General features: G+C 42.5%; 6 protein-coding genes and 1 long non-coding RNA gene across 12 annotated transcripts in view; 5 read left to right on the top strand and 2 right to left on the bottom strand.

Annotated features, from left to right (window-relative positions):
• LOC105900202 (SEC14-like protein 1) overlaps nucleotides 1-6730 on the bottom strand; it is a 40752-nt gene extending 34022 nt beyond the window's left edge. For 3 of the 6 annotated variants that reach the window (XM_031563511.2, XM_031563514.2, XM_031563513.2), the window contains exon 1: nucleotides 1-109. This exon is cut by the window's left edge. The gene's annotated coding sequence lies outside the window, so the exon portion shown is untranslated. Of the gene's footprint in view, nucleotides 110-5669; nucleotides 5717-6084; nucleotides 6155-6474 lie in introns of those variants that run through there. The other 3 variants (XM_031563515.2, XM_031563512.2, XM_042703961.1) reach the window with 2 other exon arrangements.
• A 17016-nt stretch (nucleotides 6731-23746) lies between these two features.
• Nucleotides 23747-24505, top strand: LOC122128879. Its single transcript, XR_006151675.1, has 3 exons — nucleotides 23747-23935; nucleotides 24254-24341; nucleotides 24438-24505. It is a non-coding gene; the product is annotated as an uncharacterized LOC122128879 (long non-coding RNA).
• A 7698-nt stretch (nucleotides 24506-32203) lies between these two features.
• Nucleotides 32204-36418, top strand: LOC105900203 (tumor necrosis factor receptor superfamily member 14-like). The gene is made up of 5 exons (XM_042703839.1): nucleotides 32204-32363; nucleotides 32546-32695; nucleotides 32995-33082; nucleotides 33183-33274; nucleotides 36372-36418. Exons 1-5 carry the CDS (start codon nucleotides 32219-32221, stop codon nucleotides 36416-36418), a joined length of 522 nt encoding a protein of 173 aa, XP_042559773.1. The 5' UTR covers nucleotides 32204-32218.
• A 6486-nt stretch (nucleotides 36419-42904) lies between these two features.
• Nucleotides 42905-51788, top strand: LOC105900204 (4-aminobutyrate aminotransferase, mitochondrial-like). Its single transcript, XM_031563861.2, has 15 exons — nucleotides 42905-42968; nucleotides 44774-44877; nucleotides 45167-45196; nucleotides 45500-45617; nucleotides 45755-45804; nucleotides 45915-45995; nucleotides 46115-46207; nucleotides 46345-46407; nucleotides 46499-46562; nucleotides 46973-47121; nucleotides 47686-47823; nucleotides 48161-48328; nucleotides 48584-48730; nucleotides 51213-51324; nucleotides 51441-51788. The coding sequence occupies exons 1-15, from the start codon at nucleotides 42905-42907 to the stop codon at nucleotides 51560-51562; spliced, it is 1503 nt and encodes a 500-aa protein (XP_031419721.1). The 3' UTR covers nucleotides 51563-51788.
• Nucleotides 51789-51808: 20 nt separating this feature from the next.
• tmem186 (transmembrane protein 186) lies at nucleotides 51809-52942 on the bottom strand. The gene is made up of 2 exons (XM_031563862.1): nucleotides 52825-52942; nucleotides 51809-52708 (listed from the first exon to the last, which is right to left on the bottom strand). Exons 1-2 carry the CDS (start codon nucleotides 52825-52827, stop codon nucleotides 52019-52021), a joined length of 693 nt encoding a protein of 230 aa, XP_031419722.1. The 5' UTR covers nucleotides 52828-52942; the 3' UTR covers nucleotides 51809-52018.
• A 4629-nt stretch (nucleotides 52943-57571) lies between these two features.
• On the top strand, nucleotides 57572-64830 carry LOC105894479 (NACHT, LRR and PYD domains-containing protein 1 homolog). Its single transcript, XM_031563477.2, has 2 exons — nucleotides 57572-57624; nucleotides 63108-64830. The coding sequence occupies exons 1-2, from the start codon at nucleotides 57572-57574 to the stop codon at nucleotides 64828-64830; spliced, it is 1776 nt and encodes a 591-aa protein (XP_031419337.2).
• A 6657-nt stretch (nucleotides 64831-71487) lies between these two features.
• The window catches only part of gde1 (glycerophosphodiester phosphodiesterase 1), an 11115-nt gene continuing 10992 nt past the window's right edge, over nucleotides 71488-71610 (top strand). The window contains exon 1 of the mRNA XM_012823694.3: nucleotides 71488-71610. This exon is cut by the window's right edge and continues 685 nt beyond it. The gene's annotated coding sequence lies outside the window, so the exon portion shown is untranslated.

Below are 71610 nucleotides of genomic sequence, written 5' to 3'. Positions count from 1 at the left end.
TGTGGATGAGGCGACTGCATGGATGACTGGAATACTTCACTGCCCTCCTGCGTTTGCTCACAGAACAATTCTTCAATTTCCCTAGTGCAGCTAGGCTTGGGCAATGTATTTCACAGCTTTTACATACTTAAATGACGTTTACATTTTAATATGTTTACAGGAAAACAGTTAGGGTCTAATATAATACAAGAACTTAATATGAGTTAGTTCAAATTCTAATAAAAATCGAATTATTTGATGTATTTTAATACAAATTAAACCAAGCTTTTGTGTTCATACAGTAACTGCACACTGTGGTCACTCAGTACATTTACATTTAGTCATTTAGCAGACACTTTTGTACAAGGGAGAGAACAGTCAAGCTAAGAGCAATAAAAACCTGGTGTAACAATAAATACTACTTTACATAAGAAATAGAAAAACGACATAGAAAAGAAAAAGAAGTGCAGGAATGTAACTGGTTGAAATGCAACATCTGCAGTACAGCTAGTGGATTATGTAACAGCTCAACAGTCCAGATGTGTGAGCAAAAGGTAATTATCACACATGTAACACCCTCTCTTTTCAATGAATATACACAGAACAGAGGGTCATTTTCAATTACAGGCAATAGTAATTGAATCATTGAACAAACCTGTTCAGTTCCAACATCCCTGCTCAATATTTGAAGGTATGTGTCTTTCCTAAGTCAAGGGTTGTGATGTGATGCTTCTTAGTGCAACACTTTTTAGAGGTCTAAAACTTACACCAGCGGCTAGATACTGTGTTCTATTGTTCTGTAGAACACAAAACATGGTGCCATGTCTGTGTTCGTCACTTGATTTAACCAAAAGGAAAATAACATACATGTTCATATCTGGTTGCCAGAAATATTGGATTCTGTTGAGTATCAGTGAGGCCTGTTTGACACTAGGTTGAATATGTGATGACAATGGACAAGATATATTATCCAAAATAATACACAAACTCACAAAAGGAACAATTTGATAATGACCAGACCACATTAAAAAAAAAAACACACATCTTCAGGTGGACCAGGATGTCTCTGTTTTTAAAAAGTAGGTTGACCTACTTGCAATTCCTTTTTTTGCTAATCTACTTTCACCTAATTTAAAGTTTGATTTTGAATCAAAGTATACATTTTTGTGTCAGGGTCATTGCTGCAGGATCCAGGGTACCAGGGTCATTGCTGCATATTTTAATACACGTTTAGACTGTCATTTCACAGAATATCACATATCACCAGGAGTAAAAAAGACTGTTATCATGTATGACATAGTAATTGGTTGGGGGAAAAACATTATTTTTTTTTATTTTTTTAAAGTTGATCAAGATCTGTTAACCAGTAACTGAGATAGTTTAAGGCCCAACAATTATTTGTTGAGTACATCGTTTACAAAACGTGCATTTCTAAATATTGCTATTGTCCTAACATCTGCTTCTCCTTTCTGAAGTCTTTCTTAACACTCAGGGCATCACACCTCACATCAGTTCCATTTCACAGCAGTCTGCACCAAATGTCCTGACAGCACTCAGTGGATTTAAGGCTGTGGATTTCTAACCACAGGGTAGCATGCTTATTACAGTACCCAAGCTGCTTACAGCCACAGCTGATAGCATTAAGCTGATTACATTCCTCAAGAAAGCCGGTGGTCTTGCATCAAAATTCCCAATGGTCAGCTTAACAGCACAAGTATGTATGCCTCGGGTGTTTGATTGTAGAATGTTCTGACATCCATATGTAGCCCTTGAAATGCTCACTGTGCCATTACAGAACCCTTACCTGAGTTCTGTAGTATTTGTACCACTGTAAAGATGCAGCCCGCAATTCTGGCAACAGGTTGTTTTCCTGAAGCAACATGTTGATTGGTTGGAATACTGTGTGGCTTGATCCAAGCCACGATTGTTTCCCATTTACCGAGCCAGAATTGTCTAAAATGATGCTGACCACACACACAGAACGGACAGCTGAGTGATTATTTGACAAAAAGTGTATTGGATTAAATAGACTAGTGACTGCACATTTAACTGGACTGCATACTACATTCACCCTATTTACTAGTGTAAGTAAGTGGGCTGAATGGGGACAGTAACAGTATAAAGTAAATATAAACATAAATAATAAATAAACATAAATACATTGGCATCAGGCAGTGTAGATATGTGATATTAATATGTAAAGTTAACCTCACACCTTAACAATGTTTACCTTGCACTAAAAGGTGAGGCTGTGTATGATTTAAACGAAAGGCTGCAGAACAGAGGTATCCATCTCGTCTGAAAACACCCTGGGGTTCGTACACAGCCCTGCCTCTGTAAATGGAAAACAAACATAGTGGCTCGGACCAAGCCATAAACAATCCCAGCCAATCAAGATGGCGCCTCTGGAGTATGGAAGGGAGCGGTGTAATTTGATTCGCTGTTGAGCTCAAATATCAACAACCTTTCGTGGAACTGAAACCTAATCAGACTGCATCTTTAACATGGGGTTGGGCAGGACTTGCATTTATCAATGGAAATTCTCAGACCATTTTCTCCATCAGTCTTTGAAATGAGGCTCCAGTAGCCCTTTGTGGCATACACTCAAACAGGGTAAAACCCCATTCAGAATATGAATACAGTTTTCTCTTTGTCTCTTTGAATGCAGGGTTCCCACCCTGGGTTTCAAGTGGCCTTAATGAAGTTTCCATGACCTTTCATAACCTACAGGTACACAAAATTGCATACTTTACACTCCACAGGTTAACCCTAATTATTAAAGGAAAATTAAACAAGCCCTTTTCTAATAAGCTAGGCCACCTCAAGTGGAAACCATCACGCTGCAGAAATTCACACAAAGAAACATTATCCACGTAAGAGTGCAAGAACATAATTCATTTCAATATACTTACTTGTGTGTCAAAATCTAATTTCATGACTTTCAGTGAATTTACTGAATTCCATGTCTTTACCAGGCCTAGAAAATAGGATTTTCCAGGATTTCCATGACCATGGGAAGCCTGAGAATGTGATGTCAAGAATGGATGGAACTTCTCGCAATGCTCAGGTGAAGTGATTCAGACAGTTCACATTTTGTCATTGAGTCCAACTACAGACCTTCTCAAGCAGTGAAGATGAAACACCGAACACTTGATGATACAACTGAAGAAGAAACAACTGGTACCAGAAAGGCTGCATACTATGGTGTTATTGTGTCTCATTCCTGAGGGTGTGGTGGGCATTTGAGCACAGAAAAGTATAAAAGCAGATAAAACCAGCTCACAGGTCCAAAATAGAAGGCTCTGTTCCCAGTTAATTTCACAGGTCAACTGTTCATACAATTAGGCGCTAGTGGTGGGGGGAAAAATCGATTCTGTTCAGTATCGCAATATTTTGCCCACGCAATTATATCGATACAGTAGCGCAAAGTATTGCAATATTTAATTATATAATTATGCGTTTTACTTTCGGGTTTTCTCCATTGTTTTTCTCAGAGTTTACTCTGATAATATTACATTTGCATATTACATCCACAAGGTGGCGCTTGTTGCGGTGCTTTGTTGTCGTGCATTCAACAGCAAATTCAAATGAAAATGGCTTCACCATCACAACCGGTTGTACACGGTTTGTATCAATGTAATGTTAGCGAATGAGGGGTGAGAAGCATACCTTTTAGCTTCGTTTGAAGCGTGCCTTTTAGCTCCGGCATTGGTCTCCCATTATTGATAGCTTTACGTTTCGTTTGAAAGTCCAGTTTTGAGAAATATTTAAGCTTGGGTTAGCTATAGCTTAGTTTAAGCTATAGAATCTTCCATTTTCGCGGTCAAGGTCAAATATAAGTGTAGAAGAAAAGCAACGGCAGAACAAGCATAAACCCGACCGTTGGGCTCACGATGGGATTCATTGAGGCAGAGGTAGTGTTTGCCTCCCCTCTGTGCTTTTTCACAGTGGTTTTATGTCAGATCAGCAAGACTAAATAGGTTCTACGCATGTGCTCAACCCAGTTTGTGAGGGATTGCGCAATCTGAGATGAGGGACAACTCGTCGCTGCCTCACCGTCTCAATGTCTCCTGTCTGTTTGAACAGGACACGCGCAAATTCAATGATTTGATTATATCAAATGCTCAAAATGATTGGAATCATGCAGATATTACATTTATAATAATATATATATAATTTGTGCAACATTTCACAGCTACTGTATATAGCCATTCCACCTTGTACATACTTTTTTAAACTCCTTAGTCCATTGCACTGTTGCACTGTTTGTTTGTTTGTATTGTATTGTATATTTTGTGTAAGCACACTGAGAGTCACTTTACCAAGTCAAATTCCTTGTTTGTGCAAACTTACTTGGCCAATAAAACCTGATTCTGATTCTGATATAGCACAGATCAGTAGAGAAATATTAATTTATTTTATCATATTTTTATTTATTTTTTTACTTTCACTCTGCCACCACATCCGTGGTGCACTTCGTTGTGGATAAGTAAAGCCTATTTTGCTACATTTTTGTAGTCCTGGTAATCTTTTGTTTGGCATGTTGGCAAGGTTATTAAGAGGACAATGGTTTTGGGCTTTAATGAATGTTTGTTTATTAATTACTTATTTTTCAACAAATAACTCATTTATAATTACAAAGAGGGAAATTCTGAACTTTTTATCGCAACTTTCATTTGCTCCCGCAATTTCATCAACAAACACCTAAAAAACACAGCAACTTTCATCACAACATTTTGGAAAAGCTCCCGCGAAATCAGGATTTTTTGTTTTTGCACTTGTTTTTAATGTCTAGAAGATAATGTTGTACACAGATTTAAATGTGACATTTGAAGTGAGTTGAGCAGTCTTATTTTCCTCATTTTTTGTAATGCCTTCTGAATAATATGGGGGACATGAATCGCAATATATCGCAGAATCGAAACGCAATACTTGCTGTATCGCAATATGTTAAGAATCGCAATAATATTGAAATCGTGGCCCAAATATTGCAATACTATCGAATCGTCACATTTTTGCCAATTCCCACCCCTATTAGGCGCTGCCTTTGAGATTGGACAGTAGATTGAGAGATGAGAGCGAGAGACAGGAGTGGGATCAGGAAACTACAGCAGGTTAGTATGAAGCCTGGGTCCCCAAGAGCTGTAGAGCAGTCATGGCCCCAGTCACAGGTTTCCTAACTTGTATGTCAGTGCTCACAGGATTTCACTTTTATTGCATCGAGTTACTACTATGAGGCCTTTATTTTCAATATAGTATTTCTTAAGTATGTTTGTTCATAAGTGGAAACTACTTGTCAACTCAGAAACAATTAGGCCGCTTTAGTGAGGTGATTCATGATATCATTTAACACTGAAAGAGCATATTGCAGCATTTCAAGGTAACCATTTGGTATTAAGTGTATTTATATAAAAATATATTAAAAATACCCATTCCTACCTCCCTCCATTTTGAACACTACAGTAATCTATGTCAAGCTGGGTAGAGCATCACATTATCCAAGCAATTTGAAGTCGTTTTAGTGCAATACTTGTTTGAATCATGAATTTCTGAGCTAAAGAAAAAAACAAACACCCATGGATTTTGGAATGAACAAACCATTTTTAATCAGAAGTAAACAAAAACAGCTTGGCATATTTCATGAATCACAAAATTGTTTATAGAAGTGCCATTTTACCCAAGAAGCTTACCGACAGTCACTCAGAAGTTCTCCACGATGGCAGGACACTCCAGACTCCTGGACACATGGAGATATCGAAACACATAAAAAAAGTAGTTTAATGTCATTAAAATATTTAAGCAGCAGTGAATCGTAAGAAACAGAACTTCCATACAAACATTTCACATCTACCTACAATAGTAGGCTACAGGTACGATCAAACTTGACAAAATAAAGTGATAGAAAATCTTGTCTGCAGTATCATACAAGAGCATCAAACAGCTTTATACATGCTCACACCTGCTACTGCCAGAGTCAGCGTCTTTGCTGCCCCTGTTATCTAGGTCTGACTGGACAAGCTGCAGTTTACAACCAAACAAGTTTGGCAACACTGAAGCTTTTGTCCCAGACCAAATAAGACAAGACTAATAAGTTAGGACACTTACCAGCCATTCCAATTAGTCTTCAAACCATCTACAGCCGTTTTCCCATCAGCTGTGTGTTTCATGATCAGACCTTTAACAGATAAGCAGCAGGGAATCGTAAGTGACAGAACTTCCATACAAACATTTCAAATCTCTCTACAATAGTAAAACTACAGGTACGATCAAAAGTGACAAAATAAAGTGATATAAAATATTGTCTGCAGTATCATACAAGAGCATCAAACAGCTTTATACATGCTCACACCTGCTACTGCCAGAATCAGCGTCTTCGCTGCCCCTGTTATCTAGGTCTGACTGGACAAACTGCAGTTTACAACCAAACAAGTTTGGCAACACTGAAGCTTTTGTCCCAGACCAAATAAGACAAGACTAATAAGTTAAGACACTTACCAGCTATTCCAATTAGTCTTCAAACCATCTACAGCCGTTTTCCATCAGCTGTGTGCTTCATTATCAGCCCTTTAACAGATAATGAGAAATGGCTCACTACCACAGCAAAGACTTGTTCGTTTTCAAACCAGTTTTGCCCGAAGTGCCCAATTAGTGCCGAGAGGGGTCCTCTATTGCAAGAGTTACAAATATCTATAGATACTAATCATGCGTTCAAGCAGCTGGGAATTGGGGTCTAGTTAGCCAGAAGGTTAACGTTACCCACACAAAAGTAAATAGTCAAGTATCGTGCGCAAATTACAACCTAAACAATGAAGCGACTTCATGCGCAAAGTACTTTTTTAAATCTTTCACTGCAAACCTTAGCATGTAGAGTGAAGTCAAACCCACTTCTCGGAGCCCTCAAATCTCCCACTTGGCTAGTGGAATATTCCGAGTTGGACTTTCAGGTCGGAACTTCCCACTAGCTCATGATGAACAAATCATTAGAATGTGAGCTCACTTTAGCGCCATCTTCTGATCACCACAGCCCAGGACTGTTTGCCATGCTGACTTTCAAAATAACAATTTCAAACTGATGTCAACGTTTCAATGTACCGGAACCCCAACATTTAAATGTATTGTGTTGCGAGCCTAAATACATTTGTGACAAAACACAACGTTGAATTACCAAACAGCTGCGTTAACAACGTTTAAGTTATATGGAACATCTCCCCCACTTACCAAGCTAGCCAGCTAACCATCTGTTGAAGACCGTGATAGCTACCAAACCAAAGTTAGTTGACGTACCTGCTCGAATGTAATGTTATTAAAGTCAATTACATCTTGGTTCAAAGTAAAGAACTAAGGAAGGGCGCCCGTCTTCCTTTGTTTGCAACAAAGTTAGCTTAATGAAGATCACGCTAGCTCGCGGTCCAATAACTGATATACACGAATAAGTTGTAATTCAGAACTCTGTGCTTCAGAAAGCTACTTAAAATGACACACTCTAAAATCATACCCCTCCAATAACTGCACGGTTACAAAGATTTGCAGTCCATTCCGTGCGAAGTTCTCTTCTCTGCTTTCCCTCAAAGGTCGGTAAATGAACCACTTCCGTAGTGCTACACAATTTAAACAAAGCCCAGCGAATCGGATGGACGATGAAAGGTCACATGGAACGACCAAACCTCTGGGTAATGTAGTTGTATGTCGGAATGGCAAAAACGGACACGTGAAGTTGCCGGTTTTCACCAGACGTCTGTTAGAATAATTTCTAATATCCAACTATCCCAGTGCGCGAAGTTCCAAACACCAAATTTGCGATGTATATAATGTTTTAATAAAAAAATTATCTTTTTCAACAGATTGTATGGTGAACACTTCCAGTAGGTGGAGACACACACCCTCAAAGGATATTTACAGTCATGGGCAAAAGTTTGGCAGTGACACAAATTTCGTGTTTCGCCACCTAGTTGCTGCTTCATTTTTCGTGGTGGCGATTCACATTGTTTCTAGATTATTGTGCAGAGTGATGAGAGGCATTTACATTAATTGCAAAGAGCTTCATTGGCATAAAACATTAACTTTATCACAAAAACACAATTTTGACTGCATTTTGGCCCTGCCACAAAATGACCAGCTAACATCATTTCAGTAATCATATCATCAGCACAGGGTAAAGAGTGAATAAGTCAGGTGAAATCACTCTATCATTCTGATTGGATTACAAGAGCAGACTGATTGCTACAAAAGGAGGGACGAAGTGATTGAAATCATTGTCTTCTTGTGTTAGCAATGGTTATCTCCAAAGAAACCCATGCAGCCATCATCACGTTGCATCAAAATGGCCTCACATGCAAGGACATTTCTGCTAAGAACATTGCACCTGAGAGAATCATTTACCAGTAAGGCTTTGTGTCAAAAAGGGCAGCAAAGAAGCCACTTCTCTTCAAGAAAAACATCAAGGACAGACTGAAATTCTGCAGGAAGTACAAGGATTGGACAGCAGAAGACTGGTGCAAAGTTATTTTCTCTGATGAAGCCCCCTTCACCCTTCTCATCGAAGGGCGTGGGCTCACTCACAATTTTGCCCAAAAATATGACATGAATAAAGAATGATCAAAACATCCTCCAAACAGCAACTTCTCCCAACGATTCTGGAACTATTTGGTGGTGATCCTTGCATTTTCCAAGACAATGGAGCACCATGTCACAAGTGATGGAACCACATATTGATGTTTTCCCGTTCTGATTTGGTTGTTGCATGGTGGTTCTTGTGTGAGCATAGAAATGCTCATATGGGGGACTGATGGAACTGCAAAATAGCTATTCTACTGTTATTTTGTATAATTTGTATCTGTAACTCATACCCTTGGATGTGTACTCTGTCTGTCTCACTGAGACCTGAACAATAAGCATGTGAACCCCCCCCCCCCCCCCCAGATAGCCTCTTTCCTGCTATCACCCCTTGTCCTCTGTTATCACCCCTCCCCCCATAGGTGAACCCCTATAGGGTGTGGTCACCCCCTCCCCTCCTGTATTCTACCTGACTGAATGGTATAAATACCAACATATTCTACAATGAGGTAGGCCATTCTCTGAGCACCAGCTGAGATGAGGTCTCCACGCTGAAATAAACTACAAAATCCTGACTGCGTCATCCGGTCCCTTCTTCAACTTTGATGTGATCTTTTAGATTCTATCACAAGGCAAAAGTGATAAGACCACACCCTATAGGTAATGGCAGGAAACTGTGGGGGAGTGGGTCCTCAGAGGGGGGAGGGGGGGAGAACAGAGGACAAAGGGTGAAGGAGGGGGGGGGTTGAGACAAAGAAAGAGTACATATCCAGGGGTATGGGTTACAGAGTCAGATGATACAAAATTATGCAAGTACAACAGGAGAATAGCAATTTTTGGTTCCATCAGTCCCCATTGCTCACACAAGAATGACTATGTAAACAAACAGAACAGGAAAACATCAATATTCAGGTCCATCACCAGGGGGGTATTCGTCGTAGCTTGCTAAGTGGTTTAGCAAGCTACTTTTCAGGCTAAGATAAAAAACGCCCCTCTTTTTGGTTTGTGGAAGCAACTTTCGATAAATCACCATAGTAACATATCAATTAGCACTAACCTGCTCCAGCGCAGGCTAACTTAAGTGTAGCTGGATAAGCTTGCCACACCTCGGAAAAAGGAGGGATCCCATTGACCAAGGAGCCATATTAGATAGTTAGATTAGCGTAGGGAGAGAGTTCTTTGCGATCGCCAAGATCCATTATTCCATCATGATGAGTTCTTGTATGATCACTACCGATTCAGCCGACAAGGAATAATTCATTTACAAGACCTTCTCGAGTCATTTATTGCAAACACCACAGTCGAACATTGACTGTCTTGCGCTTTTTTGCGAGTGGTACATTTTTGTAGTGTCAGCGATGCGGAGGATAAAGCACTCATAATTATATGACAGTGTTATTAGTACACCATAGCATATCATTATTGTAGAAAATGATTAAGGTGGACTCATGATAAGAATAGAGAGAAATACACACAATTTATTTTCACTGCTTCAATTTATTGCATTTGTTATTAATACATTTACATTTAGTCATTGAACAGACGCTTTTTATTCAAAGGAAATGTAAAACTACACCGAGGTAGGAGGTGAGGGGAATTGAACTAGCAACCTTGCAGTTTTTAACCGGTAGCGGTATCCTCTGTACCAGTCCACACTTGCCATCATGTTTTCATACATATATATTATCCTATAAACATCTCAACACACCACCTCTTGCCTTGCTCTCACAGCGGTGGCGGTGTTGAATTTTGCCATAATTATGGTCTTGTATTCTTCATAAGCGTTCATGTTCATCTCCTACTCGCCAGCGGAGAAAAAAAGAGCCCTCTTTTTTTTTTGAGCTTGCCGCTTTTTAGACGTGAGCATATACGGGATCTGATTGGCTAGCGCCTGTGCTGTCAGTTATGCATGAAAGGCAATTTGATTGGCTGACACATGCATTGCCTCACGAAAAGTTGAACATTCTTCAACTCTTGCCGCAAGCAAAGCATGAAACGCAACGCAAGGGAACCCAACGGAGCCACAATTCAGTTCGGCAAAGGATGACGTCACCCCATTCAAAGTGATTCAAGTCATTCAACCCTGACGGATCAACGCATTCCAACGCAAAGGTGTGACAGAGCATTCACACCTTTGCGTCAAAATGCGTTGATCCGTTAACAGAGCATTCACACCTATGCGTTAGAATGCGTTGATCCAACGGATGTCGGAGGAGGAGTCTGGCGCGTGGGGTTCTGTTGATACCAGAGACGTTATAGTGAGATTGACAGGTCAACAAACCAATCACGCCACTAGCTGTCAAGTGCCCATATATGTATATGTACAGTATATGTGTATGGTTTTATATGTGTATATTTATGTTTCTGCAAGTGCCGTCACTTAGAGACGATGATTCATCAGGGGGCTCTGTGTGGATGTGTTTTGGACTGTGGATGAGATTATTGACGAGTCTCTTTAACGTGACTGAAGAGACTCGCTTATCATTGACTGATGGCAATTGACTCTAATTAACTAATTGATGCCAGAGTGAACACGGGATGGGGATAGGTTGTTTCCTTTTATAAAAAGAGCAATTGACAGATGGACGGGAGGTTGGGCAGGCGAGTGAGAAGCCACGTTATGGAAGCGGCCAGGGATAACAGTGGAGTAACCGACGTCGGAGAGCGATCAACACAACGCAAGCTAAGTGTTTGATTAAGGAACGTCTGAACTGTTATTCCCCGCATTTGTTGCTTTTATAGCCGCTCGTGTAGTGGCGGATCGTGCCCTGATTTCCGTGTTGTTTTTAGTGATGTGCAGCGCCGACTGGGAGACCGGCATCTGTCAAGGGCTACAACCAGGAAGTGGAGCGTGAGGACGAGTGACGGATGATTTGACTTGCTACGCTCTCAACTCATCTCGGAAAGGGAAGTAATAGTTCCAGTGTGCTAAATCCCTGCCGTGTCACTGTGTATCTGATCAGCTTGGTATAGCACTTAGTTGCTGTGTTGTGGTTCTTCATTCATTGTAGCTTGGAGGCGGATCCTCAAGCCACTGTGCTGCTGTGACGACCAGGGTGCGTTCGCAGTGCTCCAGACTGCGCGATTCCATCTCGCACAAACGTGACGTCACCGGTCTGGATCCCATGGACTGCAGACACTAATTGGCTATTGGCCAGTGGGTTGGTGGCTTCTTTGTGTGAGCTATATTTGTATTGTTTTATTTACTGGTCGGTAGAGGTCGCCGACCAGTACGGACTTCTTTTATATTGTGCAGGACTGTTTATATGGGTCGGGCTGGGGGACATCAAGAACAGTTTACTGCCACCTGCTGACCTTAGGTTAATTGCCTTTCCTGCCCCCCTCTGGTGTGGAATGAATTCACTATAACATTGTTGCCTTGATGAATTGACGTGGATTTTATATACTTACTCCGATCGTGTGATGTGCCATTTGATGCTGTGTTGTGTCACTTAACTTGCTGTGGGTTGCATGATATTTATATGCATTTATATTTATATGTAGGGGCAGAATTGGGTTCTCTAGCTTTTGCCTGTTAGTTGGGGGATTAACTGCCGGTGTTGCCCTATTACATCTGTCTACCGTTTTACAGTCCTGTATTTACTTTGTGCTTATTGCCGCAAGCAAAGCATGAAATGCAACGCAAGGGAACCCAACAGAGCCACAATTCAGTTCGGCAAAGGATGACGTCACCCCATTCAAAGTGAATGGGGATCCGTCGCCCTTAACGGATCAACGCATTCCGACGCAAAGGTGTGAATGCTCTGTGAATGCTCTGTGAGTCCAGTGTGAGGGGATGATGTCTCATGTGTTATCCCCTTTTCTCGTAAAAGTGACTGAAATGCATTGCCTGTGTATTCTGTGCCATTGTCTGATCTTATGCATTTGACTCTACCGTATGGGGCACTGTCTGCCAAGAACTTTTCTGTCGCTAATGTTGTGTCACTCTTGTTCTTAAGGAAGTAAACAGCTATTGCTCCTGAAAAATCATCTGTAAATGAGATTTCATATTTATATCCTAAGCTAATCAGTGTGGTGTATAAGGGAGAGCAACAAGTTTTTAGTTTGTTCTTTTAACAGATTTTCTTTGTGTTATAGTAAGGGATTACTTGACTTGGACAATGAAACAATATAATGAATGTTAAAGGAGACACATTTTGAAAATTCCACTTTTGTAGTGCTTCTACACGTTAATGTGGGTATCTGGCATTGTCTACCAACTCAAAAACGCTGTGAAAAAAACATTTGCGATCTTTGTTGTGGTTCCTCTAGGTCAGAAACTTGAGTCATGCTTGAGTGTGCGAATGAGATTCCTGTTTCGGCCCTATGGTACGGCGCGCCTTGCGTGTGCGCCTTTTCTCCGCCACGCGTTGCGTCTTTCTAGCGTTTTTTAGGTGCGCTTAAAAGTTGAACTATTCTCAACTTTCCAGCGCAAGGCGCACCGCTCATCAATGTCACACTCGGCCCAGGCAGGTTGCGCACGCAGCTCCAAAACAGCCTAGTGATCCTGCGAATGTTTTGCACGCCGCACTTTGCCAAGGCGTTTGAAACGCGTTTGGTGTGTTTCAGCCCTAAGTGTGTTGCTCAGAGCTATTTGCTCTTACTGAGACAATGAATACATATCCAGTGGCATGGGTTACAGAGTAAGATGAGTCAGAATACATCGTTCGTGTCTGACACGACAGGAAAAACAGCAATAATCGCTTCCATAAGCTGTTAGTATTAGAAGTATAGGTCTAAATTAGCTGTGGTTTCACCATCAGATCAAATTCAGTCAAGTTACTACTTTCCAAGGCCAGTTGCGTTTCCAAACATTCGCAGGGGCACCAGGCTGTTTTGCCCGGCGCCTAGGAAGCGGAGCTGCGTGCGCAACCTGCCTGGGCCGAGTGTGACATTGATGAGCGGTGCGCCTCCGCGCCTTGCGCTGGAAAGTTGAGAAGGGTCTTCACTGTCTTCTCTGGAACACAGACATATCAATCATTTGACTATTTAAAACACACACACAAGATATTGCTGGCTGTACTGAAATTCTGAATGATTTGGTATTATGGTACGGAGTGATAGATGCTCCATCATATCCATGGAATGAATGGATTCTGGTATCAGTAGCTGGAAAACAAACAGGTTTAGAATTGATCCAGCTTGTTGTTAAAGAACACTGAGGATATTGCTGTTAAAATCTCAGCTTTAAATCTGTTTCTCCACCATATCCCACTTGTGTCTGCGACACAAACAAGTTCTAGATTAGTTAAGCATAGCCATTTATGCCCTATCTGTCTGCATTGAGTTTGCCTTTGATAATGGCCATCAATACACAATCAGTTTGGTGTCATCCAGAAAGACCAGGAGGTGGACCAGTTGACTTTTCAGTTACAGTTGACTTTTATAACCCTCGTTCAGGGCGATGGCATGAGAGAGACACTACTCATTTATCAATATAATGTAAAGTATTAGCATATGCCATAATGTTGGCCATATTAGTTGGTTTAATGCTAGATTAATGCTTTCAATAAACAATTTGATATTACATGTGCTGGTATTAGCATATGCTAGCTTTAAGTGCATTAAGTTGGATTCAGCGTAGTGATTGGAGGTGGAGTTGAACTAAGAACCCTCTTCAGCATGGTGATTGGAGGAGGAGTTGAACTACGCACCCTCTTCAGTGTGGTGATTGGAGGAGGAGTTGAACTACGCAGCCTCTTCAGTGTGGTGATTGGAGGAGGAGTTGAACTACGCAGCCTCTTCAGTGTGGTGATTGGAGGAGGAGATGTCTAGCTGCCAATTTATGCAGGGGGTATAGGGGTAGCAGAATAGCTTTGCTTTTGCACCCCGTCTTTAATGGATACGACTTCTTGAAACCATACGATACGACAATCTCTTATTTTATTTACATTATTTGTCTTTTGCAAATATTCAAAGTTTTATTTAGTTTTAGTTTTACATTCTCTTCATGTAGACCTGGTACTTTTTCCATACTAGTTATAATGATTATAATTATATTAATGCTGTATTGACAATGGTAATAGTAGTGGTACTGGTAGAGACGCAAAGATTTTCGTTATTATCAACGTTATTTTCTCTTCTTTCCCACACGCTGTTCAGCCAATACTAGGCTGATACTGTAAGCCCCTCCTTGAAACTTGCAACTTCATTAAGTGCAATGTGTATTTTTACTGCCCAAAATGTCCGAAAGTCCTTTTTGACCGAAAAAGTTGTCATTCTTAGGGAACAATAACATCTCTATCAGTATTCTTGTGCTTTGCATGCATCTTCATTGATTCAGGTGTGTTTATGTATGTTTATGTAAGGACCAGGAAATATGAACACTGATGATACAAAAATGGTACAAAAATTTGACAGACCAAGTCTTCCTTTTTTCAGTGTGTGGACCAAAAAACTTTCATCTCCAAGGACCAGGAAATATAAGCAAAACAAAGTGATCTCATAGTTAAGCCTACATCACAAATCATGTGGACACGTCTGAAATATTTGATATTTCCACATGGCTCTGTAAGAAGGGGTTGATTCAGGTTGATTAAGGGTTTTCATTTCCCCAGCAGGAGGTGCCAACATACCAGATACAAATACATAACAGAAAACCTATGAAACATTCAAACCTTCAGGGGATATAATCATACCTAGCTGCTCAGAGGATGATGGCCATCAGCAGGACTGATACCACTGTACCAGTCAGACTGGGGCCATTCAAATGATCCCAAACATGAAAGAATTACAAACAAACATTATTATATGTAATTTTACATTATTACACATTATTATACAAACATATCTGAGACATCAAACAGGTATCACATGTTCAGTTTACAGCAATCCATTCAATGGACCAAAAGCTGTAAGCGGTCACCTGCTTCCTCAAGGGAGTCTTTTCTGTTGAGCTTTCTGGCAGTGAGTGTTGTTAGTAGGTAGCCCCAATGAAGAAAAAGATGGCAAGCCACAGCTACAAAGTGAATGGGGTTTTCAATGATGAGCCAATTGTTAAACAATAAAGTGCTAAAAATACAAAGCGCCGAAGTGCTGCAGATACTTTCAGAGTAAACATGTAAACATGATAATAATTACTGATGTTCACACTGCGGCCTTGAGGACAATAGATTGATAAATGATCAGGGTTTCTCTCCATTTATTCGGCTGTTTATCTGTGTTTCTTTTTCTCTCCATTTCCTTCTTTTCTTTCCATAACCCTTGCTTTACTAAAAAGTCCTGGGTAAGAGTTCAAACAACCACCTTTCGTAAAACCGAAACTGAATCGCAAACTCTGCCTTTAAGAAAATGACAGCAGGGACTGACCACAAAAAGGTCTGACTTTTCCCTGCTTTTCTTATCAAACTCAGGAACATGGACTAGGGACGGCACAGTGTTGTGTGTCCTGGCATCCTCATCCTCCAGTAGTCCAGTCTGGCTCCTTCAGAAAGAGCATAATCCTCTTCATGAGGAAAGTCAGGTGCTGAAACACCACAAACAATATGTGTTTTGAAAAGACATGATCGAGTTATAACATCCTCATCCAGCAAGTGGGGTTCTTATCATGGTATACAGGTCCCCACTCTGGCATCTCAGGCAGCAGTCTCTGCAGTAGTGAGGTGGTGTAGCACAGCAGTAATAGAGAGGTGGCACTGTGGTCAGTTGGTCCAGAAGGAGAACAGGTCATTTGGCAGTCCTGTCTGGTTCAGTCTGTTCCATAAGCACCTGGAAAGAAACAAACTGGATGAGATCATGTATTACTCTTTGAACTTGTCCACCAACTATTCATTTATACTCCATGTAAGACAGCCAGAATTTGTGGTCTGGGGAACACTGAATTAATTCCGTAATCTTGCAGTAAAACATTCATCCCATGATAGCTCAGACTATTAAATAAAATAAAAAAAAATTGGTAACTGTAATGGCAAGATTAAACAACAGTTGGAGTATATGGGTTAAGAAAGGGATTACTGTTGCCATGTTCCTAAAGAAAACACTATTGTGAGAATTACATGAAAAGGTTTTTGTATATCCAATTCACATTTCACGCCTTTATTGGATTAGATCTAATTCCTAAAGACTAACACAATTACATGAATACAATTAGAATTGCAATAGTGTTTCTTGATTCTAACTTTATTTCTTTCTTGTAGGAAAATAGTGTTTTACAGAAAGCATGAGATTCTGGCAGAAATATGGACAAAAGCAAATTCAGTCAGAAAATGAGTGGTAAAAAAGTAGGCTACTCACCATCAACATTATTAATACTAATATATGGCCATAAAAGCCATTCAGACCGTTTTGATCACATGGTTGCTGCCACTTAATTCCCTCTGTTCCTATAGAAATACAAACATTGTAATCAGAAAGGCAAAAAACCTGACACAGATAGGACATAAATTGACATAAGCTTTAGTGAATACCTGTACCTCTGTTGTTACAGTATGGCCTGACTTCTGTTGTGTGTCGTATTTCAAACATGTATCTGCTGAACAAATAAATAAAAAAAAAATTGAATATTTAAAATAGACAGCGAAAAAGAACTGTTAGTTTGCATTTAATGTGCGTTGTCATGAAGTAAATATTCTGGACTGATAATTACAATACACTAGTAAGAAGCAATTAACACAAAATAACAAACAAAATGAACACAAATTTAAAAAAGATGTATATGTGTGTAAACAAAAACGAATCATATGCTTGTGTCCTTATCAATCTTCTCGACAGTGGCAATCATGATAACAGTAGGCCTTAATAATGGAAACAATTTAATCATAAGAAACATTAACATAACTACCTTGTTGATATTTTCTTCTATTATATATAACTACCACAGCCCCACATGTAGCAGCTAGGACTGCAACACCAGCTATGATACCAGCTACAATGGCAACAGTGTTTTGTCTTTGACCACAATCAGTGTCATGAGAAGATGATCCTTCTCTTAGGACAACAAGTCCAATCAACTCACACCTACAGAGATCACATGAATAGTTACATTTTAGATACACAAGTAAATTACTTGTATGATCCTTGCTAAACTTGTAACATGCCGTACTGCCTGTGGCCTGTCTGTCAGGAAGTTCAGTATCCAGCTGCACATGGAGGGACTGATGTTCAGGTCCTGTAGTTTCATGATGAGCCTGGATGGTACTATGGTGTTGAAGGCGGAGCTGAAGTCGATGAAGAGCATCCGCACGTACGTGTTGTTCTGATCCAGGTGAGAGAGAGCAGTGTTCAAGGCCAAAGCTACAGCATCATCTGTAGACCTGTTCGGCCTATATGCAAACTGGAGTGGGTCTAATGCAGGTGACAGGCAGGATGTAATGTGGTCTTTGACTAACCTCTCAAAGCATTTCATCACAACAGAGGTGAGTGCGACAGGGCGGTAATCATTGAGACAGCTCACTGATGGTTTCTTAGGGACTGGGATGATGGTGGCCCTCTTGAAGCTATTGGGCACGACAGACTGGGACAGGGAGAGGTTAAAGATGTCACTGAACACCTCTGCCAGTTCAGGAGCACAGGCCTTGAGAACTCGGCCAGGGATGTTGTCAGGTCCTGGAGCTTTATGCACATTCACTCTCCTGAATGACTTGCACACATCAGTCACAGATACCTGGAGAGGGCAGCTGTCTTGCTCCAGCAGTACCTCTGACCTGGTGTGGGACTCAAATCGAGCATAAAAGGTGTTCAGCTCTTCTGCAAGAGAAACAGAGACCTCTGCTTGATGGCTCTTTCCTTTATAATCAGTGATAGTCTTCAACTCCACATGTCTCTGGTGTTGGATCCTGTGTAATAAGACTCCACTTTCTCTCTGTACTGTCTCTTTGCCAGCTTGATGGTTTTTCTGAGTTCATATCGGGCTATTTTGTACTCACATGGGTCTCCAGAATGATAGGCTGCTGTACGGGCTTTGAGTGCTGAAGACACTTCTCCATTCACCCATGGCTTCTGGTTTGGAAAAGTTCTGACGTTCATTCGCTGTACAACGTCATCAATGCACTTACATATATAGCCTAATACAAATTCAGTGTATTCATGGATGTTAACAGCGAGCGGCATCCCGAAAAATTCCCCAGTCTGTTGTTTGAAAACAGTCACATAGTGCCTCATCTGACTGCTCTGTCCAGCGCTGTATCGAGCGAATCACAGGCTTTTCACGTTTCAGCTTCTGCCTATAGCATGGTAGTAGGAGAACAGAGGAATGATCCGATTTGCCGAAGGCAGGACGGGGGCGGGCTTTGTACGCATGACTGTACGGCGAGTAGGCGTGATCCAGGATGTTTTCACCTCGAGTTTGAAAGTTAACGTGTTGGTGATACTTCGGTAAAACTTTCCTGAGGTTGGCTTTGTTGAAGTCGCCTGCCACAATGAATGCAGCCTCTGGGTGTAGAGTTTCCTGCCGATCGATGATTTCATACAGTTCATCCATAGCCCGTTTGGTGTCAGCTTGGGGTGGAACGTAAACAGCGACCAAAACAACTGCAGAGAATTCCCTGGGCAGATAAAATGGTCTGCACTTGACCATTAGATGTTCGAGGTCAGGTGAGCAGCCCGACAATGTTTTTTGCGCATCCACACACCACTGGTTGTTAATCAGGATACACACACCACCTCCTCTATTCTTGCCCGAATCAACTGTTCTGTCCTGCCGATGAATGGAGAGGCCACCGGGTAGGATGGCAGAGTCTGAAATTGAGGGGTCCAGCCATGTCTCCGTAAATACAAATGCATTGCAGTCCTTAATATCCCGTTTAAATGCCAACCTGGCTCTTAATTCATCCAGTTTGTTGTCAAGTGACTGGACGTTAGCAAGTAGGATACTAGGAAGCTAAAGCTAGGATTGACCGATCAAGCAGTTGTCATGAGATAATGAAGACAATGAAGGAACTAATCAGTGTGGTGTTAAAGGGAAAGCAACAAGTGGCTTTTCCTGGGCACGATAAATTAGCTCTTGGTCTGAACAGGGGTGATTTCTTGGAGCTTGTAAATGACAATGTCACTGATAGATTCGCCTCACTGAAAGAGAGGAGAATGCTACTGTTGTACAAGTAAGTTGGACAGGAGCTTTGCATATATATATATATATATATCCTCGATCACAGTGGTGGCTCCTGAAAAAATTCTCAGGCGGGGAATTTTTTTTTATAATGATTAAGGCGACCCATTTAGTAGGTACATTAAGTTAGCTGATTAACTCATACAGCAATACCTTTTTGTCCACTATTGGCAGCACACAACAGTAATATTTCCCCCTCTTGCTACATAGTTAGAGTAGCAAGTTACAGGTGGAAAGCTATGAAAGACAGTTGCATCCAGGAGCCTTCATAAGCAAACATGATGTGGCTCCACATTAAATCATCCCACTTTTTCATTATCCACATGTCTCAAATGTTGTATGATGTTACATAGCTTAACAGGACACATGATATGTCCAGTAACAACATAAAGAAGGGGGCAACATATAAGTCAAAACCAACAATATTTATTGACTGATCTTGAAAGTATTGGCTTACAAAAACAAAATAAGTTATCACATAAAAAATAATGCAGTGTTAGTGCAAGAAGCGAACTGTGAAACACACAAAGTGACAGTGGTATGTAGAAATACAGACCGCGTTAGCCACTTCACGACCGCGATTTTCTTTCATTCCAATTCTTGGATGTAGGATTTCCCTCCCTTTGTAGAAATCTGTTGAATGGATACATTTGGTGTAGGAAGTCCTAATTGTTTTGTTGTCAATTTATCTTCATTAGTACGCCGACTAAAAATTAGTTTTTGTCAAAGAGCGAATCGAGTTGTTGCACTGAACAGGAGCCATCTTGACAGAATATGCCTCTGTCGAAGCTGTATGACGTTCTTACAGGCTTTTACGTCCATCACTTATGACATGACATGGAGGGGTGAGCCCTCCCGGAAGCCATAGAGAATGCATTGAGCGCCCTGTTTTGTGAAAAAAATGGATTTAACATGCGAGTCAATGGGAGAGGTCTGGGGCGATTTTCATTTCGCCCCAAATCGCCCAGAAAGGGCGGGGCCATTTGAAGCACGACTTTTGCCTTGACTGCCTGGCTGTTTCCTGATTGGACAATGACATTCAAAGGCAGATCAGACGGTCTAGTGGTAGAATCCGACAGAAAAAAATATAACATTTACATTTAGTCATTTAGCAGACGCTTTTATCAAAAGCGACTTACAATCCTTACTTATCAGGATTTTTTTTTTTCTTCCCTTTTCCCGTAGGCAGTGCGTCGCCCCAATCGCCCTTATGGACAAGCCGCCCCTGCTCGATCATACACTGGCATGCATTACAACACATTTGTTACCCGGAATATTTAGTTTTTGGTTTGGTCTTTTAAACAGATTTTCTTTGTGTTATAGTAAGGGATTACTTGACTTGGACAATTAAACTGACAATGTTATATTAAACACCAAATGATCGTTGTTGCGAAGTGATTAGACTCACCCTAAAGCACAATTTATGGTCGTCCGTTTCCGGAGACACGGAGAGCCCTCAGACGTTGCAAACCCAGGCCGAGCACCACTCCGTGGCCTAACGTACACCTCCCAAATTTTTTAACTATCCGACTCCGTCAAACAGTCAATACATCGCTGTTTACCTTGTTGGTAGTAGTATGCCAACATTAGATAGCTGGCTCAGACACCTCGCAAATCACCTCAGATGTATTTTTCAGTTACAATAATGGGTTTTTTACATTGCACAGTGTCTATTTCTCTGTAACTTTTACCAAATTTAAGCAAAAAAAAATTGTTACGACCATAAATTGTCTGTAGTAGGTTAATGAAGAATAATCTAGGGGGAGGAGTCATCAGCCGAACTTCATGCAGTACATGAACCTATCAGAATAATCAATGTATCTACTAAAATCTCGGCTACTTGTCCGTTGGCGTGGATGTGTTGCAGAAGCGGATAAATGGCATGTGATCGCGAACTGGCTAATGATCAACAGTCTAGGGGGAGCAGTCATCAGCCGAATGTCATACAGTACGCAAACTTATCAAGTGTATTTACTAAAATCTTGGCCCCTTGCCTGTTGTAGCGCGCAGTTCGAAGTACAAACACGATTGTTAATGAACTTCAGTTTGACGTAGTGGTGGCGAAATTAAGCTTTCAAGCCAGGTGTGTTCAAAAGTGATTAATTTATCGAGGCTTCGAGTGCACTATAGAGACTGCTGGTCAATTTAAATATGGTGAAGGAAAGATTCACAGGACAGTGAAATTGTTTAATACATGGTGCGCAAAGGCCTGCTAAAACAACATGCATACACACAAAAGTATGATGAAAAAAATATATTAGTTCATTTTAGGTATTTATGCTCAATGTACTTCAACTAACGTGTTGCGAGGAGTATGTCTTTACCTTTACCACTTGAAACATCCACATCCACGAAACTTTGTCAGCATTAGGGCGATTATTTTTTATACACTCGCATTTTGGGGTGATAGTGAATTCTAACTGAAAGTAAATCCAAGTTTACATGTTGTCTTCTGGGAGGATAGGTTGGTTTAACTTGGCTTCACTCTGTGCAGAATAACACTTTCTCTGTTAGTGGTGAAAATGCCCTTTTGACTGATCCCAGCTGTTTATTAGAGGAGTGGGAAGGTGGAGTCAGAGTGAGACACCGGGGCAGAAATGGATGGTAAACTGCTATTTAAAAGGCAAAGGCCATTGAGAATGGAATCTGTCTTGCAAACATCTCCTAGTTACTCCTGGTTCCTTGTTGCAACTACAGCAAAAACTAGGAGATTTTTCTATTAGTCAGAGAAAACAAAGATGGTTTGTCAGGAAAGGCGTAACAATGAGTTTGCAGTGCAGAATTCAGCTGTGAGGTTTTTTTAAGTTACCTGGTGCCTGAAATACACATGGGTCATACGTCAGCAACCAGTCACTGTCTTGGTCATAGATGTTGTTACAACCCTGGCTCGTAGGGAAACAACATAATGAGAACAGAAAACCCTAAACTTAATGTATTAGTATAAATGGGAAAAGGGTAGGTGGAGTGTCAGCTGCATGTCCTGCCGCCACGGAAGTAGCTGCAGAGTGTGTGTGTGTGTGTGTGTGTGAGAAGGGTGTGGCCATTTCTTAAAGGCAGATGTAAACAATCAATAACACAAAGCAACAAATACCAAGGCCTATATAATTCTCCCTCAATATTTCACAGTAAAATGATCAACTGTGGCAGCAGCAACAGTTTCTTCATCGACTAACAGAAATGTTAGGCCTCTATATCATACAAATGCATCCTATTTTCTACTGTTCACACTTACACTTCATGTACAGTATATAATCTTTATTGCTTGTTTCTTTCTATATTATCTGTATGTATATGCACCTAATCTGTATATTGTATAGTGACTGTATATTGTTTTAAGGGCCACCAGTGACCAGAGCTCATTTTTTTGTAGGCATCAACATACCTGGCCAATGAAGCTAATTTGGATGACTGTTCCATATGACACGTTCTAACCTGTACTAATCTGACACTTATGCATTTGTAGGAGTTGGTATTAAACTTATGTAAAGAGCCCTGACAATAGAAAAGCACAAATTAAACTAGAAATAAGAAAATTAAGAGGGCAATGAAATAAACTCTGTCTCTTCATTGGTTTGACAGATGCATCAGTGAAACTGTAGGACAGGAGTTTGTTGCACAGCTATACAAACGCCATCTCTACGTCAATTGAAGTCATGGTGAAGTTGGCGATTATAGTTCTGATCATCCAGCTGACCGAGTCATGGGGCTCTCCTGCCTGTGGTCAGGCTGAATATCTTAAAGGGCAGATCTGCTGCCCTATGTGTCGTCCTGGTGAGTAGCAGTAGTAACTGTGTCATAGTACATGACATGCGCCTTCGTTAGAGCTTTCTTCATGTTGCATCAATGAGATAAACCCATGTCTGATTTACGCATTAACTATTTATTTACTCATTAAAGGTTATTATGCACAGAGACACTGCGCTGTGTTCACCATGACGACATGTGGTCCATGCTCGTCATCTACCTACACTGATGCACCCAATGGACTGGAGTCCTGTAAATCTTGCACAGATTGTGACTCGAGTAAGTCAATTATTTCAGCAGTTTTGGTTTACCTTCCTTATTAGTTTATTTTTTGTGCATTCTATGTACGTATATTATTTACATACATTCGTTGCACTGTTGATTGCAATTGAAATGTTTTTCAACCAATCCTAATATAGGTGCAATCACCTTTTTAAATAACTGTATTTCCTAATATATGTGAAGGTCTAAGAGTGAAGAGGGCGTGCAGCTCCACTTCAGACACACTCTGTGAGCCTCTGGATGGTCACTACTGTACTGACCCAATCAAAGATGGCTGCCAAGGAGCTGCCGAACACACAAAGTGCTCACCAGGGCAGTACATCAACGAGACAGGTTAGACAATCCTCTATAATTACCTTATAGACACAGGGTTGGGACTATTGAATAACACCCCCTTCTGTCCACCTGGTAGGATACTTGAATTCAGTCTGTTTCAACCCTTGTCTGATTAGAGACGTGGAGGAATCTTCATGTGAAACCTTCTTCTCTCCCTTGATGCGCATCATTGTAAAGAATAAAAGCTTGTTCCTGATTGAACCCCATTCTCTGATGGAGTCTCCATTCATCTGTGGTATTGAAAATGACCATTACCATAAACATGTGTCCATAGTGGATGATGTGTGTTTCCTTTATTTATCTCTGTCCATGCAGGTACAGCATCCACAGATACTGTGTGTGGTGACTGTGTAGGCAACACATACTCAGATGGATCATTGACATCCTGCAGACCACACACACAGTACGTTCATTCACTTGGAATGTTCCAAATTTAGCAAGGATTATACACTAAGTTATTTGTGTATCTAAAATGTAACAATTTATGTGATCTCTGTAGGTGTGAGTTGATTGGACTTGTTGTCCTAAGAGAAGGATCATCTTCTTATGACACTGATTGTGGTCAAAGACAAAACACTGGTGCCATTGTAGCTGGTATCATAGCTGGTGTTGCAGTCCTAGCTGCTACATGTGGGGCTGTGGTAGTTATATATAATAGAAGAAAATCTCAACAAGGTAGTTATGTTAATGTTTCTTATGATTACATGTTTTCCATTATTAAGGCCTACTGTTATCATGATTGCCACTGTCGAGAAGATTGATAAGGACACAAGCATATGATTCGTTTTTGTTTACACACATATACACACATCTTTTTTAAATTTGTGTTCATTTTGTTTGTTATTTTGTGTTAATTGCTTCTTACTAGTGTATTGTAATTATCAGTCCAGAATATTTACTTCATGACAACGCACATTAAATGCAAACTAACAGTTCTGTTTCGCTGACTATTTTAAATATACATTTTTTTTTGTATTTATTTGTTCAGCAGACACATGTTTGAAATACGACACACACCAGAAGTCAGGCCATACTGTAACAACAGAGGTACAGGTATTCACTAAAGCTTATGTCAATTTATGTCCTACAGTATCTGTGTCAGGTTTTTTTGCCTTTCTGATCATAATGTTTGTATTTCTATAGGAACAGAGGGAATTAAGTGGCAGCGACCATGTGATCAAAACGGTCTGAATGGCTTTTATGGCCATATATTAGTATTAATAATGTTGATGGTGAGTAGCCTACTTTTTTACCACTCATTTTCTGACTGAATTTGCTTTTATCCATATTTCTGCCAGAATCTCATGCTTTCTGTAAAACACTATTTTCCTACAAGAAAGAAATACAGTTAGAATCAAGAAACACTATTGCAATTCTAATTGTATTCATGTAATTGTGTTAGTCTTTAGGAATTAGATCTAATCCAATAAAGGCGTGAAATGTGAATTGGATATACAAAAACCTTTTCATGTAATTCTCACAATAGTGTTTTCTTTAGGAACATGGCAACAGTAATCCCTTTCTTAACCCATATACTCCAACTGTTGTTTAATCTTGCCATTGCAGTCACCAACTTTATTTTATTTTATTTAATAGTCTGAGCTATCATGGGATGAATGTTTTGTTAAAGGCCTGCAAGATTACGGAATTAATTCAGTGTTCCCCAGACCACAAATTCTGGCTGTCTTACATGGAGTATAAATTAATAGTTGGTGGACAAGTTCAAAGAGTGATACATGATCTCATCCAGTTTGTTTCTTTCCAGGTGCTTATGGAACAGACTGAACCAGACAGGACTGCCACATGACCTGTTCTCCTTCTGGACCAACTGACCACAGTGCCACCTCTCTATTACTGCTGTGCTACATCACCTCACTACTGCAGAGACTGCTGCCCTGAGATGCCAGAGTGGGGACCTGCATACCATGATAAGAACTTGATCATGTCTTATATCATGTCAGATCATGTCAACTATAACTTGATCATGTCTTATCAAAACACATATTGTTTGTGGTGTTTCAGCACCTGACTTTGCTCATGAAGAGGATTATGCTCTTTCTGAAGGAGCCAGACTGGACTACTGGAGGATGAGGAGGCCAGGACACACAACACTGTGCCGTCCCAAGTCCATGTTCCTGAGTTTGATAAGAAAAGCAGGGAAGAATCAGACCTTTTTGTGGTCAATCCCTGCTGTCATTTTCTTAAAGGCAGAGTTTGCAATTCAGTTTCGGTTTTACGAAAGGTGGTTGTTTGAACTCTTACCCAAGACTTTTTAGTAAAGCAAGCAGGGGCGGCTTGTCCATAAGGGTGATTGGGGCGATGCACTGCCTACGGGAAAAATGCTCCTGATGTATAAATGCAATATCCTTGTAAGTCTCTTTGGATAAATGCGTCTGCTAAATGTAAATGTAAATGTAATATTTTTATTCTACCACTAGACCATCTGATCTGCCTCCTGAATATCATTGTCCAATCATGTAACATTCAGGCAGTCAGGCAAAAGTCGTGCTTCAAATGGCACCGCCCCTTCTTGGGCGATTTGGGGCGAAATGGGAATCACCCCAGACCTCTCCCATGTTAAATCAATTTTTTTTTTTTCACAAAACAGAGCTCTCAATGCATTCTCTATGGCTTCCGGGAGGGCTCGCCCCTCCATGCTTTCGTCATAAGTAATGGACGTAAAAGCTTATAAGACCGTCATACAGCTTCGACCAAGGCATATTCTGTCAAGATGGCTCACGTTCAGTGCAACAAGTCCATTCGCTCTTTGACAGAAACTCCTTTTAAGTCGGTGTACTAATGAAGATAAATTGACAACAAATCAATTAGGACTTCCAAGACCAAATGTATCCATTCAACAGGTTTCTACAAAGGGAAAGAAATCCTACATCCAATAATTGGAACGAAAGAAAATCGTGGTCGTGAAGTGGCTAACGCGGTCTGTGTTTCTGTATACCACTGTCACTTTTCATAGGTTTCACAGTGTGAATGTTCGCTTCTTGCACTAACACTGAATAATTTTGTATGTGATGACTTATTTTGCTTTTGTAAGCCAATACTTTCAAGATCAGTCAATAAATATTGTTGGTTTTGACATTTGACATTCCACTTTTTTAGTGCTTCTACACGTTAATTTGGGTATCTGGCATGTCTACCGACCCTAAAACTCTGGAAAAAAACAACTCTCTCTCTTGAGGGCCAGCGAATGAGCTTCCTTAACAGTGTCCTGTCACAATGATTTGGGCGTCTCTCTTACATGGCCTTGGCCAACCCCCCCCCCCCCGCCCCACCTACACTCACTTATAGATACTTATGCCAAAGAATTTCACTTCATTTTTGAAAACCTCGGATACACTTGGGAAAGCTAGCTATCAGCATGGAGAAAATGAAGCCCTCAAGATGCTCTGTGGTCGGCTGCACAAGTCAGCACAGATCTGTACATAAGAGTGAAATGGATTGAATTCATATTTAATGGTAATGTTTCGGAAAGAATTGGCAAAAGTCTGTTGGTGTGCGCAAGCCATTTTGAATTGGACTGTTTTACCAATTTGGGCCAATATAACGCTGGACTGGCAACAAGATTGACCTTGCAAGGTTACATTACAGAGTAACACGCATTCAGTTTACGGAGTGTCAACTGTAGAAGTTGAGTCTCAGTGGGCGGAGCGACCTTATTAGAGTGTGCTGGAGCCATGTCATGACTACCTTGAATCGACTTTGATGTGATGGACTGTCTGACAAATATCTGCTCTTTCTATTATCTGACAGTAAGACCGTGTGCTACACTACAAAGAAGCATTTTCTTTCATCGAGAGATCGTTTTGATATTTTTCATTCCCACGGACTTCAGCTAATGCGCTTTGCCGACTACTGCCAGACGTAACGAGCAAGTCGTGGGATATTAGGTAAGGAATCCCACATTACATTTAGTGTTCAATTAAAGCTACTTGGCAAAGTAAGGATTGACCGATCAAGCAGTTGCCATATGCGTCCACAGGCACATTAGCCAAGTAACTAAAAACCGTGAGATAATGAAGAAGCTAATCAGTGTGGTGTATAAGGCAGAGCAACAAGTGGCTTTTCCTGGGCACAATACATCAGCTCTTGGTCTGAACAGGGGTGATTTCTTTGAGCTTGTAAATGACAATGTCCCTGATAGTTTCGCCTCACTGAAAGGGAGGAGAATGCTATTGTTGTACAAGTAGATTGGACAGGAGCTGTGCATATTATATATTTATATATATGACCATACACTGGCATGCTTAACAAGACATTTGTTCCCCGGATTATTTCGTTTTTAGTTTGGTCTTTTAAACAGATTTTCTGTGTGTTATAGTAAGGGAGTACTTGACTTGGACAATGAAACTGACAATGTTATATAAAACACGGAATTGTCGTGGTGTGAAGTGTTAAGAGACACCGTTACTGTGAAATGTATCGCCTTAGCATTAGAGTTGCCGAGGGACTACCGGTTACATTACAGAGTAACACGCATTCAGTTTACGGAGTGTGAACTGCAGAAGTTGAGTCTCAGTGGGCGAGCGACCTAAATAGAGTGAACGGTAGCTGGAGCCATGTCATGAATACCTTGAATCGACTTTGATGTGATGGACTGTCTGACAAATATCTGCTCTTTCTATTATCTGACAGTAAGACCGTGTGCTACACTACAAAGAAGCATTTTCTTTCATCGAGAGATCGTTTTGATATTTTTCATTCCCACGGACTTCAGCTAATGCGCTTTGCCGACTACTGTCAGACGTAACGAGCAAGTCGTGGGATATTAGGTAAGGAATCCCACATTACATTTAGTGTTCAATTAAAGCTACTTGGCAAAGTAAGGATTGACCGATCAAGCAGTTGCCATATGCGTCCACAGGCACATTAGCCAAGTAACTAAAAACCGTGAGATAATGAAGAAGCTAATCAGTGTGGTGTATAAGGCAGAGCAACAAGTGGCTTTTCCTGGGCACAATAAATCAGCTCTTGGTCTGAACAGGGGTGATTTCTTTGAGCTTGTAAATGACAGTCACTGATAGATGCGCCTCACTGAAAGAGAGGAGAATGCTACTGTTGTACAAGTAAATTGGACAGGAGCTGTGCATATATATATATCCTCGATCAGACACTGGCATGCTGTACAAGACATTTGTTTGTACCAGGATTATTTCGTTTTTAGTTTGGTCTTTTAAACAGAGTTTCTTTGTGTTATAGTAAGGGATTACTTGACTTGGACAATGAAACTGACAATGTTATATTAAACACGGAATTGTCGTGGTGTAAAGTGTTTAGTCACACCGTTATTGTCAAATGTATCGCCTTAACATTAGCATCGCACCAGGACGTGAGGACGCAGGTAACATATATGGGCTGAAACACACCAAACGCGTTTTTAAAACGGTAGACGCTTCAAAAACGTCAGAGCTGCAGAGCCACTGGGGTGTTTTGCCCGGCGCCTAGGAAGCGGAGCTGCGTGCGCAACCTGCCTGGGCCGAGTGTGACATTGATGAGCGGTGCGCCTCCGCGCCTTGCGCTGGAAAGTTGAGAACAGTTCAACTTTTAAGCGCATCTAAAAAACGCTAGAGAGACGCAACGCGTGGCGGACAAAAGGCGCACACACAAGGCGCGCCGTACCATAGGAAACAATGCATTTGCTAGCGTCCCGTTTTTAAAAACGCGTTTGGTGTGTTTCGGCCCTATCTCTTCACTGTCTGACGGACGCGCGCAACTTAATCAGGAAGGGCTGATGTTGCTAGTCTAGCAGCAGAAGCGTGTGACATAGGCTGTGCTGTAAGCAATTTCTTGAATACCTTGCATCGATCTTGATGTGATGGACTGTCTGACAAATATCTGCTGTTGCTAATAACTGACAGTGAGACATTGTACTATAGCCTACTACTGAGAAGCATTTTGTTTCATCGAGAGATTGTTTTGATAGTTTTCATTCCCACGGACCTCAGCTCAGGCGCTGTTGCCTACTACTGCCAGACGTAACGAGCGAGTCGTGGGACATTTGGTAAGGAATCCCATATTACATCTAGTGTTCAATTAAAGCTATTCGGCAAAGTAAGGATTGACCGATCAAGCAGTTGCCATAAGCGTCTACTATGGCGTCAGTTTAGTGACAAAACCGGTAGCGGTATCGGTAGCCTATTTTACTGTAGCCTACCAGCATCAGTCCATCAGCACAAAGCAGACATCACAATTTAATTGAATGCATTTCGTAAATACATGTTCTACATGTTAATTTTGTTGGCTAATTTCATGGCTGTTTGCAATAAAAAAAGAAATGTTTCAGCCTACAAGGCGAATTTGTTATTATACAGTTGCTTGCCTAAACGATAGAAGACATTCCTCCAAAATACCTCTTTTTAATGATTTTGTTGCCGTTTCTTGATTTCCGCTAAGAAAAAAATGCTGGTGTTCTGAGCACAACCTCAGTCTCAACTTAAAGAAAACAAAAGAGATGATCATTGACTTCCGGAAGTCTGCTCAGCACAATCACCATCTCCCACTCTACATCAACGGGGAAGAGGTTGAGCGAGTCACCTCTTTTAAGTTTCTGGGTCTAACGCTGACGGAGGAGTTGTCCTGGGAAAACAACACAGCTTCCGTCTTGGGGAAAGCCCAGCAACGCCTCTTCTACCTCCGGAAGTTGAGGAAAGAACACCTTCCTCAGAGACTACTGAGCAACTTCTACCGCTGCGCTATAGAGAGTGTGCTGACATACTGCCTGAACGTATGGTTTTCCAGCTGGACAAAGGCGGAGCAGGCAGCCATCCAGAGGCTGATTAAAACAGCAGGCAGGATCATCGGAGCAGAGCTGCCCGACATCTATTCCATCTCCTCCTCCCGATGCCTGCAGCGTTCAAATCGCATCCTCACGGACCCTTCCCACCCTGCCCATTATCTGTTCCCGCTACTCCCGTCAGGGAAAAGGTTCAGATCAACAAAAGCGCGCAGCTCCAGAATGGCAAAGAGCTTTTACCCTCGTGCAATAAGGCTTCTCAACAGCTCACCCAAAACCAACCCACCTCCGCCCCGGCCCGCCCTCATAGACTGCACTCTTAACACTCCACCCTGCAACTATTGATGCACCTCAATGTATATATTTCTTTTTTTAATTTACTCAGGGATATTTATTTATCTATTCATTGATTGTTATTTATTATTATTTAGCTGTGGCAGTTAATGTCCACAGCAATTTAAATTTTTAGCTGTCTGTTGCTGCCTCTACTGTCTCGTTGTTTTTGTGACAATGACAAATAAAGTACTTTGAACTTTGAACTTTGAAAAAAATGTTCTTCAGGCTAATATAACTTTAACGTTCCAGGTGTTGCGTAGCAACCCATTACTTGCTGACTTCAAGTTACAATGACTTTCCGCTACGTTAAATGACCGGACTTCTTGCGGAATGATATGAAAGTGCATAGAAGCACAAAACCCGTTGCCAATGACAGCGGTCATTAACTTTTCGCAGTGGTGAATATCAAGAAATTACAGACCTGCTAACGTTGGGGTGCCCCATTCAAATCAACGGAACTTTTTGGAACATAAAGGCCTGCCCCTAATACAGGCCGGTGCGCTGTGCAGCCTAAGTAAATAAAAGCCCCGGCCACAATTTAAGGATTTACGGTAATCTGTATTGCTTGTTTCTTTCTAAATTATCTGTATGTAATATGCACCTAATCTGTAAATTGTATAGTGACTATATTGTTTTAAGGGCCACCAATGACCAGAGCTCAATTTTTTGTAAGCATCAACATACCTGGCCAATGAAGCTAATTTGGATGACCGTTCCATATGACACATTCTAACCTGTACTAATCTGACACTTATGCATTTGTAAGAGTTGGTATTAAACTTGTGTAAAGAGCCCTGACAATAGAAAAGCACAAATTAAACTAGAAATAAGAAAATTAAGAGGGCAATGAAATAAACTGTCTCTTCATTGGTTTGACAGATGCATCAGTGAAACTGTAGGACAAGAGTTTGTTGCACAGCTATACAAACGCCATCTGTACGTCAATTGAACCAAAAGCTGATGGTGAAATCATGGTGAAGTTGGCGATTATAGTTCTGATCATCCAGCTGACCGAGTTGGGGGCCTCTCCTGCCTGTGGTCGAACTGAATATCTTAAAGGGCAGATCTGCTGCCCCATGTGTGCTCCTGGTGAGTAGCAGTAGTAACTGTGTCATAGTACATGACATGCTCCTTCGTTAGAGCTTTCTTCATGTTGCATCAATGAGATAAACCCATGTCTGATTTACGTATTAACTATGTATTTACTCATTAAAGGTTATTATGCACAGAGACACTGCACTGTGTCCACCTTGACGACATGTGGTCCATGCTTGTCATCTACCTACACTGATGCACCCAATGGACTGGAGTCCTGTAAATCTTGCACAGATTGTGACTCGAGTAAGTCAATTATTCCAACAGTTTTGGTTTACCTTCCTTATTAGTTTATTTTTCGTGCATTCTATGTATATTATTTACATAAATTCTTTGCATTGTTGATTGCAATTGAAATGTTTTTCAACCAACCCTAATATAGGTGCAATCACCTTTATAAATAACTGTATTTCCTAATATATGTGAAGGTCTAAGAGTGAAGAGGGCATGCAGCTCCACTTCAGACACACTCTGTGAGCCTCTGGAAGGTCACTACTGTACTGACCCAATCAAAGATGGCTGCCAAGGAGCTGCAGAACACACAAAGTGCTCACCAGGGCAGTACATCAACGAGACAGGTTAGACAATCCTCTGTAATTACCTTATAGACACAGGGTTGGGACTATTGAATAACACCCCCTTCTGTCCACCTGGTAGGATACTTGAATTCAGTCTGTTTCAACCCTTGTCTGATTAGAGACGTGGGAGGAATCTTCATGTGAAACCTTCTTCTCTCCCTTGATGCGCATCATTATAAAGAATAAAAGCTTGTTACTGATTGAACCCCATTTTCTGATGGAGTCTCCATCTGTGGTATTAAAACATGCGTCCATAGTGGATGATGTGTGTTTTCCTTTATTTCTGTCTGTCCATGCAGGTACAGCATCCACAGATACTGTGTGTGGTGACTGTGTAGGCGACACATACTCAGATGGATCATTGACATCCTGCAGACCACACACACGGTACGTTCATTCACTTGGAATGTTCCAAGTTTAGCAAGGATTATACACTAAGTTATTTACTTGTGTATCTAAAATGTAACTATTTATGTGATCTCTGTAGGTGTGAGTTGATTGGACTTGTTGTCCTAAAAGGATCATCCTCTTATGACACTGATTGTGGTCAAAGACAACACACTGGTGCCATTGTAGCTGGTATCATAGCTGGTGTTGCAGTCCTAGCTGCTACATGTGTACATGTTATATATAATAGAAGGAAGAGGAAAAGAAAAGCTCAACAAGGTAGTAATGTTAATGTTTCTTATGATTACATTTTTTCCATTATTAAGGCCTACTGTTATCATGATTGCCACTGTCGAGAAGATTGATAAGGACACAAGCATATGATTCGTTTTTGTTTACACACATATACACACATCTTTTAAAAATTTGTGTTAATTTTGTTTGTTATTTTGTGTTCATTGCTTCTTACTAGTGTATTGTAATTATCAGTCCAGAATATTTACTTCATGACAACGCACATTAAATGCAAACTAACAGTTCTTTTTCGCTGTCTATTTTAAATATTCAAAACATTTTTTATTTATTTGTTCAGCAGACACATTGAAATACGACACACAACAGAAGTCAGGCCATACTGTAACAACAGAGGTACAGGTATTCACTAAAGCTTATGTCAATTTATGTCCTATCGGTGTCAGGTTTTTTTGCCTTTCTGATCATAATGTTTGTATTTCTATAGGAACAGAGGGAATTAAATGGCAGCAATCATGTGATCAAAACGGTCTGAATGGCTTTTATGGCCATATATTAGTATTAATAATGTTGATGGTGAGTAGCCTACTTTTTTACCACTCATTTTCTGACTGAATTTGCTTTTATCCATATTTCTGCCAGAATCTCATGCTTTCTGTAAAACACAATTTTCCTACAAGAAAGAAATAAAGTTAGAATCAAGAAACACTATTGCGATTCTAATTGTATTCATGTAATTGTGTTAGTCTTTAGGAATTATATCTAATCCAATAAAGGCGTGAAATGTGAATTGGATATACAAAAACCTTTTCATGTAATTCTCACAATAGTGTTTTCTTTAGGAACATGGCAACAGTAATCCCTTTCTTAACCCATATACTCCAACTGTTGTCAATCTTGCCATTGCAGTCACCAACTTTATTTTATTTTATTTAATAGTCTGAGCTATCATGGGATGAATGTTTTGTTAAAGGCCTGCAAGATTGTTAAGATGTTAATTGCTTCTTACTAGTGTATTGTAATTAACAGTCCAGAATATTTACTTCATGACAACGCACATTAAATGCAAACTAACAGTTCTGTTTCGCTGTCTATTTTAAATATTCATTTTTTTTTTTTTTATGTATTTGTTCAGCAGACACATGTTTGAAATACGACACACAACAGAAGTCAGGCCATACTGTAACAACAGAGGTACAGGTATTCATTAAAGCTTATGTCAATTTATGTCCTACAGTATCTGTGTCAGGTTTTTTTGTCTTTCTGATCACAATGTTTGTATTTCTATAGGAACAGAGGGAATTAAATGGCAGCAATCATGTGATCAAAACGGTCTGAATGGCTTTCATGGCCATATATTAGTATTAATAATGTTGATGGTGAGTAGCCTACTTTTTATCACTCATTTTCTGACTGAATTTGCTTTTATCCATATTTCTGCCAGAATCTCATGCTTTCTGTAAAACACTATTTTCCTACAAGAAAGAAATAAAGTTAGAATCAAGAAACACTATTGCAATTCTAATTGTATTCATGTAATTGTGTTAGTCTTTAGGAATTAGATGTAATCCAATAAAGGCGTGAAATGTGAATTGGATATACAAAAACCTTTTCATGTAATTCTCACAATAGTGTTTTCTTTAGGAACATGGCAACAGTAATCCCTTTCTTAACCCATATACTCCAACTGTTGTTTAATCTTGCCATTGCAGTCACCAACTTTATTTTATTTAATAGTCTGAGCTATCATGGGATGAATGTTTTGTTAAAGGCCTGCAAGATTACGGAATTAATTCAGTGTTCCCCAGACCACAAATTCTGGCTGTTTTACACGGAGTATAAATGAATAGTTGGTGGACAAGTTCAAAGAGTAATACATGATCTCATCCAGTTTGTTTCTTTCCAGGTGCTTATGGAACAGACTGATCCAGACAGGACTGCCAAATGACCTGTTCTCCTTCTGGACCAACTGACCACAGTGCCACCTCTCTATTACTGCTGGGCTACACCACCTCACTACTGCAGAGACTGCTGCCCTGAGATGCCAGAGTGGGGACCTGTATACCATGATAAGAACCCCACTTGCTGGATGAGGATGTTATAACTTGATCATGTCTTATCAAAACACATATTGTTTGTGGTATTTCAGCACCTGACTTTCCCCATGAAGAGGATTATGCTCTTTCTGAAGGAGCCACACTGGACTACTGGAGGATGAGGAGGCCAGGGCACACACGACTGTGCCATCCCAAGTCCATGTTCCTGAGTTTGATAAGAAAATCAGGGAAAAATCAGACCTTTTTGTGGTCAGTCCCTGCTGTCATTTTCTTAAAGGCAGAGTTTGCATTCAGTTTCGGTTTTACGAAAGGTGGTTGTTTGAACTCTTACCCAGGACTTTTTAGTAAAGCAAGGGTTATGGAAAGGAAAGAAGGAAATTGACAGAAAAAGAAACACAAACAAACAGCCGAATAAATGGAGAGAAACCCTGATAATTTATCAATCTATTGTCCTCAAGGCCGCAGTGTGAACATCAGTAATTATTATCATGCTCTATCTGGGGACCCGTTCCTTACATGTTTACTCTGAAAGTATCTGCAGCACTTCGGCGCTTTGTATTTTTAGCACTTTATTGTTCAACAATTACCTCATCAAACATCATATAAACCCCATTCACTTTGTAGCTGTGGCTTGCCATCTTTTTCTTCATTGGGGTTACCTACTAACAACACTCACCGTTAGAAAGCTTAACAGAAAAGACTCCCTTGAGGAAGCAGTTGACCGCTTACAGCTTTTGGTCCATTGAATGGATTGCTGTAAACTGAACATGTGATACCTGTTTGTTTGTATAATAATGTGTAATAAATAAATTACATATAATAATGTGTATAATAATGTTTGTTTGTAATTCTTTGTCATGTTTGGGATCATTTGAATGGTCCCAGTCTGAGTGGTACAGTGGTATCAGTCCTGCTGCTGAATAGATTAGTTTTAACATAGATCTCTGAAACATGAGAATTCTGGTCTCTGTGGGCTGCAGGTAACCCCCCTCTGGACGTGACAATGTTACTCGTCCTCTCTGTGTGATCCCCATCAGTGTAAACCCCTCCACTCGTCCTCTCTGTGTGATCCCCATCAGTGTAAACACCAAATTCCATGTGATTCATTATTTTGCCAGGACTTAACAAACTAGGTGTTTAAGGGGAAGATATAAAGCATCTTGAGTCCATGTGTGTGGCCATCATCCTCTGAGCAGCTAGGTATGATTATATCCCCTGAAGGTTTGAATGTTTCATAGGTTTTCTGTTATGTATTTGTATCTGGTATGTTGGCACCTCCTGCTGGGAAAATGAAAACCCTTAATCAACCTGTCAACCCCTTCTTACAGAGCCATGTGGAAATATCAAATATTTCAAACGCTTAAAAAACATGTCGACATGATTTGTGATGAAGGCTTAACTATGAGATCACATTGTTTTGCTTCTATTTCCTGGTCCTTGGAGGTGAAAGTTTTTTGGTCCACACACTGAATAAAGGAAGACTTGGTCTGACAAATTTTTGTACCATTTTTGTATCATCAGTGTTAATATTTCCTGGTCTTTCAAATATAAACATACATAAACACACCTGAATCAATGAAGATGCATGCCAAGCACAAGAATACTGATAGAGATGCTATTGTTCCCTAAGAATGACAACTTTTTTGGTCAAAAAGGACTTTTGGACATTTTGGGCAGTAAAAATACACATTGCACTTAATGAAGTTGCAAGTTTCAAGGAGGGGCTTACAGTATCAGCCTAGTATTGGCTGAACAGCGTGTGGGAAAGAAGAGAAAATAACGTTGATAATAACGAAAATCTTCGAGTCTCTACCAGTACCACTACTATTACCATTGTCAATACAGCATTAATATAATTATAATCATTGTAACTAGTATGGAAAAAGTATCAGGTCTACATGAAGAGAATGTAAAACTAAAACTAAATGAAACTTTGAATGTTTGCAAAGACAAATAATGTAAATAAAATAAGAGAAGACAAAAATAAATTGTCGTTTCGTATGGTTTCAAGAAGTCCTATCCATTAAAGACGGGGTGCAAAAGCAAAGCTATTCTGCTACCCATATACCCCCTGCATAAATTGGCAGCTAGACAACTCCTCCTCCAATCACCACACTGAAGAGGCTGCGTAGTTCAACTCCTCCTCCAATCACCACACTGAAGAGGCTGCGTAGTTCAACTCCTCCTCCAATCACCACACTGAAGAGGCTGCGTAGTTCAACTCCTCCTCCAATCACCACACTGAAGAGGCTGCGTAGTTCAACTCCTCCTCCAATCACCACACTGAAGAGGCTGCGTAGTTCAACTCCTCCTCCAATCACCATGCTGAAGAGGCTGCTTAGTTCAACTCCTCCTCCAATCACCATGCTGAAGAGGGTGCGTAGTTCAACTCCTCCTCCAATCACCATGCTGAAGAGGCTGCTTAGTTCAACTCCTCCTCCAATCACCATGCTGAAGAGGCTGCTTAGTTCAACTCCTCCTCCAATCACCATGCTGAAGAGGGTGCTTAGTTCAGCTCCACCTCCAATCACTACGCTGAATCCAACTTAATGCACTTAAAGCTAGCATATGCTAATACCAGCACATGTAATATCAACTTGTTTATTGAAAGTTAAATCTAGCATTAAACCAACTAATATGACCAACATTATGGCATATGCTAATACCTGTTACATTATATTGATAAATGAGTAGTGTCTCTCTCATGTCATCGCCCTGAATGAGGGTTATAAATGTCAACTGTACAACTAAATAAAACTACACCTGGTCCACCTCCTGGTCTTTCTGGATGACACCAAACTGATTGTGTATTGATGGCCATTATCAAAGGCAAACTCAAAGCAGACAGATAGGGCATAAATGGCAATGCTTAACTAATCTAGAACTTGTTTGTGTCGCAGACACAAGTGGGATATGGTGGAGAAACAGATTTAAAGCTGAGATTTTAAAAGCAATATCCACAGTGTTCTTTAACAACAAGCTGGATCAATTCTAAACCTGTTTGTTTTCCAGCAACTGATACCAGAATCCATTCATTCCATGGATATGATGGAGCATCTATCACTCCGTACCATAATACCAAATCATTCAGAATTTCAGTACAGCCAGCTATATCTTGTGTGTGTTTTAAATAGTCAAATGATTGATATGTCTGTGTTCCAGAGAAGACAGTGAAGACCCTCAAAGTCTGAGAAAGGAAGAAGAGAAAGGAGGAGATAGGAAGTTAACTGCTGCACACGTGACACAACCTTTAAAGCTATCGATCCATGAAGGATCTGGCCACTAGGGTGCAGTATAACACCAAATGGGTCTGCATACATACAGTACAAACACTGTGTTCTGCTGCAGAGAGCAGTGGGAGAAGAAGAACGGGAGATGAGTTAGCCAGGGATGTTCCACTGTAATGTCAACCTGAACAGATGCATTGCTGTACCTCATCTGGTAGAACGAGGTTCTAATACCACCACACATATCGATGAAGATGTGTCTGCACTCTACAAGCTGCTTTGATAAATGGGTCTGCTAAATAAATACATTTAAATGTAACTGATGATTCTGCTTCATTCTTTGACTGATTGAATAACTGATTCCCAAAGTGTGAGCCATGAAGGAACTGCAGGTGGGGCAGGTGTGCCGCTTGAGATTATTTACAAGAGGTAAATACAAATAAATAAAAGACAGTGTGTAGGATTTATGGGAATCTAATAGCAGAAAGTGACTATAGTATTCATAGTTATCTTTTCATTAGTGTATAAACACCTGTAACCAGGGATGTGCACAGGAATTTTGAAGGGCCATTGCTCTGACCTGAAAAAAGGGCAGCCCCACCCGGCAAAAAAAAAAGAATCACACGGACTGTATGGAGAACTGAGAAGAACAGGGTCTATAGTAATAAATAAAACACTCAAGTACAGCAATTCCTTTGAGCATGGCATCATTATGTGGAGAACATTCCAACCAGGGGTCATCATCATACCAGTGGGCTTGAAAAGAGCGCCCTTCTGCATTTTTTGGGAACTTCACAATAGGATGGCCATGCCTGGGTGAAAATTTGATGAATTGCCTGATTGAATTTAATATTATTGCTCTGTACATGAGCTGGATCTGTTGGATTACTCAATCTCAGCAAAAAATCTAAATCTGTATTCATTGATTCTGCCTCACTCTCCATCTCAATATCCTCCCTTGTTGGCATCCTGTCCTGACTTTCTGTGTCGTCTCTCCATTCCCTGTTTTCCAAGTCTGTTCTGTTCTCATCTGGGTCTGGCTCTGGCTCTTGGTCTTTGTCTGCAGTTGATGTAGCCTACTTGGCTCATCATCTGTCCAATTATATATTATTGTTATTACCATTACTATTATAAGGCCCACTAGAAGCAGTGGTATGTTATTTCTGTTCTGCTCAGGCAAGATCTTTGAAAGGATCTCTAAAATAGTCTATACTTTTTTAAGACAACAATTATTTAGCATATGGCTCTTTATCCCTGTACTTTCTAGCATGGTCCTTTCATCTCATATTTGGTGATCAGCACTTAGGTCTACCTGTCCTATGTGTCTCCTGGTCCACATTTTCCTCTGGTCTGGAGGCTTGTGGTTGCTCCTCATCTTAAATGTATTGTAATAAATTGCCATTAGTAGGCTTAAAATATTAGTCTGGAAATATGAGCCTGTTTCACATTAATTAATTAGCCTACACATTGTCATCTTTATCACAATGCAATGTCTCTGTCTCACCTGCTGGTTTGCTTTTTTGTAACCAACTCTGCAAAGATGTGCTCCCCTTTGCTGCTTCTCTCTCTCTCTTCAATCCTTCTCTTTTCCGTAGGCATTCTACCTTCTACCGCACTCAACACTTAACAGTGACGTGCGGTGAGGTTCGTGGCTGGTGAGGCACTGTAGTAGAGAACCATGTGACACATAGGCTATCACCCTCATTTTATAGCACCCTCGGTAAAACGCCGAGCTCCCCCATAGCACCTGCAGAATAAAATGTCTGGCGCCGCCACTGCTGACGAGTCTGTTTACGTTATGAAGGATAAGCTTTATTTGAGTGTAAACTGTTCACTCCACAATGCGAAGATCAGAAACATCAAACAAACATCCACTTCCGTTTCTATTATATTCCTTTCCTTAACTTATTCTTAAGGTGCCTTTGTAGTTGCCTGGCATCCAGACTTTAATGCATGATACCTTAACTTGAACTTCCCACTCGCTTGTGAAATGAGCGTGAATGACATGTTGTCATCAGGTTTTAGGACAATACTGTCACCATCAAGCCCTGGAAGTGACATGGAAATGCAACTGGCCTGGGAACGTACTAACTTGACTGAATTTGATCTGATGGTGAAAACACGGCTACTTCCAATACTGACAGTTTATGGAAACGAATATTGCTGTTTTTCCTGTCGTGTCAGACATGAACGATGTATTCTGACCCATTTTACTCTGTAACCCACCCATGTCATTGTTTCAGTAAGAGCAAATAGCTCGGAGCAACACACAGGGTGTCTCCACGCTGAAATAAACAAAAATCTGAACTCTGAAGATCTGAAGATGTTAAAATGTTGTTACTGTACAATATTCAACCACAACCTGGTGAGACAACCTCTAGGAATCAGTCCCTCCCTGCAACACTTGCAATACTTCTTGCGATAAATGTGTAGCAAAACCAACTTGCACGTGTAACTCTGGAACCAATCAGAAGACGAAGCGCTCTTTGTGAAGTGAAGGGACCGATTGGAGAGGTTGCTATCATAAGTTGTGCTTGTACTGGACAATGGACTCAAGTAAAAAAAAAAAGTAAATGTAGGATTAAAAGTTAGCAACTGTCATTGTATTAATGTAGACATCAATCTACACACTTGTGTATATTTGTCTGTGACATACATAATACGGGTGTTTGAATATTTTCTATGAGTGAAAATTTCAACATGCAAGTTCAGATTTTCTCCACAAGATCTCATGTGTTGTTTTTTCTGTGACTTAAAAGTCTGCTCACATTTCCATTAATATTTTATAAAAGTTAATAATTCAAACACACGATTTCAGATTTTTGTTCTGCATCAAGTTTACAAGCTCTCGCATTTTGAAACGGGTTTAGCCTACCTTCATAATTTCCTTACAAGATGTTTCCTGCCTAAACCAGATAGACAAGAGAGGACTGCCCAGCACCCCCCCCCCCCCCCCCCCCCCCCCCATCATTCAGAATTTAAAAGCCCACAGTGTCCAATCAGTACGACAGTGACACCGTTACCAACTTGGCTGAAACCTGTTAATTGGACCTCAACATCATACAGTGAGTTTCTCTCAGATAATGTAATGTAGATAATGTAGGCCTAACGCCATGCCAATATTTGCAGCAAATTCAAACTATGTTAATGTCTATCAGATTCCCACCAACGTGCTGTTTCTTGAATTGATGTATTAATAACCGTTTGCATTTGATGAAGTCTGCACACAATCGATCATGGTTGATGCACAGAGGTGTCAGGACACTGGAGATTAGTTTGTAAACTGCCACATAAATTTACTCTGGCGCTTTGAAACCGTTCGTCAATTCGGAATGCCGTAGGACCGTCGTTCGGTTTTTCGGACGCTTCACAGCATCACACTCGGAGCGTTCAGAGCGCACTCTGGGCACTCCAGCTGAAGAGAGCAACAGAGCGTGACGTCACTCTAACTGGACGTTTTTTGGGTAAGTGCGAAAGTTGCGGGGGAATTACAGAAAGTATTCCACAAATTGCCCAGCACAACATATCGATGGACCGCTCCGTTTTTTCGAACTAGGAGAGACCAAGTTGTAACACGGGGACAGTTGTAACACGTTTAATTTCTCAGGTGTCTAACGTAATCCGATGAAACTCACAGACAGATGTGTGATATCATCAGCAAGTATGTTTAAAGTATGCATTTCAGCATTGTTTCAATCTCTGTCTAAAGGTATAGACAGAAGGCGTTCTAGGGCAAATGTGTAACTTCTATGTTCTGTGCAAGATTTTGACTGCACAATTGATGACAGCAACACGGAACAGGTTAATGTGATCATAGATTTCCGAAAATTATGAGTCGTCGAGGGAGACGTAAACTGGAGTAGGCTACAGGGGGAGAGCTACGGCGTTTACAGAGAAAATGGCACATCTGCTTGAATTAGTGAGGTAAATACAGACACGAGAGAGTATGCTGCATAATAAAATCAGTCACTCCTGCCTATTTTGAGCAACAACGCGGAGTGTTACAACTACACCTGCTCTCAGAGGCGTCATTCCATTTTCAGTGGCAGATGAAAATTTACGAACGCACCGATAGACAAACATTTTTAAACATTTTCAACCCCAAAAGAGAAGGACAAAAACACCAATACTTAAGGACAACGATAAGTCCAAAACTGTACAGCTAAGACGGATCATCAGCAACAGTGCTCCTTCTTAATTACTGTATTAGGCCTATCTCGAACACTTCTCTAATTCTACCAATCACTGGACCTCTTGGACAGGTTGCTCTGCTGCAGCGGTGGAACATGGCCTCTCGCCTCTACAGCCGATGCCTGGCCCTGCGCTCCAGTGTCTGGGTCTCAGCACAGGGTGAGTGGGACAGTGATTATACAGCAATGATTATACTGCACTGCACATAGCCACAACACACAGTGTGAGTGGGACAGTTATTATACAGCGCTGATTATACTGAACTACATGCACATAGCCACACACAGCGAGCAGCTGATTTGGCAGTCTGTACCGTAGCAGTTAAGGGGGTATTTTTTGTTGCAGTTGTTTGTTTTTTACTCTCGTGTAAATTAGTTCTCATGAGGGGCGATGGGTTTATTTTTATATTGCACATATTTGTAGGCTGTTAGTATGGGATGGGTTATATAAGGTTACTTGGTTAAAATATATTCCATTAAACCGTAAGCCGTTGCTTGCTAGTTCTCCACATAACGTTTTTAAACCATGGAATTAATCAAGTTTATACCACTTGTCACAATGAAAGAACACATTTATTTTGTTAATTCAATGCCTGCATAAACACACTCACTGTGGTAGAAATGTTGATTAAGCAGTTTACCGTTTACAATGAAATACGTCATCAGTTACTCTTTGTGCTTCTCCTCCCATCCTCCCAGCACGCGGCAACGAAATTATCCCTCAACGCTACGTGCCCGGAGTATTTCTGTGTCTCAGTGGGTGGAGCTACAGCAAATATTAACTTATGGATGCAGTGGTATCATGAGGCAGAAACGTTTACAAAAAGAGCTCGACCTATGACATTGCTTACTATTACCATATTGAAAACATATCTGTGGGGAGGTTACATTTTAGCATAATGCAAAATCAAATCAAAATGACTGTTTTAGACAAGCCCACCTGAAATGCACATATGTGGGGTGAATAGGGCAGGGAGCTCGGTGGAGAGGTGAGGACACAATATCATGTTTTTTAATCATCAACTACACTGGCCAGTTTCCCCTGGTTCAGTGTTCCTGTTTTGCGGAGACAATCCTCCTCTGAGTGGAGAAGAGCCAGGAGGAGGGGCGGCGCTCTTCGTCTGTTCAGTAACATACACTACGGCGTAAACAGGACTGGACTGGACTGGACTCACATTGTTGCCCCTGTGTTACCTTTGTTTGCTTATTTACATGAGGTCACGTCACCTTCGTTTACTCATCTAAAATGGAAACCTTTAAGTAGGCTGACCTCTGGTCATTTCTGCTGGATACCTATAACTCATGACACATCCTGTTACTAGTCTGGTTGTGTGGCACAGTGGCATGTAGTGCTGCCATGTGTTGCTTCACTCCCAGCTTGTCTGTCCAAACTGATGCAGGGACCGGGGGGGCAGGAGGCTGTGTGAGCTCAGTTTGACCATTCGGTCCAACGCAGAGACTGAAAGGCAGTCTAACGCTGTATAACACAATGTGACAGTTCTGCCACAGCTTGTCCAACCCAGGTGATTAGCCAAGTACCTGAAGACTTACATGTCTTACCTTTACCTATCTTTTTGGTTATGAAACAAATCCTAGTCATGCTTTGCGTCGACAGTGTTACCTTGTAATACGACTCTTGTTAAGAATTTCAGCAGAGGCAAAAGTGCATCTGAGCATCACAATGTATTTGTCAGGTGCAGGTTACTAAATCAGTTACACATTCAAAATAATCTATAGTACCTACAAGTAATCTACAAGTACCTTAGAGAAACTAAACATTCAAAGGGTATGAACATTTCTGGCTGCTCAGGTGAGGGCAACACACATAAAGTGTGGGGCTCTCCAGCAATTTTCTCAATATTTTTGCTGTTTTCAGGAATACTGATAACCGGTTGGGGTGTTACCGCCAAACATTATGTGTTTACTCTCATTGTTTCAGTTCAGTTTGTTGTGTTTTTGCTGCAGGTTCGCGCCATATCAGTCAAGCAGCATCGGTCAAGAAGACCCTGGAAGAGTCTGAGTATGATGGCCCTCATATGAAGACTGCGGTCCCCGGGCCAGTGTCACTGGTACTCTACACAAATATCACATGTGACATATCAAATATCTACTATGACACTGATTTAGCTATTCTCTCCCTGTGAATGGTTACCAGATATTTGTAAGGAATAATGGTCACAACCACACTGCCCACCTAGTGGTTAATAAGTTATCACGTTTGTAGTGAGGTTGATGAGTACATGAACTTATCCCTGAGGACAGCGTACAGGATGTTTTGCTTTGCCAGCATGGGTCACCCTGTAACATTCCTGTCTTAACTGTCGTCCCCCTCCCACCCCCCACCCCACCCACCCCCAGGCATTGCAGAAACAGCTGGGAGAGATCCAGGTGAGCACAACGAATATGTTGGACAGACACAGACACTGATCTTGACCTGGTACAAATCGCGTTAGGCTTTTTAATCCTTTTAATAATGGGAAAGACAATTTCCCCCTGAAATGCTCTAGCAGCACAGCCTACACTGAATTCATTTGAGTCCAAATGTCAGTCCAATCAGTGTAGAATAAGCAGTGGAGCATGTAGATCTACATCAGTGTAGAATAAGCAGTGGGGCATGTAGAACTACATCAGTGTAGAACTCAGTCAGAGGGGTGACTTCAGCACAGTCTGCTCTGGTCTCTTCTCCCTCAGAATGTCCAGTCGCTGAACTTCTTCTGTGATTACGAAGAGAGCAAGGGGAACTACCTGGTGGATGTGGATGGAAACCGCATGCTAGATGTCTACACTCAAATCGCCTCCATACCTATTGGTAAGAGTGAAGACAAGATCCTCTCTCTAGAGGTTTTATGTTTGCATAAGGTAGTTAGTCAGTGATTCTCATTGGATGAACATATCCCAATAGGTGTATACAATCAATGATGGCCTTCATACTTTATTCATTTGCAGGGTACAACCATCCTGCCCTTGTGAAGGTCGTGACCGATCCTCATAATCTGGTAAGGCTAACGAATGCATTCACTACCAGTTACATGAGTAGGAAAACCAGTTCTAGTTAAAATCAAGTATCATCAAACGTAATATGAAAGGAGGTTTACATCTCTTTCAGAGTGCCTTTGTTAACCGGCCAGCTCTGGGTATGCTTCCGCCCCGGATGTTTCCAGAAAAACTGCTGGACGGGTTACTCTCAGTGAGTACCAACCCTCTTTTGTCAATAACTGACTGAAAACAGGCAGCGCTTTTCTCTTCATTTCTAAATCTGGTGGTGGTTCAAGGCTAGTTCATCATACATGTCTGCCTCCTCATCAGGTAGCCCCAAAGGGCTTCAAACGTGTGCAGACGATGGCTTGTGGCTCCTGCGCCAATGAAAACGCCTACAAAGCCATTTTCATTTGGTACAGAGTAAGTCGAATTCAATAATCTGTAAAAGCCAGTGAAGTATAGCAAGCTTGTTACTGATGATGCTGTTTTACTATAAGTCTAGAACTGATTCTGCTGATTTAAACAACATGGCAATAAAATGCTCGTCCACTCTTTAGACTAAACAAAGAGGTCACAGTAACGCAACTCCTGAAGAGATGACAACCAGTGTCATTAACCAGGTAAGAGTGACAGACCGTTGATGTTGTTTACCATATAGTAGGTTTTCCCATATTTTCTGTATTTAAAACTAAGTGGTACTCTTCCCAAAAGGCTCCTGGTTGTCCTGAGCTCAGTATTCTGTCCTTCATGGGAGGATTCCACGGCAGAACTATGGGTAAAGAAAAACTCTCAACCTTACTAACAACGAATGATACATTAAAATTATGATGCATTATGAAACCATAATGGGAGTGGTTAAGTGTGATGACATTGAAGCAAAGCTTTTGTTTGAAATGTGGTTACAACCATGGTGGCAGTGTTAGCGCTAGATGAAGCCATACAAACATTAATAGCAACACTAGCAAACAATCGAAGAACTGAAACTGGCACAACAAGAATGTGTAAATGTATTCAAGAGCAAAGACATTGCTTCCTTATTGCCAACAGGGTTTGGGAAAAGGCTAATAGATCAACTTTCAATGCACTGTGATTGTTATGGGATCACCAAAGTCTAGTCGTTAACTTAAGACAGCAGGCTCCTGAGACGTCACTCCTTCTCCTGTCTTCCACCTCCATATTCCACAGGCTGCCTGTCCACCACGCACACCAAGGCCATTCAGAAGCTGGATGTGCCCTCATTTGACTGGCCGATGGCGCCCTTTCCCAAACTGCGATACCCGCTGTCTCAGTATGAGCGAGAGAATGCGCAGGAAGAGAAGAGATGTTTGGAGGAGGTGGAGTCCCCACACAGTTTTCATCACTGAGTAGACAACACTGAGTAGACCACACTGAATAGACAACACTGAGTAGACCACACTCAGTAGACAACACTGAGGAGACAACACTGAGTAGACCACACTCAGTAGACAACACTGAGGAGACAACACTGAATAGACAACACTGAGTAGACCACACTGAGTAGACCACACTGAGTAGACAACACTCAGTAGACAACACTGAGTAGACAACACTGAGGAGACAACACTGAATAGACAACACTGAGGAGACAACACTGAATAGACAACACAATGTTGACCTGGTCATGTTCCCATGTTAGTCTTAGGCTATGGCAATAAGCCCTAAAATATGCTATAATATGCTAATATGTCACACATACACATAAAGAAATATTTTCAGACTGACTATAAGCAGACACAGATCAAGGTGTTAATAGTTCATATCCACTGGCTCATTACTGCTATCTGTGTCTGTGCCTCCTTCACTGGTAGCGAGATGAACAGTAGAGTGAACACATTCATTTGAAACTCTATAACATTCCTGATAATCTCTGTCACTAGGTGGAGGACCTTATCGTTAAATGGGGGGAGAAAGGCAAACCAGTAGCAGGCGTTGTGATTGAGCCCATACAGGCGGAGGGAGGGGACAACTACGCCTCTGCTGACTTCTTCAGGAAGCTCCGAGCCATTGCTAAGAAGGTTTGAATTCTACCATGATCATAAATAATAATAATAATATAATAATAATTGTATAATAATAATAATAATTGTATTTATATAGCACACTTTAACAAACAGAGAAGTCTCAATCATGTCATTCATAAGCCTCATGGAACTATAATGTGCGTCTGTGTGTGTGTGGAGAGCGGATAGAGGCTGGGGACAACATTATTACCTTATAGCACATCTTTTCTAGAGAATTCAACGTTTATTGTGTCAGTAGCTGTGTCCTGTATCTTTTGACCTTAGCATGTACACCTTGAGAATTGACCACACAGTCTGAATATTGTTGTTGATCTCCATCTCTTCCCAACAGCATGGGAGTGCATTTCTGGTGGATGAGGTCCAAACGGGGGGCGGCTCCACCGGACTGTTCTGGGCTCACCAGCACTGGGGACTGGATGACCCGGCAGACATCGTCTCCTTCAGCAAGAAACTGCTGACGGGGGGGTACTTCTACAAAGATGAGTTTGAGCCAGACAAGGTATAGCGATCCGGTGGCCGACCATTTCAATGTGATCATTGAGTGATTTTGAGTGAATTGAGTGAGGTTCTGAGTAGCAGCACAATGCTATTTGGATTTGAGACGGAACTCATCTCTGTCCTTCTCCATCTATTTGCAGCAAGATTGCATCAAAGTGACGTTATCGCCCATAGAAGTCCATGTATTTGTCTTCCTTAAAAAAAAAAGAAGACAAATACAGACCTTAATCTAATATGTGTTTGTTCCTCTCCTCAGCCCATGAGGATCTTTAACACCTGGATGGGGGATCCTACCAGGAACATGTTCCTGTCTGAGGTGCTGAAGGTGATGAGAGCCGAGAATCTGATGGACCAGGTGAAGCGAACGGGTCATGTCATGCTCAATGGCCTGTACGACTTACAGGTAGGCTTCAGGAGGAAAAAGAGATGTTGTACATACATACACATAAATACACATACATACATACATACATATACATACACATACACACACATAGTGTGAACGTTTAGAAAACCAAACAATCAGTCTACAGTGTTGTAGCAATAAAGTTGATCTACCAAATGTTCACAATGTGCACCTGATAGTAAGGGCTGCACTTATGCATCTTTTGGAGGTGAGAAGACATTACATCCAATCCTATGTTTGTTAGCACATGCCATGAGAAGGGAACATCAGTAGGGCTGAACGATTTGGGGAAATAATCTAATTGCGATTTTTCCCCCCAATATTGCGATTGCGATTTAATATGCAATTTTTTTGTTTTATCCTAATTTTTTTCCCAACAAATCGTAATGAATGATTTCAATATGACCAACACAATATTAGATACATTTAGTGTAAAATATTATTTACCACAATTCAAATTTGTATTTAACTGCTCATTACAGAATCAAGAACAACAAATCGGTGGCTTTGCCACTGTGCATTTAAGTAATGTAAACAAAGTAATTGTAAGAATAAACACGGCATGCACTTTTTAAACACTGTGCAAAATTTACCATCTTAAAAAAAAAAAAAAAAAAAAAAAAATTATAATTTTTTTTTTTTTAGATCACGTTTTTAATCGCGAACGTTGCGGTTAGAAAATCGCGTTCTATCATATCGCGATTAAATCGCAAATGCAATTAATCGTTCAGCCCTAAACATCAGTACTGTTTACAAGGGGCTTGGTGCAGGATAGCAGCAGATGTAGCATAGCCAGCAGCAACAGCAGTAGTAGCAGTAGAACACACTTTCTCAGTTTGGTTTAGTTTAGTTACGGTGTGCCCGGGGTTTTTTTAGAAGGTGGAAACACAGCAGTGTGCATTTGAGACATCGGTTTCTGCATTCATTTCTCTCCAAATCTGTTTGTGTATGTGTGAGGGAGTGAGTGACGGACATGTAATTGAGGGGCCACAATGTGCCACACTGATTGGGGACAATCCCATTATTCTGAGCCTCGAGCACTCTGGTGCCAGCAACAGGTCGAAGCGAACTGTAGGCTCATTTTCAAAATTGATGCACCGTTAGATTCCTTGGATCAAGAAAAGTTTAATGCACACTGTGGCATACATTTCTACCATATTGTTTTTTCCGTCATATTGGATTTTATCCAAAACTATGATTATTGTTCACAAGCCAGACGAGACGATATCTTGACGAAGCCTAACTAAAGTTATTTGTTGGGTTTTCGATTTGCAAAAGCTTTTACCCATCACAGCCAATCAGCAGCAAAGCCATCAAATCGGAAGTGAGGTCATTACAGCATTACAGCATTCATAGGTAAGAATTTACATAATATGCAGCAGCAGGAAGGAAAATGAAATGGCAAATTATATCAAAGTCAACCAACAATCACAACCCTACTTAAACACATACAGAATCCATTTAGTCCATCTTCCGATATACAAGTCATTTCTCAGTCGTAATAAAAAGGTTAGTCTCTCCATCTCATGGATCTCTTTAATAATATTTATCCAATTATCCACAGTAGGTAAGTCGGTCTGTAACCATTTATGTGTAATTGCTTTCTTTGCTGCTTCCCTGAATATTTTCAACAGGTATCTATCATTTCTTGTTAGTTTTTCTGGCATATCAACCAAATAAAGTGATAGACATGATCTTGGAATGTGCAGATCTAAAATGAGTTGTATACTTTCCCAAACACCATATGCCAAAAGATACGAAATCGGCCGTGGCAAAATCCTGTGCGACACTTTCCCTAGAAGAAACCGGTTACTACAAAGTAAGAGGGGTATTCATCAAAATAGATTGTGGGTATCCAAACAAATGACTTTAGGGCAACCTACCTAACAGGAAGCAATATACATTAAAAGCCAGGAGCTAATGCTGAGTTCCTAATTGAGTGGAGTCAGACTGATTAAAATGGAGTCAGATTAATTATGGTTGTACCATGAAGGGTGCTTTAATAAATATTATTTTTCAGCAAAGCGCAGAGAGACAAACACGTTGAAACCTTCGGACACCTATTCCGCCAATGGTCTGGGAGAATTGTCCTTTACAAACCTATCATGTGAACCATATATATGCGGCTGCCGTATTGGATTTAATCAAAAACATTTAGGTTTCAGGAGCCACAAACCTGGCCAAATCTTCACCAAATTTGGCTCAGATGATCTTGACAAAGTCTCACAAACGTTATCTGACAGATTTGTCCATTACAGACTATCAAATTCGTCGGCAATGCCATCAAACAGGAAGTGAGCTCCTAGCCCGACCAAACTTTGGTCAATTGACTCACATGCTGTGAGTGCTTACAGCCATGCCCGTGACCTGGTGACATCAAGTCTCCATGGCAACTATATGCCCTATTGGGCTGACTGGCCCCCCTATTGCTGCTTGCAGTTATATTGATCTCTGAGTTTTGTTCTACCTTTCACTCCAGGCTCGTTATCCTCATCTCCTCAGTAAAGCCAGAGGACTGGGGACATTCTGTGCCATCGACGTCAAGGATGAGGACACGCGCAACAAGCTCATCCTCAAGGCCAGAAACAAGGGTAAGAAGCATGGCTGGGGCCGATGCCCAAACATGCAACATGGGAAAACAAAGGTGTAGTATTCAAACAGTACATCCTATTCAGAGCTCTTACCTTCCTCTTTTTGTCTTGCTAAGGTGTTGTACTGGGAGGCTGTGGCACCCAGTCCATCAGATTTCGACCTGCCCTGGTGTTCAAAGAACATCACGCACAACTCTTCTTGAACATCTTCAATGATGCCTTGGCTGACATGAAGTAAAGGGCTGGGAAGACTTCCACATGACATTTTTATCTTGCCATACTATGAACAATAGCACACCTACAACAATAGATATGCTGTATTGTTTTTGCTGTCAAATGATGCATTTCTGATGCAATGCCAATCATTATTCAATGTTGCTAAATATACCCATACATTTTATGCATTGTAATTCTTTTAACTTCTTTGGTCAGGCTGAAAGCCATACATGCATCACCTTCACTATGTAAACAAAATAATAACACATTTTCAGTTTCACTGTTATTGTTTAATAAATCAAGGAAGTCAGTTTGAAAATGCTTCTGAAAAGCATGTAAAAAATTGTCTATAACATATATGAGACTTACTGTATCAGTTTCTGCCATATATTATCTGTCATTGACTTTCTAGACATTGCACATCTACATAATTAACAAAAAGAATTAATAAAAAAGAATCAAAACAAAACAATTTTTTTTAAGACAAAGTGCCAAAGACCTTCTCAAATCCACTCTTATCAACCACGTGTCCTATGCGGGTAGAGAAATACATTTTGTCGGTGGTACTATATCGCTTTAAGTAGAAAATCGTCTCGTTTGGGTTGCTGACATCGCTTATTGTCATGACATCATTCACCGGCATGTACAGTTCATTGCGACGGCCCCAGAAAGTTAGGTGCGACACCTTGAGCGTAGCTCCAGAAGAGTCCAAGTACATCCTTCCCACGACTCGTTTGGCGAAGTGACTGATGGAGTACAGCATGAAAGCAACTAACACTGCTATCGCGGTGCTGTTGCTCACAAGGGAGAGGGAAACATCTCCTTGGAGGAAAAGGTAGTATATAGGGGGAAGTACGACCGCAGTGATTCCAGTTTGAATTACTTTAAATTTAGACAGCGCCCGTAAAACTCCAATGGTAGGAAATGTATAAATCAAGGTATATTTTTGCGAGGACAGATCAACAGAGTGTGCAACAGTCTTGTGGTGGGAGATTGGAGGGGCACTATGCACGTATGGTAATGTTGGTCTCATGAAGAGTCCTGCGTGCGTATGCACTGGGATCCGAGGCAGGGCTTGACTGATTCTGCCTCCTGCAGAGCAATACACGTATCCCCGATATTGAATCAATGGACAGATCGCAAAGCGACCCAGCTGAATCGATTTAAGCTGTAAAAAAAAAGCATAACCTACTTTAGCTGTTCTTCACAAGTTAGCACAGTCTATATAACATAAAGGTTACACATACAATTGTGTCATACTTCGGAAGAATTTCGCGAACTTACCATCTTGGCAAGTACAAGATACTGTCAATGTAACACCACCACTAACATGACCTTTACTTGCACATGCGCGTGGTAATTCCTTTCTTCCTGTCCAAGTGCAATGCTGCCCCCTCTTGGTGTGAAGTACATCTAGCAGGGATGTCGTTCTAGAATCTAGACCCCTTTCAATATATTATCAAAAGAATCCATGCCACAATACACATGTGTCTTATTGTCTGATACATCTCACACATAATTATGTAATAATCAGGCTACTACTTTACAATAATACTTAAGTCAACTGTACAACTAAATAAAAGTAGGCCTACAACTGGTCAACTTTCTGGACTTTTCAGACCGCTCATCAACGATGGATGATACCAAACTGACTGTGTTGTGTTGACAGTCATTATCAAAGACAAACTCAGTGCAGAAAGATGGGGCTGGCAGTAGCAGCACCGCAGAAGAAACGTCGACGGTGTAAATACACACGCAACTGAGACGCAGCAGTACTGCATTAAAGCTGCAAGCACACGCAACCAAAAACGACTAACTTATCGATAAAACATAATTATAGCCTACTATATTGTACACATGTATAGTACTCCACTTCGCTTTTCATGAAATTGCTAAAATGTTTACAAACTATAATGGGCTATTCATATTTCAGTGAAAGGTATCAGTTTATGTAATATGAAAAATAGATTCGACTCTATATGACTCCCGACTGACGTGCGACTCACGCAGGTAGTGTGTGCTCTAGTATCGGAAAGCTGCAGGTGTGGGAATTACCCTGATTGAAAATGACTAACAGTTCTCTGCAGCTGTTGTACTTTTTATAATATACTACAGCAGCAACATGTGACAGTGGCGATGACATTTTACAATAGAATGGTAATGTCGACTACGCCACCTAGGGAGTCACCCTAGGACCAAAACTAGACTAAGCTTACCTTTAGAATTAACAAGGCAAACACAACTTCGTAACACTCAGGCCAGAGACATGGGTTCCATAAATATAATGTATTGACAGGTATAAGAACAGGGATAAAAGAGTACAGGACACAATTCCAGCACAGGCTGTTGCCTCTCACACAACCAACCACCCAGGGTTACTTCAAGTACCCACACATACAATAAAAACGTACAATGGCAGCCAGTGGGCTACGACCCCAATACAGAGTATGTGAGATGGCCGAAGCCTTACTGATGGACCAGTGGCCAGGACAAGTAGAGGATAAGTGGAGCAGGACTTTCCGAGAGGGGGAAAGGAAAGGCCCAGAAGACACACACCACACGTGCATAAAACAAATATGCACTGCACTCCAAAATAAGGCAACCTTTGTGCACACAGCAAGGAAAAGTGAGGGGGAGCTCCACAACCTGGGGGTCGACCTGTCGCTCGAGTGAAACCCACTGCACCTGTCCAGGGGGAGAGAGAGAGGGACTGGAATTAGCAACACACTTGACAGTGAAAAAAGGCAAGGAGAGGATTTAATAGCTTTTGCTATATTACAGAGGCTACTCATCTTTAGCAGAGGGGATAAGGTCTGAGAGGACCTCCGGTTGTCCACCGGGACGCCATGGATGGTCAGCGGGGGGTAGCAGCCCTGGTCACAGTAGCCTGGGTCACCTTACATGAACGGCCCTGTTTACACGAACCCTAGATTGCCTGATTTCTGAGAGAAATGTGTCTGGATCGACCTTTCGTTTACACGAACCGGGCGGATTGGGTCACTGAATCCGCATACTTTTGAAGCGAGTATATTCGAATCCGCGAATGAGGTCCATTATTATTGCCATATACAACTAATAGTTATTGTGGAGGCTATCCTATTACCCTCAGTGTGGACGGCAAAGTGTTCCCAACGCGTAGCAAATAATCCTTGGTCCAGGCATAAACTCTCTTTGGGTGGTGTTCCCGTTTATTATAAAGGTATACATTTGTACATAAAATTGGTCCTTTCACCCAGTGCTGTTTGCTTATTAACAAGATGCTGTCGGTGAAGTGGGTTTCAGAGCTACGGTAAGAACCGTGTGTTCCCCTAACTAAAACTCAACTAAAGATGGATAGAAATGGCTCCTACAGTTATGAATAATTTTTGTATTTACTATATCCGTAGGCTACTTTGTACGCACTCATATCCCAATAGGCTACCAAGGCAAAATATATAGGTAGGCTTTTATTACCACCATAATGTGTTATTATGCAGATTAAATGTAGGCTATGTATGATACGTTACTAGTCGGATCTCGACTTCTGTCTTCTGTCACTTTATACGCATGCTCCATGTCTTCTTCTGCGTTTTCTTCAGTTGTCAGTAGCACCACTATAGCGCCACCAACAGGGCTGGGAGATATACTACAGCGGATTCATCCAATCAGCTCTGTTCGTGTAAACGCAATTTTTTATTGACACGACTCCGTGTAAACGCGATTAAAAAAAGTACCGGATCCAAAAATGAATCCGGATCCGGACAGCGACAAGTGTTTACAGGATTAAATTAAAGTTTGAGGTTAAAATGTTATTTAGCTACAAGCTAATAAATGTTGTGGTAGACCTACTGTGTGTTGTGTTGAATATTAAAGTTTCAGTACGTATAACGTTATAGTTTGATGAACGATAACAAGCTCCTTTTACAGTCAAGTAGGCTATTGCTTTCCGGCACAATTACATTACGAGAGAATGTTAACTCCACTCTAGTGTCTTATTGAAATAATTCACTCCTGTTACCATGTATTATGACATTTATTAGTTTGAAGCTTAATAACATTTTAACTACGAAATTGTATTTAATCCTGTAAACTCTTCTCGCTCAGTATTCGTTCGTGCAATTGGCTGTCAACGGTCGATGCTGCTGCGTGGCGGCTCACTGGCATGTCCCGCCTCCTGCCAGTGGCATGTACTTCCTGATGCCACATGCCAGTTAAATATCTATCCCCTACTGGGACTGAGGCATTAGTCCTACTGTCCTATTATTTCTGAGAATACATTTCATGACATTCAAGTATTGTAAGATAATTACAGAACATATTTGAGGGGTTCTTTTTCAATAACAGATATCTCCGTTTGTATTTATATTTTTTCCGGTGTGCACTCTAGGGAGTTTCAGTCAAAACCGATTTTTTCATCATTGGCTTTCATCCATTTTTTTACAAATAACCTCTTCATACGAGTGGTAATATTACGATGTATTTTACACGGTGGTATCAATTACGCGCCGTCTCAAGCGTTTCTTCCTTCTGCGCCTTCTGTTGTGCATAAGCAATTATTATTGTTATAGACACGCACACAGTACTGCGTAGTGTCTGTTGACGGACCTTTACTTTGATACCATGCAAGTGCTTGTATCGTGTGATTGAGAATTTACGGACATAGTGAACGCTTGTATATTGTGTTACGCTTTCCCTCACATCCTCGAAAGCAATGGCTGTAAGTTTTTTGGTTGTCTCACACTCTGGTTAATATGTATTAGTGACTTACATTTAGTTTCTATGAACTGTATTAGTTCGTTGATATGCAAAATGAAATGATTAGTAATTTACATTGCGTGCCAATATATGACTGTTAGTATACCGTTCATTCATCATTCCGTTAACGGCTAACGTGAGCACTTATTAGCCAGCTGTGCTGTAATAATATAGGAACTTGCTGTGTTAGTTAAGACCTTCTAAGTATTTTCTGTTTCTTGTTGATAACAGTTTCAGTCATAAGTTTTCACCAGTACATTTAGCATATATGATTTATTCAATGAAATGATATGATATGTGAAGTGAATTGAAAGTAAAGTGTAGGACATGAATAGTTATCCCAAGGGCTCCTGCTTTGAGCTATAGAAATGGGATCAAATATGTCCACATTTGTAACATGATGGTCCAATATAAGTTTTGTTTCTTGTGTTCCTTGGTTAATATGGGAGTTTAGGCCTCTGTGTAATGTAGGACTTTCCCACACAAGTTAATGGGCATAATCTTATGGAAAATACTGGTGTGTAAAACTGGCGATTGCTTTTGGTGTCTACTGCTTGGCTTATTTGATCGCTTTTATATAACGCCTTGACTGTTTCACACCTTTCTTACTTCCTCTGTGAAACCAAGAGCTCTGACTTTTGAAATAACTCTGATGAGACAAACAGGAAATATTCACAAGTCAACCCATGTCCATATTTGGCAGCAGACGTTGGCATCTCATCTCTCTCCTTCCATTAAACACTGCTTTGCTGCATGGATCTTTTTGGATTTCAGTCTTTCCTGTCCCCTCAAATACCCAGTTGGGTATTCAGTGTTATTGGAGAAATACCTTTAGAGATGTGTATGATACTTTGTCAACTTTGCCTCAGTGTGGAATTTTAATTTTAAATATGTTCATAGATTTATATGGCCTCGACCCAGACCAAAGGACCCTTTCAGAACAATAACATCCTACTCTAGAGTCATGTGACACCCTGTATTACTCAGTGTGTGTGGAACATTCTTGATTAGGCAGTGTGTGTGGAACATTCTTGATTAGGCCGTTTGTCAAGACGTGTCTTCGGTCTAGTGGACTGTTAATGTCATGTCTGAGAAGAACGTGGAATAGCCTAGTTGCGTCTCTACGGCAGCTAAAGTAAAGTGTAGGATATGTAAGAAACGAATAGTTATCTGTAAGTGAGACTTATGTCTGTCAGCAACATATTGTTCAAATTGAAATATGTTTTAATATATGTTCAGTTTGTTGGCATTTATTCATTTGTATTGTAGATGTTCTAACACCCGAGGGTTTGACTTAATGGCGACCAAGTTCAACAGCAGTTACACTCATGGAGACATCCTTACAGAGCGGTAGGTACCCCCCCCCATACCTTGATTTTACCTTGAAAGTAGGCTAATACTGATGAGCAGAGTAATGGCTAATGTTGGCATTTTCCACACCATTTATTTAAACAAAAGGACAACTGACACATAATGGCAAGCAAGCAGGGATCTTAGCCACAACACAGAGCGAAGTCCAGTTATCCAACAGTTTTTTTTTATATGGTCCCCGCACTTCTTATGTTTACGGTGTGCATTGACTTCCATTAATCTGCAGTTATTCGGGCAACCGCTCTTACTTCTCTAAGACAAAATGTTTGCAAATTGTTGCTCCACCTACTGTTCTGGCGGTGAATTGTTTTCAGCACCCACAGCCTTCTGTTACGAATGGTGGGTGTTGTGCAGGACTCAATCGCACGACTCAGCACAGGGGTAGATTCAGAAGAATAAACGTTTACTAGCAGGGTTCGGTACACAGGTAGGCAGTCCAAAAATAGGCAAACAAATCCACACAGGGAATAGGCAGGAGAATAGTAGTAGGGCAGGCAGAGGTCAGAAGCACGAGTAATCACTTGAACAAGGCAGAAGCGCTAAACGCTAGGAATACACGAGGAGCAGTGGAAACACAAGGAACGTACCATCAAACACAAACTTACGACGACACAACGAGGAACAAGAAAACAAGGACTATATATACACACAGGCAACAGATAACGAGGGACAGGTGAGAACAATCAAGGCGGGGCAGACAAGGACACAGGTGGATTAAACAAGGGGAATTAACAGGACACAGGTGAACCCAATGACACACACAACCCGGGAGATTGGGAACAGGTGAGGGGTGGAGACACGGACAACAACAAGAGGGCACATGGCACAGACAAACAAACACAGGGAAAGCACATGGCGGGAACAAGGAAGCACGAGGACTAGACACGGGAACAAACATGCGACCACACAAGGGAGACAAACACAGAAATTAGACATGGACAGAACACAGACCTTACAGTACCCCCCCTCTAAGGGCCGGATTCCAGACGGCCCTAAACACAAACAGAACAAATCCACCTAGGGTGGGTGGAGGGGGTCCAGAGCAAGGCAGGCGGGCAGACCGGACCAGACAGCCCAAAAACACACAAACAGATCAAATCCACCTAGGGTGGGTGGAGGGGGTCCAGAGCAAGGCAGGCGGGCAGGCCGGGCCAGACAGAAGGCTGGAAAGAAGGGTCTGGTGGCTGACCGGGTGGACGGCCAAGCAAGGGCAGAATGTCTGGTGGCTGGCCGTGTGGGTGGCCAAACCGGGGCAGAGTCTTTGGCGGCCGACCGGGTGGATGGCCAAACAGAGGCAGAGTCTTTGACGACCGACCGGGTGGATGGCCAAACAGGGGCAGAGTCTTTGGCGACCGGCCGGGTGGGTGGCCAAACAGGGGCAGAGTCTTTGGCGACCGGCCAAACAGACCAACAATAAACACAACAATAACCCTCACAACAAATAGATGCCAGCGATATCGATTGGTGTTTGGGGTTGCAGGGCCAGTGGCTGGGATAGACGTGGCACCTGGACTCGCTGGTTCATTAGGGCTGGCGGCACCGAACCCTGGGTCTGCTGCAGCTGGGACAGGGAACCCAGGAACACTGGAGACAGGATCCGGAGCGCCTGGGGCCGGCGGATGGACGCCTGGAACCGGCGCAAGGACACCTTGGACAGGAACGCCGGAGACGCTCGGAACCGGGACGCCTGAGGCGCTCGGGACAGGGGAACCTGGGACGCTCGGGACAGGGGCGCCTGGGACGCTCGGGACAGGGGAGCCTGGGACGCTCGGGACAGGGGAGCCTGGGACGCTCGGGACAGGGGAGCCTGGGACGCTCGGGACAGGGGCGCCTGGGACGCTCGGGACAGGGGCGCCTGGGACGCTCGGGACCGGGGCGCTCGGGACCGGGGCGCTCGGGACCGGGGCGCTCGGGACAGGGGCGCTCGGGACAGGGGCGCTCGGGACAGGGGCGCTCGGGACAGGGGCGCTCGGGACAGGGGCGCTCGGACCAGGGGCGCTCCGGCCAGGGGCGCTCCGGCCAGGGGCGCTCGGGACAGGGGCGCTCCGGACAGGGGCGCTCGGGACAGGGGCACTCCGGCCAGGGGCGCTTGGAACAGCAGAGCCCTCAGCAGCGACGCCATCAGAAGGTGCTGCTGGACCGGTCTCGGCAGAGGGTGCTGCTGGGTCTGCATCGGAAACGGATGCTGGAGGATCTTGGTTGGCAGCTGTGGCAGCAGGGTCCGGGTCAGCTGCGGGGTGCGGGTCGGCAGCGGTGGCTGCGGGGTCCGGGTCGGCAGCGCTGGCTGTAGGGTACGCACAAGCTGGGTGAGCGTCGGCTGGGTCTGCTGGGTCAGCGACGGCTGGGTCTGCAGGGTCAGCGACGGCCGGGTCTGCAGGGTCAGCGACGGCCGGGTCTGCAGGGTGAGCGACGGCTCGGTCTGCAGGGAGAGCGGCGGCTTGATCTGCGGCGGCTGGTTCTGCTGTGGCGTAGGCCTCAGTGGCGTCACCATCAGCAATTTCTTCAGAGACTGCTTCAGGGACAGCAGCGACAGAGGCTGCTTCGGGGTCGCTAGCAACAGAGGCTACGTCGGGGGCAGCAGTGGGTGCTTCGGGAGCGGTAGCGACGGAGGCTACGTCAGTGGCATCAGAGGCTGCTTCTGGGGTGGTAGCGACAGAGGCTACGTCGGGGGTGGTAGCGTCGGAGGCTGCTTCCGGGGCGGCAGCGTCAGAGGACGCTTCTGGGGTGGTAGCGACAGAGGCTACGTCGGGGGCGGCAGCGTCAGAGGCTGCTTCTGGGGTGGTAGCGACAGAGGCTACGTCGGGGGCGGCAGCGTCAGAGGCTGCTTCTGGGGTGGTAGCGACAGAGGCTACATCGGGGGCATCAGAGGTAGCTTCTGGGGCGGCAGCGTCAGAGGCTGCTTCTGGGGTGGTAGCGACAGAGGCTACATCGGGGGCATCAGAGGTAGCTTCTGGGGTGGTAGCGACAGAGGCTACGTCGGGAGCGGCAGCGTCAGAGGCTGCTTCGGTGGTGGCAGCATCAGAAGCTGCTTCGGGAGAGGCAGAGGCTGCTTTGGGAGTGGTAGCGACGGAGGCTACATCTGGGGCAGCAGCGACGACCTCGGAGGCGGCAGCGTCAGAGGCTGCTTCTGGGGCGGTAGCAACGGAGGCTACTTCAGGGGCGGCAGCGTCAGAGGCTGCTTCTGGGGCGGCAGCGTCAGAGGCTGCTTCGGGGGAGGCAGAGGCTGCTTTGGGAGTGGTAGCGACGGAGGCTACATCTGGGGCAGCAGCGACGACCTCGGAGGCGGCAGCGTCAGAGGCTGCTTCTGGGGCGGTAGCAACGGAGGCTACTTCAGGGGCGGCAGCGTCAGAGGCTGCTTCTGGGGCGGCAGCGTCAGAGGCTGCTTCGGGGGAGGCAGAGGCTGCTTTGGGAGTGGTAGCGACGGAGGCTACCTCTGGGGCAGCAGAGACGACCTCGGAGGCGGCAGCATCAGAGGCTGCTTCGAGGGTGGCAGAGGCTGCATCGATGGCAATAGAAGCTGCATCGAGCAAGGCAGCGCCAGAGGCTTCTTTGGGTGTGACAGAAAATCTTTCCAATGCTGCATAGGCAGCTTCGAGGGCGGCGGAGATAGCTTCAAGGGTGGAAGCTCCAAAGGCTGCGTTGACGGCGTCAGAGACCGCTTTGATGGTGGCATTGGTAGAGGCTGCTTCGAGGTTGACAGCGTCAGAAGCTCTTCCTAGGGCGACTGCGGCTGTCCTGACGGCGGGAGGCAGGAGACGTGGAGTCGGAGCTGAAGCCAGAGCAGTATTGGTGAGTGAAGCTGAAACCCTGGAGCCGGAATCCAGGCGGCATGGAACCGGAGCTGGAGAGGGAGGTGCAGCGAGGGAATCCCAACGATCCAGGAGCTGCTCGAATTGTCCCAACAGCAGGTTCAGGGACTTCAGGGAACTTCTCCCTTGCTCCTCTATTCCCCTTGTCACGAGGCAGAGAGAGGAGGCTTGTTTGCTCAAACTGAGTCTGAGCACTGAGTCTGAGTCGGCTGAGTCCATCTTTGGTGTCGTCGTACTGTTACGAATGGTGGGTGTTGTGCAGGACTCAATCGCACGACTCAGCACAGGGGTAGATTCAGAAGAATAAACGTTTACTAGCAGGGTTCGGTACACAGGTAGGCAGTCCAAAAATAGGCAAACAAATCCACACAGGGAATAGGCAGGAGAATAGTAGTAGGGCAGGCAGAGGTCAGAAGCACGAGTAATCACTTGAACAAGGCAGAAGCGCTAAACGCTAGGAATACACGAGGAGCAGTGGAAACACAAGGAACGTACCATCAAACACAAACTTACGACGACACAACGAGGAACAAGAAAACAAGGACTATATATACACACAGGCAACAGATAACGAGGGACAGGTGAGAACAATCAAGGCGGGGCAGACAAGGACACAGGTGGATTAAACAAGGGGAATTAACAGGACACAGGTGAACCCAATGACACACACAACCCGGGAGATTGGGAACAGGTGAGGGGTGGAGACACGGACAACAACAAGAGGGCACATGGCACAGACAAACAAACACAGGGAAAGCACATGGCGGGAACAAGGAAGCACGAGGACTAGACACGGGAACAAACATGCGACCACACAAGGGAGACAAACACAGAAATTAGACATGGACAGAACACAGACCTTACACCTTCGAAGAACCATAAATGAAAAAGAGTCAATCGAATCTGTCCGTCCGTCTGTCCGTAACGGAGTCGTAGTAGTATATTTCTGATATTACTGATGTTACTGATGTTATCAGTCTGATAGAGTGTGTGTGTGTGGAGAGTGCTAATGAGAGGAGATAAACGGCACATCAGTTGAGCTCTTTAACTACTTTTACTACTTACTCACGCCGTTGGAATAATGTATGCATCGTTTCACTTTTATAATACACTACCATACCTGAAGGACGTGTACACAAAGAATGTACAAAAACTACAGTCACAGTTGCAAGAAATGTTATTCTAAAACTCCGACCCAGTCTTTTGTACTTTTTTTAGTAAGGGACGTATCTGTCTCTAGTGCTGCTGTTTGTTAGGTCTGCTTTCTGTTTGAAGTCTTGACAGGAGAGGACCCAGAAGAGGCTGCAAGTATGAGAAAATTGTCTCAAGTCCATCTGTGACCGGCAATACAGTTCAGGGAAACATCGGCATCAATTCAAACATTCAACATCATTATCATGGTAAGAAAAATACATTGAATTCAACTGTAAATTATCTATTGATGCCCTGGTTGAGGGTAATATAGAGGACATGCTTCATCTACAGAGCTGTCACTCACACACACACACAAAATTCATCCTCTTTATTCCCTGAAGGTTTTGGGGTTTATGCTCTGGCAACACCACCACCGGATGCTGGTAAATTCAGATTTTATTCTGCGTAGACTTAAATTATTATGTCAAATTAAAACTGAAGCATCATTTAAAATGATAGTCAATGCTGTGTACAAAATTGTTCGTTTGTAGATCATACCTCCAAAATAAATGAATACAAGACATCCGTTTGCTCCACATATAAAAAAGTGAAGGAGTATAACTCTCGACCTGGTGAGAATGTGCTGCTGTCTGATCGCTACACTGAGCTGCTGATCGTTGAGACACACAGAAAGCAGAGAGAAAGAGAGGAGGAGATCCGTTGTAGAGGAGAACATCACCAGCATGTCTTAAAAACCAGGGCCAGTGATACATACAGCAGAATCACTGTTGACCAGTTGTTCAAACCCGATGGCGGTGGAGATGTTCCAAAGGCAGTCATTCTTCAGGGCCACTCTGGACATGGAAAATCCTTCACTGCTCAGAAGATCATGTATGACTGGGCCTCAGGAAAAGTATTCGAAGACCTGTTCCACCTGGTTCTTCACCTTAAATGCAAAGAGCTTAATGAAATATCAGAGGCACACAGTCTGATGGATCTCCTGAGCTACTGTCCAAGCTTCACCAGTGAAACAGCAGAGGTGCTGAAGGACTCTAAAATGAAAGTGCTCTTCCTCATTGATGGCTTCGATGAGCTCAAGTTCTCATTTGAGAAAACTAGCACAGTACCACTTAAAGACCCTTTCAAAGAAGCTCCTGTTGAGGCCACTCTGAGCGCTCTGCTGAAGGGGCTTCTCCTGCCTAAGTGCTTCCTGCTGGTCACCACCAGATCCACTGCTTCAGACAAACTGAGCAAGCTGCTCAGTGATTCTCAGCGTTTCACTGACATCCTAGGCTTCACTGAGGAGGGGGTGAAGGAGTACTTCCAGAGGTTTTTCAAAGAAAAGCTGCTAGCAAAGAAAGCATTTAACTGTGTGAGGACCAACGAGACTTTGTACACTGCCTGCTTCATCCCCGTCATCTGCTGGATCATCTGCACAGTTTTCAGGGATCAAGAAGAAGGACACACGGACATCACTGAAAAACTACAAACAACTACCTCTATATTTGTGCACTTTGTGTCCACTCTGCTTGATCATCACTGCCAGGGTTTGAGTCAGCCTGAAACACTGCTGAGGCGCCTGGGCCAGCTGGCAGAGGGAAAGTTACATGAACATACGGTCCTGTTTGATGAGAAGAGTTTGTCTGAGGTTTTCCCTGATCCATCACAAGCAACCAAATACAATCCTTTCCTCTGCAAATTATTCCTAAAGAGACCAGTCAAACAGGAAATAATGTACAGTTTCATGCATCTGAGCTTCCAGGAGTTCTTCGCTGCTCTCCAGTACCTGATGTTAGAGAATGAGGAAGAGGCACTTGGCAAACTACAGGAGTTGTTTGGAAACCTTGCACATTTTAGACCTGTTGTGCAATTCCTTTTTGGGCTTTCAAACAGAGACCTTTACCCACACCTGAAAAAGCAGTCCTGGGCATCCATTCAAGCTTATCTGCAGGAGTGGCTTCTAAGCAATTTGCAATATCACAAAATGCAAGAGGATATGCTGTATATACTTCAATGTCTCTATGAGCTCCATGAGGAGGAGTTTGTAAGGAGAGCCATGGGAGTCTGGGGGGAGATGAAGTTTGTCAAAATTCTCCTGACGAGTACAGACTGCTGGGTGCTGCTGTACTGCCTGCAGTGTTGCCCGACCATCAGAAGCCTGGAGCTCCATGAGTGCAAAATAACAGCAGAGAAGCTGAGGATGCTGCAGCCTGCATTGAGCAGGTGTGAGGAGCTGAGGTGAGTGTGTCTCTGAAGAGAAAAATGTGTCTTCAGATTGCATAATATACAGTCCTATTGGGTGACCCAGATTTGCACAATATTATAGAGATGGAATGGATATTTTCACACAGCACTAAAACAACTTACAATCATTTCAAGTATAACCTTTATTGTGAGGTACAACAATACAAGAGGTGATTGAAGAGAACAAAAAGTAAATTGTTTCATCACAGTCAAGTGCCAGATAGACCTTTTATGCAACTTTGAGTATTGTTTTAACATTCCCCAAAAATGCATATACATTCTGTATGTCTCCTAAGTAAACCACATCCAAACACAAAACTCCAAAGGACTTCAGTGGTTTTGTTAGGTTGTTAGGTCTTACCCTCCCTCCACACACACACGAGTGTGAGGTTTGTGTAGAGTTGTGATGTTTGTGTGTTTTATCCTTAAAGCTGTAGGCGAGTGTGAGGTTTGTGTAGAGTTGTGATGTTTGTGTGTTTTATCCTTAAAACTGTAGGCGAGTGTGAGGTCTGTGTAGAGTTGTGATGTTTGTGTTTGTTTTATCCTTAAAGCTGTCCACGAGTGTGAGGTTGGTGTAGAGTTGTAATGTAGTTGTGTGTTTTATCCTTAAAGCTGTAGGCGAGTGTGAGGTCTGTGGGGAAATCTAATGTGTTTCTGTGTCTCTGTTTTTCTCCATGAAGGTTGAGATGCACTAAACCCAGTGGTAAGTGTGTTGAGAAAAAATACTTCAAACTGGACTGCAACCAGCGTGTGGAGATCGAAATGATGGGGCCAAATGTCGTGTGAGTGAGTAGGTACGTTGGTTTTAATAAAAAGAACAAGAGATACATCATCTTCTGTTTTTGTATGTAGTCTATACATGGAGGGGTCTGTATGGACACACTGTGTGCAGGACTCTGTGTGTGTGTGTGTAATATTAAATAATAAAAAAAAGATATTGTATCTAACGATATTGTAATATTGTGTTTGAAATGTATTTGCTTTGGCACCACTGCTTTGAAACATGCCAATAGAGCTCAACTGAATTGAAGAGGGAAAAAGATGGTGTGTGTGTGAGTGATGGAGTGAGTACGTTTTATAAAAAAAAAAAACAGATACTGTGTGTGTGAAACCGAGAGAGTGTGTATGTTTGTGTTTGAAGATCCATGACAGACTAAAGAAGTATATTTTTATTTTAGGTTATATGATTCAGTGGATTCTGGTCTCTTACTGGAGGAGGGGATCAGTCTTCTGCAGTCCAATAAGCATCCAGGTTGCACTCTGACCCTCACTGGGTGTGTACTTCTACTGACTGACCTGTCTGTCTGTCTGTTTGCTCCTGATTCTTAACGTTGTAGGCGAGTGTGAGGTTTGTGTAGAGTTGGGATGTTTGTGTGTTTTGTTCGTAAAGCTGTAGGCGAGTGTGAGGTTTGTGGGGAGATCTAATGTGTTTTTTAGATGCACTACGTAAACCCAGTGGTAAGTGTACCCCCACTGCCCTGCAACCAGTGTGTGAAGGAAGTCAGGTTGGCTGAGTCTGTGACTTCCTTAGAGTCCCTTCTTATAACACACTTTTATAGGAGAGCCTTTCCTGGTGTTGCCTGAGTTTTAATTTTCTTTTGAAATATCTTTTATTTCCAAAACATTTCCATGTTTTTACCCGCTATTATTTCTTATTTATTTTAATTTGTTGTTGTTTTCATCCGTTTCATTTTAATGATTTCACGATTTTTATTTTGCTGCCTATGGGGGATTTTTATTTTGCTGCCTATGGGGGATTTTTATTTTGCTGCCTATGGGGAGCACTTTATAAACGGTGTCTATAAATAAAGATTATTATTATATGATTATCGGTATTATATTAGATTATTATTGTGAATAGTCGATGACTTTCCACACTTTATGATTATCCCAACCCTCCAGCGTCGACCATGTCTACACAGTTCGCTAAGTAAGGTCATTGAGTGGTCTTGTTTGCATGTTTCCTCACTTGTTTTGAGTGCATGCTATCTTTTGGGTCTTGATAATAAATCCCTATTGTGTGGTTTTATGTTGTTTTCTGGTGCACAATACAATTTTGATAGTGCAATATCTAGAGTTGTATTTTCTTGTATTCATTTCTAGGCTCCCTCCTGTAGCAGGTGCTGATGTTGCTCTTTGTGACACATAACAATCATTTATTAATTAGAATGGAATATAGATTAGCTAAAATGAGTGGGGTGTCTGTTGGGCCTCACCCTGTTACAAATACGAATAGGTGGGCCGTGGAGTAGAAAAGGTGGAGAACCCCTGCCCTCCAGGACAAGGGGTGGGATTGTATGCATGTTTCTATCTGTGTGTGTGGAGGATGAGGGAAAAAAGAAAGCTCATGTGTGTGTTTGGACAGGGATGTGAGAGAGCTGTGTGTGTGTGTGTGTGTGTGTGTGTGTTTGGACAGGGATGTGAGAGCTGTGTGTGAGTGTGTGTGTGTGTTTGGACAGGGATGTGAGAGAGCTGTGTGTGTGTGTGTGTGTGTGTGTGTGTGTGTTTGGACAGGGATGTGAGAGCTGTGTGTGAGTGTGTGTGTGTGTTTGGACAGGGATGTGAGAGAGCTGTGTGTGTGTGTGTGTGTGTGTGTGTGTGTGTTTGGACAGGGATGTGAGAGAGCTGTGTATGTGTGTGTGTGTTTGGACAGGGATGTGAGAGCTGTGTGTGTGTGTGTGTGTTTGGACAGGGATGTGAGAGAGCTGTGTGTGTGTGTGTGTGTGTGTGTGTTTGGACAGGGATGTGAGAGAGCTGTGTGTGTGTGTGTGTGTGTGTGTGTTTGGACAGGGATGTGAGAGAGCTGTGTGTGTGTGTGTGTGTTTGGACAGGGATGTGAGAGAGCTGTGTGTGTGTGTGTGTGTTTGGACAGGGATGTGAGAGAGCTGTGTGTGTGTGTGTGTGTGTGTGTGTGTGTGTGTGTTTGGACAGGGATGTGAGAGCTGTGTGTGTGTGTGTGTGTTTGGACAGGGATGTGAGAGAGCTGTGTGTGTGTGTGTGTGTTTGGACAGGGATGTGAGAGAGCTGTGTGTGTGTGTGTGTGTGTGTGTGTGTTTGGACAGGGATGTGAGAGAGCTGTGTGTGTGTGTGTGTGTGTTTGGACAGGGATGTGAGATCTGAAACTTGCCATTGGACATATTAGAGGTGAGATCAGGTGAGAGTGGAGTCTTCAAAGCTCTGTCGCCATGACAACAGAAGAGCACTGGTACATCTCAATAAGCAGGATGGCTGACTTTGTCAGGACTCTGGGTTTCACTCGGTTACGTTCACCAACCAAATCAGACATCGCTCCGCAAAACAGCTTCACAGGAAGTGTCAGAGAGAGAGCTGATTGGATGAGATTCCTGGATGACTCCAGTGAGAGGCAGTGATGGGCTGACCTTGTCTATGACCGACGCCCCTTAATCAGCATCCTTTCCCCAAAGGGTTAGCAGTAAAGACACCCCCCACCCACACACACCCACACAGTAAAGACACCAACCTGTTAGCACGCGCACGCACGCACGCACGCACGCACGCACGCACGCACGCACGCACGCACGCACACACGCACGCACGCACACACACACACACACACACAGTAAAGACACCAACCTGTTAGCACACGCGCACACACACACACACAAAGTAAAGACACCAACCTGTTAGCACACACACAAACACAGTAAAGACACCAACCTGTTAGCACACGCCAGCTGATGAACAAACTACTTCATCACAATGAAGAGGGTACAGTGATGATACAGTCAGAGGTCATGGGTCACAGTGATGATACAGTCAGAGGTCATAGGTCACAGTGATGATACAGTCATGGGTCACAGTGATGATACAGTCAGAGGTCACAGTGATGATACAGTCAGAGGTCATGGGTCACAGTGATTGTGCTTTTTATTCACCAGTCTGGCTCTGACTGTGTTTGGGAGAGAGTATGAGACACATGTGCGTGTGTGTGTGTGTCAGGGAGAGAGAGAGAGAGAGAGTATGAGTCGCAAGCGTGTGTGTGTGTGTGTGTCAGGGAGAGAGAGAGAGAGAGTATGAGTCGCAAGCGTGTGTGTGTCAGGGAGAGGGAAAGAGTATGAGATAAGATGTGGGTGTGTGAGAGAGTGCTTATGAGACGCACGTGAGACATAATGTGTGTGAGAGAAAGTGAGACCTCTGTGTGTGAGAGAAAGTGTGTGTGTGAGAGAGGGTGAGACGTGCGTGTGTGTGTGAGAGAGAGTGAGAAGTGTGTGTGAGAGAGAGTGAGACAGGTGTGTGTGTGTGTGTGTGAGAGTGAGATGTGTGTGTGTGTCAGAGAGTGAGACAGGTGTGTGTGAGAGAGAGTGAGACGGATGTGTGTGTGTGTGTGTGTGAGAGAGAGAGAGTGAGATGTGTTGTGTGTCAGAGAGTGAGACAGGTGTGTGTGTGTGTGAGAGAGAGAGTGAGACGGGTGTGAGAGAGAGAAGTCCACCTTTCGTTTGGCCATTTTTGGGGGGAGAGAGACAGGCCACAAGCTAAACTTTGACTTCAGGTGATGAGGCTGCAGACAGTGGGGCAAGGGCTCACGCTTGCGGGCCTAAATTGACACAAGCTGTGTCTACTTGTGCACTTCAAACACTGACTTTCAGTGCTTAGGGCGTTCACACTGACAGAATCAGCAGAATGCAGGGCACTGAAAGTACCCGGATGGCGCACTGCAAACGGTAAAAAACTGCAGTGTGAAACGATGTACACTACTCGCCTTAAACGGGCGCCATCTTGGCTACGTAGCGGAAGAGGAGGAGCCCTTTCGGCAGCTTTTCATTTCTAAAATACTGGCAGACGAGATGGCTGACAAGACGGTGGCAAGACCTCAAGCTGATGTAAATGTAAGTATCAGCGGTAATTAAACATTTTACTACCAACGGGGTGGTAGTGCATTGTGGGACTTGCATTATTAGTGTTGAGTTTGACACATGTGCTCTAACCTGTTAACATAAGTGCCGAAATGTAATCACCAGGCAACGCAGCCGCCACCAACACGCAACGTTGGCAGTGTGAAACCAGGCTAAATTGGTGATTGGTGAAACGAGGAATTGGATACGCTCGCAGGTTAGGGTAAGGGAAGTGGTTAGGCTGGGAGAGCCACTCAAGATTACAACCTGGGATTGGGATAGGGGAATAACTGGGATACGAACCCTGGTCACCTTAGGTACCGAAAGAGAACGGTAAGTAATATGCTGTATTTGTGTCAATGCCATTGGTAAATATAGGGCTTTAATCACCACACTGACTTCCCCAATGACCAGGACTAAAGCAAGTGAGCGAGAGCAGAAGAGCAAACCTGTCTGGGCGAGACACCTCCAAAAAGCCAGTGTGAGAGTTTATCTCATACACACACCACAGCCTCCCCCCCACGGTGAGGCCAGAGAGTGACAGTGTTTGCGACAACCATGCCTAAATCCATGTACACAGAAGGCTGTGGTGTCAACAGTGGTGTCATAGGATGTATTAAAGAGATTTTTTTTTGTTTTTAGTCTAGTTGGATACAGTGATTTCGCCAGTCCCCTTTGTTTTAGGTTTCAGGGGGTGGGCATCGGGCCATTATGCAACCACCTTTCCTGCGGCGTCTTGCAGGTTAGGCTGTTGGCCTAATGGTTGCCAAATGTGTGATGGTATCTGGCACTCCCGAGAAACAATGCCTCACCCCGTCTTCGCTCTGTTTACTCTCTTTTTTCACAATCAACATATTGCATGATGTTCGTGCGTCAGTTACCCTTCATGGGCACATGAGCTACGCCCAATGTCCTTCCATCCAATGTTACTCATTCAAAAACCCGTTGTCTTGCAATGTCTTTCACAATGGGAAGGAAAGTCACACAATCAGGAACCCTAACTAGGTTTACACATTTCGTCTCTGCATTGCTTTCGTAGGAAACTGACATATCTTTTGAAATACATTGTCAGTTAATCCATGGCTACCTGTTTCCCAGTCCTTGGCATTGCTTTTATTTATACTAAGAATGTTGCTTTGTTTGTGTGTGGAGCACTTTGAAAGGATCTCCTTTAATGCTTATGTGTCCATTGTTTGTTTTGCCATGTCTCCTCAGCTTCTGCATTTCTGGGATTGGGTTTATTTTTGTTCATCTGTATTTTCAGTTTCTCACAAAACTCAATCTCCCTAGTTTTGTATAACACTTGAATGTTCTCAATACATTTGTCAATTCTGTTTTTCTCATTGTTTACAATATTCTGGTGTTTTTAAACGTGTCTTCATAAATTGATGTGGATTTATTGGGATACAGTGTTTTACTTGGATATTTTGGGGGAAATCTGCACAGGTTCCCTGACGTGAGGTCACTCCAAAGTGGAATTACAGGTAGAACATTATTAAAAGTATAGTAGCAGAGTCAGTGACGAGATTCATGACTAATAAACACATGTTTACTAGTACTTAGGATGCATATCCCTGAACATGTCCCACCCCAGTTTTATCAAGACACAATCCTTAGTTTATGCCACAATGTCCTCCCATTGAGCACGATGCCATTGCTGTCCTATGATTGGCAATCCTAATATATGTGTTGTGGTCAATGGCAAAATTCATGACTAATAAACATATTTGTATAAATATTTAGGATGTTCTGAACATATTGACCCCCTCTTTTATTAAGACAAAACCCATCGTTTTATCAGTAGAGCGATGTGTGTGTCTTCCTATTGAACATGTACTTTAGCCTGTTAATGTTTCCTGTTTTAAAACAATAGAATAATACGTGTGTGAAATGAGTTAGTTCTTTTTTTTCGTCCATTTGTTTTT

Source organism: Clupea harengus, chromosome 26 (genome assembly GCF_900700415.2).
Source record: "Clupea harengus chromosome 26, Ch_v2.0.2, whole genome shotgun sequence".
NCBI classification, from domain to species: domain Eukaryota; kingdom Metazoa; phylum Chordata; class Actinopteri; order Clupeiformes; family Clupeidae; genus Clupea; species Clupea harengus.
This window is presented reverse-complemented; position numbering and strand designations above follow the sequence as displayed.

Excerpts from the sequence above, each read along its gene's own strand:
- LOC105900203 (XM_042703839.1), top strand. The coding sequence starts at position 32,219 with ATGTATTTACTCATTAAAGGTTATTATGCACAGAGACACTGCACTGTG. Across the intron at positions 32,364-32,545 it reads TTGCACAGATTGTGACTCGA|GTCTAAGAGTGAAGAGGGCA; the intron begins GTAAGTCAATTA and ends ATATATGTGAAG. Across the intron at positions 33,083-33,182 it reads TCCTGCAGACCACACACACG|GTGTGAGTTGATTGGACTTG; the intron begins GTACGTTCATTC and ends TGATCTCTGTAG.
- LOC105900204 (XM_031563861.2), top strand. The coding sequence starts at position 42,905 with ATGGCCTCTCGCCTCTACAGCCGATGCCTGGCCCTGCGCTCCAGTGTC. Across the intron at positions 47,824-48,160 it reads TCCGAGCCATTGCTAAGAAG|CATGGGAGTGCATTTCTGGT; the intron begins GTTTGAATTCTA and ends TCTTCCCAACAG. Across the intron at positions 48,731-51,212 it reads ATGGCCTGTACGACTTACAG|GCTCGTTATCCTCATCTCCT; the intron begins GTAGGCTTCAGG and ends CTTTCACTCCAG.
- LOC105894479 (XM_031563477.2), top strand. The coding sequence starts at position 57,572 with ATGGCGACCAAGTTCAACAGCAGTTACACTCATGGAGACATCCTTACA. Across the intron at positions 57,625-63,107 it reads GGAGACATCCTTACAGAGCG|TCAATGCTGTGTACAAAATT; the intron begins GTAGGTACCCCC and ends TTAAAATGATAG.